The following is a 72,089-nucleotide window of genomic DNA, read 5'->3' as shown; positions in this document are numbered from 1 at the left end:
ATCACTGCTGCCACCACCGAGGCCTGCACCAAATGTGTTCCCTGGACTTCTTTGGATTTTCCAGCCTCCAAAACTATAAGCAATAAATATCCTTTTCTTTATCAATCACCCAGTTCCAGGGATTTTGTTATAAGCAACAGAAATGGGCTAATACAGTGCTTAATAGAAATCTTTTCTCTATGAATTAATGTAGAAATTCATACTGCTGAGATGAGACTGGGAAGTGCGTGCACCCAAATTGGAGGTACACTTACATAGGAAAAAGGGGGAAATTGTGTCAAAACTCACTTTTCTTTCTTTTTGATGGCTGGCTGGTTGACCTTGGTGTCTGAACCCTTGACCTTGGTGTCCGAACACCACACTCTAACCAACTGAGCTAACTGGCTAGCTTCATGAAACTCACTTTTTGGGAAGCCACCAGAGCCCCGACTGCACCCGGGAGTCTGACAAAAACTGCGATCTAAGCCTGACTGGTTTTCCTGTAGTTGCCCCCGTTTTTACTGGATTCATTCTTAGCAGGTCTGAGGAGACTGCAGAGTTCTAAGACCTCACAAACATCATAATAAATCTCTGAAGAAGCTGCCTGCCTCAGCCAAAACCTTCGAGAGATTGTTTCCAGCTCAGGGAGACTTACCAGCCATGTGTATTCACTGAACCCTATCCGCTGTTTTTAGTTTCATATCATTTTTTTATTGAGTCCAGCTGGCAGGTGACAACTTAAGTCCCTTAAGCTTTATTTGTAAAGTCAGCAGCATTCGCTTTGCTCTGGCTCTCATTGTTCCCAGGGGGAGGAAGCTGGGTATGGGGATCCTGGTTCTTCTGCTCAGGGATTTCAGCAGGTGGACTGAGCAGTTCCCTACTGAAAATTTCCTCCCTGACATCAGGGGGAAAAGAACTACATAGGGGGAAAATGCTGCTACTGGACTTTTAAAATATTTGAAAACAGAAGGATCTTTAGACTAGTCTCCAAAGGGTCCTTTGAAAACTTCCTGGAGAAATTTGATAATCAAAATACGGTACTAATAAAATATGGAAATAAAAGAGAAAAAACCTGTTTAAAAAGGTCATTCATGAGATCATCCCTTTTAAGGCATAATTGAAGGGAGAAGGTGAAACAAATCCTTTCCGTTCTCCCTCTACCAGATCTCATCCTTCCAAAAGGCCCAGGCATGCACCTACCACACGATGCTGAGGAACTGGGTCACGGTCAGCTCCTGTGGGACAGGAACTTGGTTTTGTCCAGCAGGGGCAGGACCTTCTCTCTGGGGTAACACTCCACGGTCACCTGCCAAGGTGTCAGCATGAACCTCTTCTGAAACAAGTGCCTAAGAATGCGACTCAGAGTCCTCTGTGCCTTAGGATCGTGGAACAGAGAGAAGGCGGCCACTGGCTGGTGTTTGCTATTTCAAAGAACAGATCACAGCCCACTAAGTCCAATGGAATCTTACTGGGATCTTGTTTGGAAACTTTGCCTGGATTCCAGCAAGTTCCTCTTGTCTGGTTGCTGTGACTATTTCAAATACAAAAGTATTTGAAAGTAAACAGCAAGAGCAGGCTGTGTCTTCTCTCTTTTTTTCTAGTAACCCAGAAAGCTTCCCTGAGAATGTGACCTGGGTGCTTCCTCTGCTTGAAAGGTCTGAGGCTGGGGATTCTCTGCAGAGGCTGAATTTTACTCAGTAGCTGTATCTGTGTCGGCCTCAAAGAAGAAAAATTTAAAAAATCCAACAACCAGGACTTAATTCACGCCTCCAGCCGCTTCCAAACTGCCTGCAGGAGCCTAAAGGAGGCCCTTATGTAGGGTGGGGTGACATCGGGCCTCTCAGAACCCTCCCCTCCCCCCAGTCCCTCTCCCTGGGCAGCAGGAGGTCAGTCCTGAGTGTGGAAATGGAACAGCCACCTGCTTGTTGGTCAGAGACAGTCACTTTGCTCACTATTAGCTAAGAATTTGTCTTTGCTAAAGAAATTAAGGTTTGCATTGGTCCTCACTGTAACATGGTGCCATATTGCCCTGGCTGAGGAGTTCTAGATAGAATTAGCCTCGGAAGAGGACATTTTAATACAACAGTAATAAAGCAGATAGAAGATCAAATCACCTTCCCCTGAAACACGCTGCTATTTTTCACAGTTAGAAATAGAGTCAGAAAGATCAAGTAATTTGCCCAGATAATAAGATGCGAAACTGGGGTTAAAATCCAGTTGTGTATCAAAGTAGTATTACATTCTGCAGTTTTTCAACATATTTTGACAGTTGCAGGAATGGGGGTAGGATTGTCATCACCATAAGTAACATTTTGCATTTAATACACGGTGAAATTGAGGTCTATAGAAATTAACTCACCTTCCTAGGATCAAATAGATGGTTAGACAGACCCAGTTCTCATTCCCAGACCAGGATCTTCAATCCTCTCGTGCTTCTTTCACACAATATGGGTTTAACGACTCAGCTTCCACATCTAGAAAACAATGCTTCTGTTGACACTCAGACCTTTGTCCCCTCAGATCCAGCACAGTGGTCCCTCTGTGTGTTAGTCCATTTCTGTTGCTTATACCAAAATACATGGAACTGGGTGATTTATAAAGAAAACCAAGTTTATTGTTTACATTTTTGGAGGCTGGGAAGTCCAAAGTCCAGGGAACACATCTGGGAGGTCTTCTTTGGTGGTGGCTTTACAGTGATGCAGGGGTCTCACATGGCACAAAATGGCAGAGCAGAGAGAGACTGTCATGTGCTCTCCTTTTAAAGCCCTCAGAGCCATGCCCCTGACCACCATTATTAATCCATTTAGTAGGCACAGTCCTTCAATCTAACCACGTCTTCAAGGCCCCACGTTTCAATTACAATAATAGGATTTCAGTGGGGATTAAGGTATTTTTTGGGGGGAATGGCATCCAGTTTACTGCACTCTGTATGATTCAGACCATCCCCGTCCCCCATGAACAGGACCATTCATATCTCCTCCATTGTCACTGGAGGTGCCGTGATCTCCAGAGGTCATTGCTCTGGGACCCTTCCTGGTAACTTTCTATGCCAAGTCATTTGATATCTGAAGAGGTTCCAGTCACATGAGGATGATGTAGAAGAAAGTGACCAAACATCTTCAGGTTTGTTGAGGGACAGAAGAAAAAGTAGTAGGTTTCTGCCATTTACCTATTAAAAATCTCTTCCATTAAAAAAATTTGTCATTTCCTCCTGCATAGGAGTCTGGGGAAATGGTTGCCGAACCCACTCTGAGTCTTTGAGTCCACAGGGAGGGGACACAGGGGTTCCTAAGTGGGGCTCTATATCCTAGCCCACGCCCCCATGGACAATGTCCTCCCTGACCCTGCCTAGGCCTGGTGGAGCGAGGTGGGACAGTGACTTGGGTTGTTTTATAAAACTCTACAGTAGGATTAGCCAGCTTGCCTTGGTGCTGAAGTCCATGAAGGGCCCTGGCAAATACAGAAAGGCACAATTGCCTTAGGACCCTTTCTCTTTCCTTTCTTGGCTTCTTTCCCCACCCAGTACCATTTAACCAATCCCTTGAGCTCTGGGGCTCTCCCAATGTCTTCTTTGTTGCTCAAGAAGGAAGAATTCTACATTTTTAATACCAACTGCATGAGATTTTCCTTCCACGATTATCTGCATTTTATCTGAGAAAAATGATAATCATTACCATTTAATGATTCAGTTAGTTAGGATAGAATAGGCTGTGCTGCAGTAAGAAATACACCCCCACGTATAACAGCCAAACATAAAAATGCTTTATCCTCACCCACATCACAGTTAATGCATGCTGGGAGGCTCTCCTGTTTGGCTGTACCGTGGAAGAAATTCAGGTACAGAGGTGGCTTTAGACTTGTAATTCTGTCACCTCAGAGTTTTTGTTTCTAGAACTTGTGCTGAGAATAATAGAGGGAGACAGCACACTTGCTCTTAGCTGCCTCAGACTTAAAGTGCTGAAAGTGACACCTACTGAATGTCCACTCGCCTTCCATTGATGAAAATGAATCGTATGACCCTACCTGTAATTAGTGGGCACTGATTTTCTCCACCACAATGACTGTTATTTTCCAAGCAACTATTATGTCCTTTATTGGTTTTACTTTTAACACTCCACAAAAAGAAGTGTGAGTGGGCTCCGAAGTTAGAGGGCTCACTTGGGTTTGAGCTCTGGTTCTATCACCTACTAGCTTAGGCCAATTAGATAGACACCTCTCTCTGCTCAGTTACTTTGTGCATATAATTAGTAATAATAATAATAATAATAATAATATCTACCTGTAGAGCTGTGAGCATCAATGAGTTAGTTAATATACATAAAAAAGACTTAGAGCAGTGCCCAGAACATTCCACTCAGTAAGTGCAACTTACTGTGGTTTTTTTGGCAGCTGGTATAGGGAACTGGATGCATGACTTTGGCACTACAAAGCCGTGCTCTGGCCACCTAAGCTAACTGGCCAGCCCTGAAGGCTAGCTACCACTGTCGGTATTTTTTGGGAGCTTCTGTTTCCTCTCCTTTAAAAATGGAGATAATTATTTTTCATTTTTATTTTTACTTTTTTGTTCTTGGGTTGTAGTGAAATCACCTATGAACTCCACATCATTTGGACAGCTGTTTTTTTTTTTTTTTTAAAGATGACCAGTAAGGGGATCTTAACCCTTGACTTGGTGTTGTCAGCACCACGCTCACCCAAGTGAGCTAACCGGCCATCCCTATATGGGATCTGAACCCTTGGCCTTGGTGTTATCAGCATCACACTCTCCCAAGTGAGCCACGGGCCGGCCCTTTTTTTTTTTTTCATTGAAACATAGATTGTATGTATCTATGTAGTACAGCAGTGTTAGATATCAACACCAGTGAGCAACATGTGATGTTCAAATCAGGATAATTAGCCTATTCAATGTCACAATGTAATCCTTTTTTGTGGCCCTTTACCAATTTCTCGCTAACCCCTTCTCCCCCTTTTTCACCTGGTGGCCTCAGTTCTGTTGAGATAATTATTTTGACTTTCATTCACTCATGCATGCACTCTCAAAACAAGATTTATTAGGTACCCACACTGTTACAGTTTCTGTGGTAGGTGCTAAGGATTCCATGAAAAGCAAAAACCAGTCATCATATTTATTGTGTTTCTGTCTTCATGAAGCTTAGAGCTTATTGGGGAGACACAATCATGTGAACACGCGATCAGAAGTAAAGTTGCAAGTGTGATACAGAATGCAGATAGTTAACTGGGGGTTGGGAGTAGGGATTCTCAGTCTGGAACTACGTTATGGCTATTAAGTCCTGGCCAACTCCCACCCTCTACTACTCATTCACATACAGGAACAGCCCACTGGAACTTCAGAATTAAGAATAAAGACAGGAGGAGAAACCGGTCACTCCAAAAAACCTTCATTGACTCTGCCAACCAGAGGTCGAGTCTAAAGTCCATCTAAGACCTTCTACAGTCTGATTTGCTTCCTGAATTTCCAAACCTTTTCTCTCACGCCCCCCAGTGCAAGTTCTCTGATGTGGCTCAGCGAGGCTCCTCATTTTTCTGCAGACATACTTTGTGTTATCCCCTTCTCTAAGATTTGATCATGTAAAGTCCCTGCACGCAATGTCCCCCCGCCGTCCCAACACCTATAAATCTCACTCTCATATATCCCATTCAAGCCTGATCAGGTTCCAAACCCTAAAGTGGTTCCAAAGAGGAACCTCTCATTTTTCTTTTTTTTTTTTTCAGGAATATTTGCTACAGGTACATCTCATTTTACATTAATATCATCAGACACATTTATATTTACCTTTTTTTTTTTCTTTTTTGGTGGCTGGCCAGTATAGGGATCGGAACCTGTGACCTTGGGGTTATAATGCTGTGCTCTAACCAATCGAGCTAACCAGCCAGCCCTAACTTGTCTTATGTACCTGAAATATGAATGGCTCTCACTTATTCCCAGCAAACATCTCCTTAACATTATGGAAAATACAGTGTGGGTAACCAAGACAGGGCACCTACCCTCCCTGGGGTGGGAACTCTCGGTCATTCCATTTTTGCTTCTGCTCTCTGCATTGACTAGGCCATTGCTACTTAAGGCTAAGCTGCCCTGAGTCAAAAGCATACCTGGTAAAATGCCCTAACTTGGTATCCCAGAATGATTTGTACCACGGAATGAAGTAGACCTAAATGCTCCCAAGGAAGGCTGCCAAGCATTTTTTCTTCTTCCAGTTCCTTTTCTGTGAATTGAATTTATATATTTTTGTGGCTAGTAAAATTATTAAAGCATTTCCACTTCGGCTTAACAAGTTAGCTTTAAAATCTTAATTACTATCCAATCTTGTGAGACTCTTCCCTTTTTTCAAAATGTAGTATTGCAGTATCTAAGGCAGCATTGTTTGAATACTGAAAAAAACCGAAAATCATCTAAACATTATTAAGAAACAAACTATGAAAGAGAGTAATTAAAGGTAAGCTAATCTGTGTATGTTAATAGAGAGATATTCAAATTATATATGGATTTTTAAAATGAGCTGCAGAAGTCATGTTTTTAAAAAGTCACAGAAAACAAACCTTTAATAAAAAAAGTTAAACACCCACCAACCTGATGGTAAGGGAAGGGATTGAGATCAGGAGTCTAATCAAAAGAGACTTGAAATTGGTCTGTAATGCTGGAAATTAAACTTTTGTTTGTTTTTTGGCAGCTGGCCAGTGTGAGGTTCTGAACCCTTGACCTTGGTGTTACAAGTTGGGGCTACAACCAACTGAGCTAACTGGCCTGCCCTGGAATTTTTGTAAGAGGGAACATATCTGTGTCTTGTATAATTAAAAAATAAAATATTGTATAAGAAGATGGTTCCATAATAAACTCAAAGGTACTTGGAATTTTTCTTCAGACTTTAAACAGTGTGGAGGGGCTGCCCTCTTGTGGAGATTTTGGAATAGTCCTTAAATGGTTAATAAAGAAATTATTGTGTTCTTGGTTCATGGAATTTTGGAGTGGCAGTTTCGGAGTTAGAGGTCAACCCCTCACGTTTGTCCTATGAGAAAACAGGAGACAACAAAGGTTCAGTGGTTTACCCAAGGTCACTTAGAGTTTTAGGTGAGTCATGCTTATAGACCAAGTCTTCTGACCCCTATCTGGAATTCTTTCAACTTTCTTCTGCCTCCCCTAAACCATGAGTCAACATATTAAACACTGAAATGTGTTTAGAAGGACTTCAGGTGCTGTATACGGTACCTGGAAGCTAGATGTGGAATGCTGACCATGTCACCAGGATCTTGCTGGGGGTTTGAGAAACAAAGATGGATAATGCTTTTATTGCATCGTGGATTGTAAAATTTAATTAGACATAATTAATAATAGCATTACCCTCAAACCTGCATCTAGTCATTAAGCACTGTCTTGATGTAATAAGTTGGATATTGGGGTGCAATAAGGAGTGACTGATACTGTGGTGGGCTAGGGGATGACTAGGACATTGGAGTGGACTAGGGAGTAGCTAGGATTTGCCTCTGGCCAGAAGCAACTCACTTACCTATGTGATTATGCTACAGCCCAATTAATTTTCCTGGTCACAATATGGCTCTATCCATAGACTTCTGTAGCCTGAGATGGTCAAAGAATGAATAGAAGGTTAAAATAGGTCCTCTATGACCAGTTAGAAAACACTTATGCCTAAAACTTCTGCTGGAAAGAGATTTGCTCTCACAGTAATAACAAGAAAAACTGGACAATCCAAGAAATCATAACTTTTCTTTCAATCCTCAGAGGGCTAAGATTGCAGGGCAAAAGGAGCCTGAACTCTAAGGATAGATGGGAGACTCTAAGGAGAGCTGGGAGCTAACACTGGCTCACCGGGGACGGAGCACGGAAGGAAGATAGGGCCTCCATACAAGAGAGTAAGAATTCTTTTTTTTTTAAATTAATTAATTAATTGTTCTGACAGTAAGAATTCAACTAAAGTTTTTAATGAATTGCTAAAGGATAAGCATGGGCTACTGTGAGAGTATACAACATCTGGTGCTACAGACGCAAGAGTTTGCACCTCTGATCTTGAAACACGTGAAGCACAGCTGAGGGTAAGGTGCTGGGCTGAAAAGAAGGGATAAAATGAAATTACATTAAACAGTGTGATTCCCAGTCTCATTTCCCCATTATCTCCCATTCTCTCTTCTTTTTCCCCCCGACCGTGAACACCCACAGAAAGTCCATGGAGAAGTCTGCAAGTCAGTAGAGATGGAAGCTATAAGGAACAGTCAAATAGAAATGCTAACAACAAAAAATACAGGAGAGATGAAAAATGCCTTTGATGATCTCATCACTAGACTCAACAGAGACAAGAAACTAGTAAACTTGAAGATGATTCAATAGAAATGACCCAGATTGAAAAACAGAAGAGTAGAAAGTAAACACAACAGCATCCATGAGTTGTGGGGCAATTTTGAGCAGTCTAACATGTATATAATTGGGATCCCAGAAAGAGAAGAGCGTTTGCAAGCTAAATAGAGATGAGACTGGGAATCACACTATTTAATATAATTTCATTTTATCCCTTCTTTTCAGCACAGCATCTTACCTTTCCCTCAGCTGTGCTACATGTGTTTTAAGATCAGAGACTGTCTGGAGCCACCTGTTCAGAGAATAAACTTCAAATCTTTGACTGGGGGTGAGGATAGTTGCTTGATTTTGTGCACAAGGAACAGCATCTGTAGTGTCTAATTACTGCATTTCATCTTTTTTTTTTTTTTTGATGCTCACATCAGAATGATTATTATATTCAATAATAAACACTGTCATTGCTATTCATGGCCCTTCACCCATTCCATTTCATCTATTCTAAAGGATACATTTCTACATTTTTGAAAGTAGCATGTGTGTTAAAATTGATGGAGTATCAATCAATAAAATGAATTTGTTTCTCTTTCAGTGATATGTAAAATAAAAATGCATCTTACAATCAATTACATCTTCTATTTGATTAGATACTAGTACTACTTTAAAAATTGTAAAAGATAAAATACAAAAATCACACAAAACAGTTACATGGTTTGATAAGTTGTCATAAGGCTAAGGTTAGCCTTCTAATGTGGCAGTAATATAACAGCTTAATAAGCTATTATATTATCATAAGGCAAACATGCCATCAAATACCACCAAGGTCATAAAATAAAATTTTGCCATCACCCCCGAAATCCCCTCCATGTGCCAAGTACTAACTAATATGTGTCCTCCCCTTACCCTAGAGTTAACCAGTATTCTGACTTTTATAGTTACTTCCCTGTATACTGTGTCTTTATGATTTTATCACCAAACTGTGCATCCCTAAATAATCTAGTTCAGTTTTGACAATATTCTAATGCAGAAACTCCCTTCCCACCCCTTTCCTTACAATTTATCTGTTGAAAATCAGAGGGCATTTAACCTGCAGTTTCTCAGTCTGATTTTTTTTTTTTAATCTTCCTTTTTTCACATTTTACTATTAGCACATTCATTATTACAAATCATAATTTTTCTTTATGCCCTTTACTCAACCTATCACTCTCAAAACCCCCTCTTTCTCTCCCCGCATCTCTAGTATCCTTAGGTTTGTTCTCTCTTTCTGAAAGTTCAATGTATTGTTGTGGTCTTTTCTTTCTGTCTTTCTTTCTTCCTCTTCCCTCTTTTCTTAGCACCCAGTTATGAGTGAGAACATGCAGTATTTCCCTTTCCTTGTCTGGCTTATTCTACATGACCTAATTTTCTCCAGAGTCATCCATGTTGCTGTAAATGGCAGAATTTCATTCTTTTTTATGGCTGAGTAGTACTCCATTGTGTACAGATTGCACATTTTCTTTGCCCAGTCATCCGTCGATGGACACTTAGGTTGGTTCCATATTTTGGCTATTGTAAACAGAGCTGTGATGAACATGCTAATTGCATGCTCGTGCTTCTGCTCAACATGTTCCTATGTCCTCCATATCTCCTGCAACTTGGCAGGCACCTGGACCCAGGGGCATGATCAGATTCACCTCTCATTTCTTCAGCAAAACTACAGGTGATGTAGCGTCCTTTCATTAGGAGGCAGGAAGTGTCCAGTTGTCTCTCTTTTTGTGATGTTAATAACAGTTGATGCTCAAAGTCTAAACCCATTGATTCCCTAGGAGTTGCAAAATATTGATATTACTTCATCTCTTTTTCATTATTAGAACACTAAAAAGAGACATTTTCTTGCTCTTCATCTGCCATTTGGTAACCCAGTTGTATAGTTCATACAGGAAAGACAGGGGGAAAAGCTTGATTTTTCTCTTTTTCAATTTTCAGGATAATTAACTTATTTTTCACCATTCTCCAATAGTGACTGCATTAGTCCACTTTCTGTGGCTGAAAACAGAATACCTGAAACTAGGTAATTTATAAAGAAATGAAACTTATTTCTTATGGTTTTGGAGGCTGGAAAGTCCATGGTCCAGGTGGAGCATCTAGTGAGGCCATATTCTGGGTGGGAACTCTCTACAGTGTCCTGTGGCAATATAAGGTATCACATGGCGAGATAATGGGAACAGCTTTCACGTGGTCCTTTTAAAGCCACCAGTCCACACCCATAACTCATCACTCCATGAATGGATTAATCCATTCATGAAGACACAGTCCTTATGGTCCAATCACCTCTCAAAGGCTCCACCTTCCAAATATTCTAATCGGATTCCCCACCTTCTCAATACTGTCACAGTGAGGATTGAGCCTCCAACACATGAACTTCTGGGGGGCACATTTTGACCCATAGCAGTGACAAATTATTTTTACTATGTTTATGACAGGTTTCAATAAATTGCAAATTTTTTTTGAAGATCAAATTTCCCATATTTGGACAGTGGGAGCCCGTTAAGTTCGTTCCTGAATCTTTTTCAAATTATCTAGTAGCCTTAATAAACATGTTTGGCAAGATGGTCCAGGCTTGTCTTTTACATTTCCTAATAGAGGGTATTTTCCCAAGAAGTCCTGGTTTCTTTTAGTGAAAAAATGGTAGTTTAAAACCAAAAGCTGATGTGTTAGAGATCCTGGTAGTTACGAATTTGAATTAGATATACTGGTACAAAATCATGAATATGATTTGTATCCAGTACATTCATAAGGTTATACTAATATGTCCAATTCAAATTCATAACAATCGGGATTTAAAAACATTTTTTTTTATCTGCTCTGTATTATATCTGTATCTCTTCACTACAATAAGAACCCTGGTACTAAACAGACAAACAAACAAAAAATGGAATAAACTAAAATATCTCATGAATATTCATTTTATCCCACATAATTCACACAACCCCCAAAAGACATTTTCAGACCTATCAGACCAGCTAAACCAAATATTTTTGCATGCTATACACTTTCCCTTTTAAATATTTTTTGTGTGGGCAGGGCAGGGGCAGGGGGACATTGGGGAGCTGGCCAGTACAGGGAGTGAACTCATTTAGTTTTTATTTGAAGTTTTTTTCTTTTCTCCTGGCAACTGTCTGGTGTGGTGATCCAAACCCAGGACCTTGGTGTTGTAAGGCTGTGCTCTAACCAACTGAGCTAACTGGCCAGCCTCACTTAGTTTTAATTGTATAACTATGCTTAATGCTCAACACCAGTCTTTGTCACTATTTCTCTTGTTATTTTAGTTAACTGGAGCTCATTTTCTGGTACATTCTTAAGGAAGAGCTTAAGGGAACAATATTTCCCAAATCTTTGTTGGAAAGGTTTGTCTATGCCCTTTATAGCTGAAAGTGCATTAAGATTGACTTCAACTCACATTTGTCCTAGAGTATCTTAAAAATGTCACCTCATTTTCTTCAGGCATAAAGTATCATCATGGAAAAGTCTTAATTGTCTAATTTTTCTTTAAAAAAAAAAAAAGACCAGTAAGGGGATCTTAACTCTTGACTTGGTGTTGTCAGCCCCACGCTCTCCCAAGTGAACGAACCAGCTGTCCCTATACAGGGACCCAAACCTTTGGCCTTAGTGTTATCAGCACCACACTCCCAAGTGAGCCACAGGCCAGCCCTTAGTTTTTTTCTTATATATCACTTGTTCTCACTTACCCAAAGGATTTTTTTTCTTCCTTTAAAGTATTGATATTTGTCTTGTTGGCTGTTCTGCATCAATAATCTTAGGTGCAAGAGAACACTTTTTTTTTTTTTCCCTGACCGGTAAGGGGATCGTAACCCTCAGCTTGGTGTTGCCTGCACCATGCTCAGCCAGTGAGCGCACTAGCCATCCCTACATCGGATCTGAACCCATGGCCTCAGCGCTACCAGCGCTGCTCTCTACTGAGTGAGCCATGGGACCGGCCCCAAGAAAACACTTAAAAATATTGTTTTATATATTTTTTGAAATTAGAAGTTTTCTGGAATTATAGTTTTTGTCTTTCAGACTCCTATTACCTGAATGTTGGACCTTTTTCCTCTACCTCCAATTTTTGTCATTTTCTAATTTCTAAAAATGATTTTTATCTTTTTTCCCCATTTTTTTACTTACCTCTTATTTCAAGGCATTATCTATCATGTTTGTGTTCCTTCTAGTTTAGCCTTCATTCTTGAAATGTTTATTTTCTATATTAGTGTTTTCTGTCACTCAGAATACTTGCAACTGGGTAATTTATAAAGAACTGAAATTTGCTTTTGAAGGCTAGAAAGTCCAAGGTCTATATCTGGTGAAGGCCTTCTTAGTGGGGACTCTATAGACAGTTTCTTGGCAACACAGGATATCACATAATGAGTGCTAGGTGAGGGCACTTGTTAACATGTTCACTTGCTGTCCTTATAAAGCCACCAGTCCACACCCATGATGACCCATTAAACCATCAACCCATTACTCCATGAATGAATTAACCCATTCAAGAGAGCACAGTCCTCATGGTAAAATCACCTCTTATATGCCCCACACCTTTGAACAGGGCCACATTGGGAATTAAGCTTCCACATGAACTTTACAGGGAACATTCAACCCACAGCAATTTCAGATGCTTTCCTGATAATTCATCTTATTTCTGAAAATTTCCAACTCTAAATTTCCTTCATATTTTGTATCATTTTAATCTTACAGCACATTTTCATATCAACTAGTTACAATCTGCTCTGTGGGCCTCTCTTTATTATTTCTGTTCTTGATTTTTTTTTATTAAAATAAGATTGATTCTACTTTTTAAGTTAAATTAGTTTTCCTAAACTTTAAGAAGCAAGCATGGTTCATAGGAGGTTCTCTACCTTCAAGTGTTTCATAGTTCACAGAGACTAGTTTCCTTCAGTCCTTTACACCTTACTGCAGACCTCTTGCACTCACTCACCATTCAAATGAGCAAAGCCTCTCCCAGTTTCAAATGCTGTTCTCAACTTGCCTGTTGTGCTTTCAATGGTTATTCCTTTCCTATTGTTTTGCTAATTTAAAAGAACAGAGGTTTACTTGCTTACGATTCTGGGACGGCTGCATCAGGTGTGGGCCTCAGGCTGCTTCTACTCATGGCAGAAAAAGGCAGGCAGCAGCGGGTACAAGCAGATCACACGGTGAGAGAAAGAGAGAGCTTGGTTATTCTTAAGTTCTATTCTCGGGTCTATCAGATGCTGTTTCCTCCCTCTATCTCATCTTGAATAGATGCCTATACCATCTTGGGGTCTTGCAGCTGTTGGTGGCTTGTCTTCACCTACTTATATTTTAGGATTTAAGGACATCATGTCACTTAAATTTGCTATAAATATCATTCATAGGTTTTATTATTTTGCCATTCAGTTGCTGTTATATGGGGATCTGGAGACTGAAATCTGTGGCACTGCTGTCACTTCCCCCTCATCCCATACTATCTTAAAGATTTTCAAAATCTTTCCTATTTTCAGCTTCACCCTGCACCTCTGGCTTCACAGGAACCTGTATGATGTCTCCCTTCACCAAGGCCATTTAGACTTTTACCACTTGGCTTCTGCCACTAGAAGAATGATCACTTCTTTACTAAATCACTCAACCACTCATTCATTGGTTTCCTTGCCTGATGTATCCTCTTCCACTCTGTTAACCCTTGCAGATTTCTAGTTTTATTCCTTTTGTCATTTAAGTGGCACTTTATGTGAGTGAGACCAACATTTGTAGACAATGTTTGACTCACAGTCTTAATTTGTTCTATAACAGGAAACATTCATATGGAATTAAAACCTGCTTTTGTTCTTTGGATTAGGTCTTTCCAGATTGGGTCTTGTTTTTTTTTGATATTTGTGCTCTCTCCCCTCTAACCCCCCAGTTTCATTTTTGTTCCATTCTGATCTCTTTTTCAAGAGTCCTCTGCTAAACCTCATTTAAAAATTAAAATATGCTGGGTTCCTATCCTCTATATCACAAATACTTTTATCATTCCTCTACTTCCTGTCACTTCAGATCTTCACTTGTTTAGCTGGTTCTCTTTCCAGGCATTTGCCTATTTCTTTGCAAATCTCACAAACCTTGCAGCTATAGTATATTACACGGTGTTCAGGGCACTAGCTTTAAATACATGTTAAGGAATTTTTAGTCCACACTTCAAAAAAGATGTATTAAGAAAAACTGAGTCTTTTTTTAAGTTTAAAAATATTAATGATATAAGAAGTAACTCCATTCATATGAGGCTGAAATAAATTTCATTTCACTGTTAACCTGTAATCCAACCAAACTCCTCAGGGATAACAGAGCACTGTCCCATTTGTGTAATGACCTTTAACCCTTCCAACTACCCCTGCCATCCCAGCAACTTTATTTTCAATTCAATCCTGAAGGGATAGTCAGGGAAGATTTAAAGCTTAGAGAAATACAGTGATTTCATCTAGGATAAAATGATTACAGAACAGTGGTTTTCCATTCACCATCTCTACACTTAACATTACAGAAACCTTTAGAGTAGATTTTTTAAAAAATCCAGGGGATTTGTCCAATTAACATTAAAAGTTAAAAAAAAAAAAAAATCCTGTCAAAGATAAAATTATTTTCTTCCTTAGCTTCCCATGAAAATATAAAAAGCTAAGCAAAAGAAACAATTACATAGCTAATATACAAAATGTATTCTATTTTCAATAGATCTATGAACGAATCTTTCAGGCTGGTAATTGCTCATTCCCAAACAGGGATTTCAAACTGATAAGACTGTCTTGCAGGTAGGTGATAGCTTGATAGCTTCCCAGCAGTCCACATTTATTGAAATATTGCCCTCTGAACACGCACACATTCAGGTTTGTTAAATATATCTTCTTCTGCTTCTGGAGTTAGTTGGATGTTATCTTTGACTGGAGACAGGGGCTTCTTACAAGAAGAAAGCTTTTCAGAATCTCTGCAAAATATAATAAAATAAATTTGGTGTTTCCAGAGTACTGATTATCAAAGAAATAACCTACCTGGACAAAATAGAGGTATATGAAGAGTAAAAGATACATTGAAAGTGCACCAGTGGATTGTAATCTAACACACAATATGAAAAATCCCGTTGATATCATTTCACGTTCTATGTTGCAACTAACCTTAAGAAACTACTGCTTGTTGAATTTTGGTGTAATGGCAAAGAAGGAAATTTACAATAATCTAAAAAGGCTATGAAAATACACATTTTCCAATTAAAAATTAATATTTGTGGGGCCAGATTTCCTTCATATACTTCAACCAAAACAACATATAACAGATCTAACAAAGAATACAGCTGAGTTCTATTAAACCACACAGCAAAGACTGGAAAAATGTAATACAATGCCACTCTTACTTCTTTTGTTTTGTTTTGGAAAATATATCTATTTTTCATAAAAATATACTATCCATGTTTATATGTAATGAGATTATTTTAAAATAAATATTTTTAAATATCTATTTTAATTACTAAGATAGTTAAGTGTTGACAAATATAACCCATATAAACCAAAGTATTATTGGGCCCTCGATAATTTTTAAGAGTGTAAAGTGTTCCTAAAAACAAAAAGTTTGAGAAATGCTGCTATGAGGATACTTCAAAAAGTTCATGGAAAAATAGAATTAAAAGATAACGCCTGTACTGGCTAGCTGTCAAGAAAAAAAAAATAATAATAATGCAAATCTTTCCATGAACTATCTGAAGTACCCTCATATACGGTTTAATCCCAGATTTTACACAATGTAAAATAAGAAACAATTGACCAGCACTTACTTATTTACAAATTGTTCCCACCCATATCATCTCATCTGACTGTGACAATATTTCCATTAGGTAAGGTTTAATCCTATCACTCCATGCAACTTTGAAAAAAATTTTTTTATTAAACTTAGCACATTTGCTTTATTGAAAAGAACAAGAAAATAACTATAAATCGATGCTGTGGCTAATTTTGTGTCTAACAGAAGGAAGTACTATGGTTTCAAAAGTATATAGCAATATAGAGGATCAATTCTTTTAAAAAACATACACTGGAAATTTGGCAAATTCATCATACAAGCTCAATGATTCTGCTAATTTTAGATGTAATAATTTAGGGAAGTATGATACAGCATTACCCTCTCACTCCTTCTTTACAACTTTATTCTCATTACAATCCTGAGAAATAAGAAGGAAAGAAAACTGAGACACTTAAGGCCTGGAAAAGTAATTTGTTTGACAACAGAGACTCCAAAGCCAGATTAAGAACTGAGGTTTTACAGTTTGCCATCTTCTTACTAAAATAAGGTATAGAAATTAAAATGAAATATACTTAGATAGAGTCAGCTAGCTAAAGGGAATAGAGGAAGAAAAGGACTGAAATTACAGAGAACAGTTTATCCCATTTCAGAATAAAGAAAATGGCAACTCACTTTTTAAATCCAAAATTTTTCCAAAGCTCATTAATTTTTATCTGCAATCCTGGCTTGTTCTCGGCGTTCTGATGATTTCTCTTCTGGACGATTGCTGGCTTCTTGCTCAGCCCAGTGACTCTGGCATGCACTAGAGGTTTGATCTTGGTTGTAGGAAGAGAGTCCACCGAACGAGATGTACATAGCCCTGGAACCTAAAGATTAAATGCCCATTTTAAGACTATTCTGTGCAAGTACCCTTTAGTTAATTTCAAACTATTCTTTATACGTTGAAACAAAAATAACCCATAAGCAATGTACAAAAATGTGCTATTTATAAATGTCTACTAAAGAAATGATCCTAATTATTTTTAACAGGTAATACAAGCACCTGGCATAAAACTTAAGAGTTACAAAAGAATAGAGAGAAAGTGAGTCTCCTTCATTTCCTTTCTTTCCAGAGGCAATTGCTGTTACCAGTTTCCTGTGTATCCACCAAATCATTTACACACACACACACACACACACACACACAGAGAAACAGACAGCATACTACATACACACTTTGTATACTTTGTTTTTCTCACTTAATGTATCTTGATTCCACTTAATGATGTATCTTCGAGATTTTTCTATTTCACTCAGAACTAAACTTTATATTGCATAGGCTGCCTATTCTTCCATTGTATAAATGTACCATAACTTACTTACACAAATCTTTATTGACATTTAAGTTGTTTCCATTGAAGGGTTGATTTTTATCCTGTAGACAATATGGAGCCACTGAAGGGTTTGTTGTTGTTTCTCAGGATAGTAAGAGTGAAGTATATAGAACAAGGTCTTAAAATTAAAATTGATTAATCTGGCAGAAGGTGTATAAAGAATGGAAAAGTTAAGACAAAATAACGGTTCACAAAGGAAAGATGAAATCCTGAACTAGGGTGTTGGTGATGGGGAAACAGGGAGAGAGCAAGAAACAAGACAGTGAAAGAAACATTAGAATTTTTAGTTATTTTTTTTTTTAACCTGCCGGAGAAAGAGGATTGAGTCGGCAGTTAGAAAGAAAAAGGTCAACGCTCAGATACTGAAACTAAGGAACAAAAAGAAAAATATAATTTCATTTAACAGATACAAAATAAAAACATTCTGAGAAGAACTGGTTAATGGTAGAAGAGATGACTTTGACTTAGGTATTAAAGATGGATAACGGAGTGTTCATCTGCAGTCGTCAAAACAGAAGTATTAAAACCCCCATGACGCAAATTTCCAAGAGCAAGAATAATAATAAAAGATGATGGTTTACTGTTAGATAGATTTTCCTTTTTGAAAAGTACTACCTACATATCTAGTCCTATCACCGCAAATAACTTTGTAACTATCTTTCCAGACTTTTTACTATGATTATACAAACACACACATGTGTACATGAGTATTTTTTTTTTTTTTTTTTTTTAAGATGACCGGTAAGGGGATCTTAACCCTTGACTTGGTGTTGTCAGCACCACACTCAGCCAGTGAGCCACAGGCCAGCCATGCCTACATAGGGTTCCGAACCCATGGCCTTCGTGTTATCAGCACCACACTCTCCCAAGTGAGCCACAGGCCAGCCCTTGCACATGAGTATTTTTAAACAAGAGCACCATGCTATACATTTTGTTAAAACAAATTTTTTCTTTTCACGCAAAAATAATACACACCTTTCCAAGTCAGTATATATGTCTGGAAAAAAAACTTCTCGCTCAAAGATTTAAAAAATAAACTCATATCTCTATATATTACATTTATATCTTTAAGATATTGTAATTTGCTATGGACAGAAGGTTGTGTCCCTCTTCCACCTCCCAATTCATATGCTGAAGCCCTAACACCCAATGTAATGGTATTTGGAGGTGAGACCTTTGGGAGGCAATTAGGTCATGAGGGTGAGGCCCTCATTAACTCACTTCCTGTTATTTAGGATATTCCCAATTTTTCACAATTGCAACCAATGCTGTTTGAAGTGTTCTTGTACTTAAATTCTCAATGTTTCCTTAGGCTCTAGATCTAAAATGCACTTACTAGGTTAAAATACTTGAACTCTTTTAAATTGCTTTCCAGAAATGGCAGACCAATTCTTACTCTCTTAAATATGATTGCCCCTCTCACTACACTCTCATAAAAAATGAGTATAATTAAAAACATTTTTTTGAAAATGAAGAAAATCTAAGAGAGCTAGCAGACAACTTTAAGCACACAAACATTCAAATCATGGGTGTTCCAGAAGGGGAGGAGAAAGGAAAAGACAGGGAAAACCTATGGAACAAAATAATAATAGAAAACTTCCCAGGTATAGGGAGAGACGTGGACCTTCAGATCCAGGAGAAGACCAAAGATCCCCAAACAGATTCAACCCAAAAAGATCCTCTCCAAGCACATTATAGTCAAACTGGCAAAGCTCAAAGACAAAGAGAGAACCCTAAAAGAAGCAAGAGAAAAACATCAAGTTGCTTATAAGGTAGCCCTATCAGACTAACAGCAAATTCTCAACACGAACTCTACAAGCCAGAAGAAAATGGGATGATATATTCAAAACACCAACAAAACCAAAAACTGCCAGCCAAGAATACTATACCCAGCAAGACTATGCTTCAGAAATGAGGGAAAAATAGTGTATTTTACAGACAAACAAAAACTGTGGGAGTTCACCACCACACGACCAGCCCTGCAAGAAATCCTGAAGGAATTCCTGCATCTGGAATCCGAAAAATGATAATCACTGCCACAAATACACAAGCAAGAACAAAACCCACTGGTGAAAGAAAAATGCAAATGAGAAAGAAACTGAATCTTACCACCACGAAGTCACAGCAAGAAGCCCCTACTTTATTTCTGATTTTAGTAATTGCCGTCTTCTCTCTTTTTCCTTGGTTCGTCTAGATGAAGGTTTGCAAACTTTGTTGATCTTTTTAAAGAATCAACTTTTGGTTTTGTTGATTTTCTCTATTGTTTTTTAATTCCCTATTTCATATATTTCTGTTGTGATCTTTGTTATTTCCTAGTTGTACTTGTTTTTGGTTTAATTTGCTCTACTTTTTCTGTTTTCAATAGGTAGAAGTTTACATTACTGATTTGATACTTTTCTTATTTTTAATATAGGTGTTTACAAGTATACATTTTCCACTAAGCACTGCACGAGCCCTTTATCCTATAAATTTTGATATGTTGTGCTTTGATCGTTATCCCAAAGTACTCTAATTTCCCTGTGATATTTCTTTTTACCCATTGTTTATTTAGGAGACGTGTTGCTTAATTTTGACACATTTATGAGTTTTCTAAATTTCCTTCTGTTACTGTGGTCAGAGAACATATTTTCTATGATTTTAGTCTTTAAAAAAAAAAGAAAAATTTAAACAAACAAAAGTTCATGAAATGATTTCCATTATCTTTCAATTCTATTTTTCCATGAACTTTTTGAAGTACCCTTGTGTTTATATCCTGTTTTGTTGATTTTTTAATGCAATTTATGTTGCTAAACTCAGATATTTAATTTCTGTTCTTGAATTCTTTTAAGTGGACTTGTTGATTTGCTTAGAAAATAAAATATGTAAATTTTATTTTTATTTTTTAATTTAATTTTTTATTAATACTATTATTTTTTATTCTATGATGTTGTTGTAGAGCAGTTGGCAGGGAGTGGGAGAGGGGAAAGGGGAAGGAAATGGGATGGAAGAAAGAGGATGGAAGAGGGGCAGGATTGAGGCCTGTGGCCCCCTCATTCCCACAGGGAGACCAGGGGGCTCCAGCAGTGGCTTGGTCTATGCCAGGTTGGATGTATTTGTCAGGGGGGTGTGGCAAAATCTCTCGCTCCCCATCATCCCAGCTCAGGAACCTGGGGCCCTTCTTGATGTGGATTGGTGGCCGTTGCTGGGTTGGTTGTGGGTGTCAAGGGGGTGTGACCAAGGACCTCAGTCCCCCACTGCCCTGGCTCAGGAGAGCCTGGGGTGTTTCCTGTGGTGGCTCGGTGGTCACCGCTGGGCTGGTTGCACCTGTTGGGGGTACACGGTTGATGCCCTTGGCACCCCCCAACCTGGCTCGGGAGAGCCCAGGGTACTTCCTGTGGTGACTCAGTGGTTGTCACTGGGGTAGTTGCACATGTCAGGGGGTGTGTGGCCAAGGCCCTTGGCCCCCACTCTCAGGACTGGTTGTGGGTGTCAGGGGGCATGGCTGAGGCCCCTGGCCCTCCCCCCTTTCTGGCTTGGTAGCCCAGGGGACTTCTGGTATTTCTAGGCATTATAGGTGTTCTTTGGTGAAATAAGACCTTTACTAGTTAAAATCAAACTTTGTCTCTGGTTGTGGGTACTTTGTTTTTTCTTTCAGGTCTGTGTTGGATTATTTGCTGTTCCCATCACTTAAATTCTGCACTGGAACTAATTTGTTGTCCTTTGCCTACTTCTAAAATGGGGGAACTTCCTTTGGGGACCAATACTTAAGCTGTGTGGTTCAGCTAAATTGCTGCTTTGCTGCTGATTTCCTAGGGAAGGCTTTTTGTGCAGCTCAGGTTTTAATGGTTGACTTTATAGGTACTTCCAGGCTCATGAGATACGGTGCACCTGGGTTGTGTAGAAACTCTGGTCTGGTCCTGAGACTTTTCGTCAAACTGTACCCCATGCAATTCTATACTTCTACCAGTCTCTTCTGAGTGGTTCTACGTTGACTGGGGAGCAGATCAGCTCTTCTTGCTGCGCCTCAGTGTTCCCCTGGTGGGCTCATCTCCTCCACCACCTGTGCTCCAAAAACTTCCCATGGGACAGGCCATGTTCCGGTCCCTTCTGATGACTCACCAGCCTCTGAGTGGCTCCTTTTATTCAGTTGTTGTGGCTCTTCACTCCTATGTGGGTCCACAGGAACCCTATTAGTGGTCTTGCTGGCCTGAGGGCCACAAAGGCCCTCTTCTCACCTGCTGCCTCCAAGCAACTTCATCCGAATGACACAGCTGCGGTTTTTGCCAGCTCCTGCTCCGTGCACTCAGCAGCTACAGGCTGGAAGCGGCTGGGGCTCAAAACGGTCCGAGCAGTTTTTTCTTTCTCTCATTGTGGTTTCTCCTGCCTTCATGTACTCTATAGGTCTCTTCCTCCTCCTGAGTTCCAGCGGCCCCAGCTTGGCCATCGTTGCTTTTTAATAGTTGTAAATTGGTTGATTTGTGAGAGAGAGTGATGCGGGGACCATCTATTCCACCATCTTGGCTGCAAGTCTCCCAATATGTAAATTTTAAAAAGTTTTCTATCTCCAGTTTGTGTGAAAATTTGAAGCCCTACAGAGTATTCTGTAATTCATCTGTTATTCAGTTTATGTATTTGTTATTTGAACAAATAAATGTGCATATCCTTAAAAAAAACCTTTTTGTTGAAATCTGAAGGGGCAATAAATTGTATTTTTTATTTATATTATTTGATTAACAGTGAGGTTGAACATGCTTTTATATATTAATCAATCATTTGCACTTTTTCTTTTGTGGTCACTGTTCCTGTCCCTTGTCCATTTTTTTTTTTTTTTTAAAGATGACTGGTAAGGGGATCTTAACCCTTGACTTGGTGTTGTCAGCACCACGCTCTCCCAAGTGAGCAAACTGGCCATCCCTATGTAGGAAATCCAAACCTGTGGCCTTGGTGTTACCAGCACCACACTCTCCCAAGTGAGCCACAGGCCGGCCCCCTGGTCCACTTTTAAAGTTAGGAATTAGTGCTTTTATACTGATGGCCAAGAACATTTAATAGGTTGAGCATCCCTAATCCGAAAATCCAAAATCTGAAATGCTCCCAAATCTAAAACTTTTTGAGTACCAGCGTGATGCTCATTGCAGCATTTCAGTTTTTTGGATTAGGGATGTTCAACTGGTTTAAGTATCTGCAAATATTCCAAAATCTGAAAAAATCCAAAATCTGAAATACTTCTGTTCCCAAGCCTTTCAGATAAGGAATACTCTCAACCTGTATGCTTTAAGTTGTCAGCTTTCACTATGTAGTCACACAAATACTTATATGAACTGAAAAGGCTGGTTTTTCACAGGTATGCAGTTTCTAGAAGAACCTTTTGCAATACATATCAAAGATTTAAATCATACACGCCTTGCAAGCAGTAATACTACCCCATCAAATTCATTCCTAGAAATTAATCAAGAATATGTACTCAAATATTTACCCACAAGATCTTGGTTGTAGCACTGTTTGGTATAGTAAAAAATTTTTTAGGGTAAATGACAAAAATAAGGGGATTAGCTAAACACATAAAATGGCACATTATAAAAAGATACTTCAAAAAGTTCATGGAAAAATAGAATTACAAGAAATACAAATCTTTCCATGAACTTTGAAGTATTCTCTAATCATTTTAGGTAATGATTACATAAGTACATGGAAAAAAGATATTTAATATATACGATAAGAGAAAATAGGTTTAACAACGTGAACAACAACAATCAAACACAATCATCCCATGAGGTTTGAAAGCAGACATACTTTTTTGTGTAAATGAGAATACAGGTATTTTAATTTTTACTTGTGCTTATATTTCTCATTTTCTGGTAATAAGCAATGTACTGCTTCCGAAATTTTAAGAAAAATTTAGATAAATGTTTTACCTTGTTCCTTAGAGGTATGTCTTTTTTCGAAAAATGAGATGAATGTAGCCTGGAGTTGTGATTACCTTGATTATCAAGTGACTTAAGATTGCAATCAGATTCCTAGATCCCCCAGATCAAAACATAAAATTAGATTTTTACTAACCGATACTCAACAAAATAGAAAATAAGTAAAATAAAAATATCAGTTTAAATATAATGCAATTTCACAGAAAAGAAAGTATAAAAACATAGGATAGAATTAATAGAAGAAAATGAATCTAATATGGAAAGGACAATGTTTGCCAGTTTCACTGAAGAAACTAGCTAGATGTTTTAGCTGGAGAAGTAACTGCATAAAATATATATTTAAAATTGAAGTCTTTTCTGAACCATTCCACGAACCTGTCAAAATGCTATCTCAGATAAAACAAGAGACTCCTACTGTAATATTACTGCTTGACCTAGGCTGAACGAATAGTTTTCAGAAATTACTAGCTACAAAAAGTTGAACCAGTGAAGCTTTGCATCTCTTCTTTTAATTGTGTAACATGTTCAACATTAAGGCACGTACTTCCAAGAAATGTAGTATGGTATCAAATGCACATTTACCTCTAGCATTGACTTTTTAAAGACCTACCCTCCGCCCCCAATTCCATCATATAAGGCTTTTCTATAGATGGAGAGTTCTTTCATAATCTATACTCCCACAAAAGCCAAATAGAAAAGGACAATAAATAAATTTAAAGACGTTACCTTTCTGTATTTTTCCAAGAGGCTTAAAAAAAAAACCATTTATCTTAGGATTCTACATAGTATTATAAACTTATAACACAACTCAATAGTGAAAAATACTCCATTAACTTGTATTTTATAGAAACTCTTATATTCCTTGCCCATAGCTAGCAGTAGTAGTGACTATGAGCTAAATTATTTCTTAAAATAAAGGTCATGAGTAAGATCCTAGGATTACTTCATCCTCAAATGGGGTTAATGAGCACAATACACATAGAATCTATGGTTGTTGCTTTTCACAGTGAACTACCAACAGAAGGCTCCAATCCTGAAACATTTTCTTCAAAATCATGCAATAAAAACTGATCTTCAAAATGAAGCCCCAAAAGCACCGTGGTTCTGAAAGATTTTCTCAATCAAATAAAGATTATATTGTTTTTATGTTAAATGTGAACATTCAGTTCTTTGAGAATTAACAATCTATTTATCCTAGTAGAAATTTACCGCAACTGGAGGCAAGAGAGGTGACTTAATGAATAGTTAGTTTACTTTTTTGAGGGTTAGAAGAGGGTTCGTGTTTCTATAACTGATTAGTATAAACAACGGTTTTATCATCATGTGCTACGAGCTGGTGAGCTTCTCAGTAAAACATGGCCAAAAGCTTACAGTGCAAGTGAACCAGGAAGACGCCTGCTGGAAAAAGAAAAAAGCATGTCCCAAAGAAGCTGAGAAGACTTCAAAGTATCACCACACAGAGTGATGTTTTTCTGAAAGATGTTCAAGAGATAACAACTGTGGTGGTAGCCAAACGGCGCCAAGAGAACATGCAGAATGAGATAAAAAGAAAAAGATGACACTGAAGTGGAGTTTCACATTAAAAGGAACGGGAAGAGGCTTCTAGACAGTGCAGACACCCTCAGTGTGAGTGACCAGAAGGCAAAACAGGGAAAGGAGAAGCAGAAGTCTCACAGGCAGCCCAGGGTTTGGCTTGGCATCCCCTAAAAACTTAAAAAACGCCACAGGGGACAGATTTTGGATTCAAATATATAAATTAATCTTAGCTTTCTCCAAATGAAAACAATTTTTACTTCCATGTTTTAACTTGGCTTTTTTCTTCAATTTGAGTCCAGCACAATTCAAGTTTCCTTTGGGAACTTGAATGAATGTTTTCTTGTTGATAAATACAAGCTATACAGGTTTATTAGATGCTGTTCAATATTCAGAATTATCAGACAACAAAAATTCTGTCAAGTATTACCAGGGCTATAATTGTTCTTACAACTTCGTCATGGTAGTAAACAAACAGTGTGTTATATTGGTAAATTTGAGATAACTCAGATTTAAAGAAAGCTATTATGCTACCATATGGTTTTTAAATATGTCACTGCATCTTATGAGCAGTATTCATCTGGAGTTTTGATTTTATATAAGTCAAAATAAAAGATATTTCATAGAGAAGAAAAGAGTGGTTAGGATGCTTTTATATATTTAAAACAGAATAACAAAAATCATTAGGATTAATATTTTGTTCTGTTATAAAGAGCAAGTTTAGCAGGAATAAGAGTAAATGAAAATATATTTCTGAAGTACTAAAACTTAAGACAGACATCATTACATTAACAAGGCCATTTCCTTATGAGGTCTCAAGTGTTATTTAAATTCATGCGTATATTAGGATTTAAATCATAAATTTATAATAATTTTTCATTTCATAGATTATCATCCTGCTTAGGTTTTAATTGTGCCACAAATTGAGGTACCCATTAATGGAACACACAGTGATTCAGGAAGTATAAAGTTAGATTAAATGTACAGGAGTTTAAAATATGAAAGAGACAGAAGTCCTTCAAATAAATAAAATGTGGACTTTCTACACAGAGGGATACAGAATAAAAAATTAAGATAGCCAGTCATTGCCATAATATAGGCAAAATCTCAATTATCTAATTAACACCCTATTTTCTCTTACATATGCATTTAAAAACAAAGGCTTCATAATTCTACTTACCTCTGAATCAGAATCCTTACTAGAAGGCTGAGAAAGTCTGGATGCATTTGAACTGTGCGGTGACAATTCTATGCTTTCCTGGGACTGTGAGGAGCAGCCCACTTCACATAAGAAATGAGACCCGTCACCTGACGCGTCACTCTTTAACTGAGATATTTCAGACACATTATTCTCAGGCAGAGAGGTGGGGGAATCGCTCTTTCTTCGGAACTGCTGCAATGCTGTGCTCGGAGAGGCGCTGGGAGTTCTTGAAAAATCTCCAAGACTTCCAGACCAACTAAAACAACTTCTTAATGTCCCCAAAGTGGATGGTGAAATGGTCCTTGTGAATCTGCTGGTCTTAAAAGACTGAGACTCCTCATCAGGGAACACCGCTACATCCTCTGGAATCTGATCACTTGAATTATGTGCTACATTTGTATCAACCTGCTTCTTGCCTTCTAGGTCTAGACAATCTGATTCATTTAGATGGGTCTCTTTATCTGTAACAGCAGTTTCATCTAGAGGTTGGCTGCTAGCTTTCTTTGATACATAGTCGGCAGAATCCAGAGAACTGCAAAAAAATCTAACAAAAAAATTCAGAAAGAGTGGGTAAGTATTTTAGGGTTTTCTTGCAAGGAATTGTTTTAGTCCGTTTTGTGTTGCTATAACAGAATTACCTGAGACTGGGTAATTTATAAAGAAGAGAGGTTTATTTGGCTTACGATTCTGGGAGAGCTGCATCTGGCATGGGCCTCAGGCTGATTCTACTCATGGTGGAAAAGTGGCAGGGAGATGGAGGATACAAGCAGATCACATGGTGAGAGGAAGCGAGAGAGAGAGAGAGAGAGAGAGAGAGAGAGAGAGAGAGAGAGAGAGAGAGAGCACGCGCGTGCCAGGGTCCTATAAACAACCAGCTCTCATGGGAACGAATAGAGCCAGAACTCACTCATTAATCCCCCCTCCCCCAGAGAGAGCATTAATCCATTCATGAGGGATCCACCCCCACGACTCCATCAGTTTCCAACACTGCCACATTGGAGATCAAATTTCCACATGAGTCTTGGAGGGGACAACACATCCAAACTCCATCAAGGACTCAATATTCAACATGGAATTTCTTTTTAAAAAAAGTCTCATAAACACATAATTTATTTCATAAATGAAGGCAATATAGATCTTGAATTTTATTCAAAGTTTAAATCTTGATTATGAAAACATTCACACATCTAGAAATTTATTTATACAATAAATTTTTGACAGGACTTTCTAAAAGAACTCATCCATATACACATAGATTTGGAACTTCTGTATTTTTATCTAATCATCTCATAGGTGCTCTTTCTCCCAACTTTTTAAACTCCCAGACAGAAGATAAACTCCTTGAGGACAGGTACTGTCCATGTCTTTGTATCCACCACAATACATAGAATAGTGGCTAACACACAGCTGATAGTCAAATACATGAACAGATATGGAAATATGCAACAGAAGGGATAATTAATAACTACTGTCTCATATTTTGCAGGAAGCAAAATGAAAGAAGTTAGCCATTTACCCCTCATCTTTAACTTCATTCCTAAGCATCAACTCACCTGGGAACTTGTAGTAGTATATTAATCTACTAGCTTGTTATATATTTTATAAGCTTCCACACTATTTAAATATTGAGGTTAAGAGCTTCAAATCAATCATTAAATTCTACATTACTGAAGAGGTGTTACTTATTCCATGTAGAAGCTTTTTAAAAAACTGCTTAAAAACACTCCAATAAAAATGAAAGAAAGATCAGTATCATTGTTGAGGAAAGATTTATTCAAGAAGAGTTTTTAGATTGGAAAAGAAAATCCTAGAGTACATGATCATATAAATATGAAACTTAAAGAGAATCTACCTCCTTAACAAGTATTAGTTCAAATCCAATATGACAAACAGAATATTTGCTAAATGCTGGAGAGTAAAATTCTCTCTATCCTTTCATCAAATCCCTAGATATGCTGTGTGGGTACCAGGCAGGAAGTGGTACATGGAAAGAAAGCACTTACTAGGCTTTTCATTAAGCCGAAAACTAAGCTCCTACATCTGATCACAAATTCCTTTTTAAATAAACAGCAATTCCTGTGATGCCCAACTATTCTTCCACGTATTATTTCATGGATAAAGAGAAGATACAGTGACGGTGCCCAGGGATATAAAATTAATCAGCTAGAGAACAGAAGCAAAACCCAGAACCACTCCCAGTTCACAGCTCCTTCTTCCCATTAGCCTGTGGTGTTATTTAACTGATATCACATTTCTAGATCTCAAAAGATAAACTGTCATGTTTCTAGGATAAGTATCTACAAAATAAAGATAATTAAAACTTAAAATAGACTTCCCAAAAAGTAGACAGACCAGAGACAACTTTTTGCATGTTCGATACCTCCTTTTAGCTGAATCATATTAAAAAGGAGGGGTTGTGATGAATGCTTACATATATATTAATGACTATGCACTGTGCCAGATGCTTGATATAGAGAGCGTCTACCAACCTCCACAAGAGCCTTATGTGATCATCCATATTTAATAAAGAAACAGGCTTAGGGAACTTAATGGCATGGGAAAGGTCACAATCAGCAAGATGACAGTGAGAAGTCAAATCCAGGCTTGCCAGATTGCAGGTTGCTTCTAACCCGCACATCAGCTATGACTAGGAATTCCTCCTACCACCAGTATGAACTACAAGAACCCGGGGAAGATTAATCCCTGAGTGTTAATCACTTAACACAAAACAATGAAAATAACATCAACCCTTTGTATCTCATAATATTGTTATGAGGGGTAAAAGAACTTTGAAAATTAACTTTGAATGCTAATTTAATAACATCTAGTATTACCAGATGTTGCTATATAACCCAGGTCAGAAAATTATATGTCAAACTTACTCTCAGTTATTGTTTCATGGGAAGCTGATGGAGAAAAAAATTATTTCTCCAGGCATCTCTCAATGCATCCTCTGAACAACTTACTAGTGAAACATCTCACTAAACTATATAAAGCAGCTATATATAGCTTCGAACTTGGAGATTTCTTTAAGCTTCAACAGTGACCAAATAAGCAAGTCCTATACACACACACACACACACACACACACACACACACACACACACACACACACACACACACACACACACACACACACACACACACACACACACACACACACACACACTATTCTTATTGTCTCCAAAGAAGAGTTCAACACTAAGCAGCAGAAAAGGAAAACTCTATTCTCACCTAAATAAAAAAATAAAACCAAGTTCCAAAAATTTCTTCAACTGAGAGAAGTCAACTTTCTAAAATTTATTAATCAGAAAAAATCACCTAGAATCCTGTTTTCCATCTTTTGCGGCCACTTTTTCATAATTCCACTGTTCACAAGCACCTTTAATGAGTGACTAGTGAAAGAAGAATCAGACTGATCATGTAACTGTACTGTACTTGTAGGGGACGTAGAAAATTGTAGTGGAATTGTAGAAAAATATAACTTTAATGTACGCAGTTTTGTAACAAATGCTTGCTAAAAACATTTTAAGTAAAGCAGCTTCTAAGAGGCTGTATAGAGGTCAGGCAGGCCCGAGCACACTAAACATTCCAGGAAGGGAGTGACCCCCACCCGGTTCCAGGAACTGACTAGTTCCTCATCTAAAGGCCACCTGGCCAGACCCCAGGGAAGATAAATGATTGAGAAACGCACTGTTCCTTATCGGGGTGCCAGCCAGCCTGCTAAAGCCTACCCGTAAATCTAAAGGTGCCACAAATCTATCGGGGTACCAGCCTGCTAAAGTCTACCCATAAATCTAAAGGTGCCACAGATAACCAACAACTCATCCTATCACAAGGGTCTGTCCAGAGAAACTGTATAAAAAGTGCTTGTATTGTAAGCTCAGGGTCACTTCTGTCCAGGAGACTAAGTGACCCCAGCATGCTGGAATAAAGTCCCTCTTGCTTGATTGCATCAGTCTCAGTCTCATGGTTTTTGTGAAGTGAGCCATCCCAGTCTATGGGATTTGTGCATGGTGCACGGATCTTACATACTGTGCCTGTTTCCTCGAGAAGACTTGATGGGGGAAGGGTTTGGAACATCAGGTAAAGTGAGGCCTAAAGATTACCAGTGGTTCGTTCCTTCATACCCATCTCCCATTATCATGGTTAGACAACACTGAGTGCAGCTTGATTTAATAAATTTGAAAAACAAAAAATATTTATTCTAAGTCTTCCAGAGGAATACAGGGGCTGGTAAATCCTCTCCTTCTTAAAGTTACTATATCTAGACATGATACTGACATGTCAGACATGTCTGACACTGACAATTCCTTTTCCAGGTTGTGGTACCATCACCCAAAGTCAGTAAGATAAGAGTTTTTCGTTGTATGTCTATCATGTCAGGCACTGTCATAAGCACCTGACTTACACGATCTCATTCAATCCTCTCCCTGAACCTAAGGTTGTTACTGTTAGCCCCATGTTTTAAAAAAGAAGAAACTGAAGCACCCAGAAGTTAACTTGCCCAGGTCAATCTCATGAGTGAACAGGACAGGATTCAAATCCAGATGGCCTCACTTCAGGGTCTCAATTCCTAATCCCCAAGTTATACTGACTGTGAAATCTCATCATCACTTGCAGAGACTATGGCAGCAGCCTAACCTACCTGTGTGCTTACTTTTGGCCCTGTTGAGTGCATCTTCACAGGGTGCCCAGACTGGTCTATCTAGAACAGGAATTGAATCATACCCTGCCCTGATTATAACCTCTAAATGTTTCCCATCCCCTCTGAAGATGACTAAAATTTCTTAGCTTGGCAAACAAGGCTTCCATGATCCAGCCCTCTGCTTATTTCTGCTCCCTCACCACCTACAATTCCCCAGCTTGCAGCCTGGCAGTGGTAATGACGGCACAATCAAGCGCGAGTCACTGCCCATACCTGTCTAGTCCCCAACTCCAGGCCTTTGCTCCAGAATTTCACTCTACTTGGCTCTAATTTTTGTCTGCATGACCCCACTAGTCATTTAATCCTTGGTAGGAACACCCAACCACCCTTTTCCTCTCACCTTTTCCAACCACTGCCCCGGCATGAGATGCCCTTAAAACACCTTTCATGTGCCTTTATCACTATAGTCTGCTCTCTGTACCAGCAGGTTCTACATCTGTGCATTTAGCCAACTGTGGATTGAAAATATTTTTTAAAAATTTTAAATAATAGTACAATAAAAAACAATACAAATATAAAAATACAGTAGAACAACTATTTACATAGCTACATAGCATTCTTTTTTTTTTTTTTTGGTGGCTAGCCGGTTTGGGGATCCAAACCCATGACCTTGATGTTATAAGGCTACTCTCTAACCAACTGAGCTAACTGGCCAGCCATAAATAGCGTTTACATTGTATTAGGTATTATAAGTAATCTAGAGATAAGGTATACAAGAGGATGTGTGTAGGTCATATGCAAATACTATGCCATGTTAATAAGGGATTTGCGCATCTGCGGATTTTGGTATCCTCGGGGGTCCTGGAACTCCACCCCCAACTCCCATGAATACCAAAAAATGCCTGTACTTACCACACTGTACAAAAAGATTTTATGTACGTGTTTTTCCAATTGGACTATAAGCTTCTGAAGAACATAAACTATGTATCTCATTTTTGTAACCATAGCACCTAGCATGGTATCAGGTTTTCAATTAATATTACAATTCTATAGTCATCTATATTTGAATATATTTCTGAAAATACTTTGCAAAATTGTATTAAGCCCTCAAAGAAACTAAAAACTTAGGAAAAAAGAAAGAGGGGTAGGGAACTCCCAACAAAACAGAATTCCTGTAATGCAAAATGTTAATAGGGGATACTCTTACTTTGATTCTGTACAGAGAGATCACAAAACTAATAGAAGTTGAAAGTAACAGCAACGCATTTAGGTTAGAACTAAAGTAATACAGGTTGAACATCCCTAACCCAAAAATTCAAAATCCCAAATGCTCCAAAATCTGAAACTTTTTGAGTGCCAACATGATGCCACAAATGGAAAATTCCACACATGACCTCATGTGATGGGTCGCAGTCAAAATGCAGGCACACCACACAAAGTCTATTGAGTGTCCCAGGAGAAAAAAGACCCTCCCAGCCCCCTTCAGCAGTGATATATCTTTTCCTAAAAACAAATAAAATACAGTGTACACTAACCCTTTAATCAAAACACAGCATCCTAGGTGAAGACTGAAAGCCTGCTGTTATTTGTTGATGCTGGTGTTTAACAGCCCATACAGGTATTCTGGTGATGCTACGGAGTGCTTAGTTACCTGGAATGCATGATTTTTTTCACTGTACTAATGGACTGTCATATTTTTTTTACTGTTAAATATTTATGTGAGAATAACTGTAGGAAAAGGATTACTTGTCTGCAGCTTATAAATTCCGAGTCAGGAATGATGGTGATCTCAAACAACCACAGACTGTTCACATGGGTGGCTGAGATAGTGACACCTTTGATTTCTGATGGTTCAATGTACAGAAACTTTGTTCCATGCAAAAATTGCTAAAATCACCTTTAGGCCATGGCTATAAGGTGGATATGAAAAATAAATCAATTTCATGTTTAGACTTGGGTGCCATCCCCAAGATATCTCATTATGTATATGCAAATATTCCAAAACCCAAAAAAATCCCAAATCTGAAACACTTCTTCTGGTCCCAAGCATTTTGGATAAGGGATACTCAATCTGTACATGATAAAATCATAATCAGATTAAGGAAGATCCTACAACTACGCCCCTCTCGATTCAATGTTTACTCGGTACAAAATACACATCAATAGAGTATAAAATACAGCAGACAAACAATATTCTGTAGATATAACCATACCTGCTTCTGGTCCCTGGAACCACAACTGCACCACTTTCTTCATTTTTTCTCTGTAAAAATGTTGCAAATTTATTCCTTGTCCTAGGTGGCGTTTTTAAGCTTTTTTTGTTAGCAGTTCCATCTACCAGGTCAGGCATGAACATTTCAGAAGAATTCAATGATTTACTACTTTCACAGCTATTTTTCTTGGTCTTCTTTGTAAGTGAAAGAGAATATTGACTCAGTAGATCATCTTCTGACAGCTCTTCTAAATAAAAACAAAATTATCTATAATCTTTGTTTCCCATGTAATTAGAGATTTGGCCTTAACTTCACAGTCTATACCCCACTGTCCTAATTTTTTTAAACTATGTTGCACAAAAGGAAACACAAGCATGACTCAAAAAAACTCCCTTAGCTGTATTTTACACTTTCACTAATTGGTTAAGATTTAATGTCAATTATTTGTACAATTCTATGTCAAATTACCCAAATCAATGGCCATACTCATAAACTCATTATTCTAAGGGCTTAATTTTGAACATAAAAAAAAAAATTAGGGCAATTTTCATGTAAATATATGATTAATGATTGGTTTTTTAAATGTTCCAATTATACACACCATGTATGTATATGGTTTTTGAAGCATATGTGACTGTCGTGTGGTTAAAAGTAATTTGTGCTGTAGCCGTGATCCTCATTACCTATGAGGTCCAAGAAGAATGCTGTGTGTAAAATGCACTCTGTAGTATTAGAATAAATCAAAAGACTAAATAATACAAAATTTAAAGCCCAAGTTAGGAAAAGGACATAAAGATGGCACTAAGGTGCTTTAAAGTAGTTAGCTAATTTTCAGAGCCTGAACAGCTTTCGCTCCATGGAGGCGCAAGTTCTCAGGACTGAAGTTGGTAAGATAGGTTAGAGGTACCAAAATACTAGAGACAAGATGATGCCTCAAAGTTTTAAAAGATTTTTTAAAAGCTGTAGATCAGTAAATGTCATGTTGATCCCTGGGAAAAGCTAAATCTGTTTACTATGCAGGAAATCGTGAGCCCTTACAGAAGAAGAAAAAGTAAGTATTCTAGGATCCCCAGCAATGCTTCTCAAAGAAGCGGCCACACCAGACTAACCTCACTTTCTTTTTATGATAAGGTTGTTATACTGTCTCTTCAGGGGAATTCTGTACATTGAGCATATCTTGATTTCAGCAAGACACGTCAGTGTCTCTCCTGTTATCCTAGTGGGTAACATGGAGCAGCATCTATTGTATATTAGCTATGTGGACTTGCCGTGAGTTGTACAGTCCTAAGAGACTTCTAGCAACTGCTGGTCTGAAAGGAACTCTGTCTCATGTGTTCTAGATTTCTGTATTTGCTCTGATTTAATTAAACAGTATATAAGCAAACACATTTTAAACAAAACTTGAAGAAAAAAATTAATAGGAAGAACAATGGACTAAAATGAATTAAAATTAACACAACAGAGATAATCCACATTTATGTTTAAAATATAATAGCACCTGGCTTAACAGCAACTGGCAGATTTCAATTATAAACTCAGCAAATGCCAGCAAAATGACAAGAATGCTAACAAAAGCTAATGCAATCTCAGTCTGCAGAAATAACAGCACAACGTCTGGATACAGGACTGAAATAGTGCCACAATTCTGAATGTTTATTCTGTAGTAAGCAGGACGCATCTCAATAATCATACTCACTGTAACAGTCACACAATTCTTTAAAAACTGCATTATATCCAAAGCACAACCTGAATAGATAAGGAACTTTTAGCCTGGAAGAGAAATTTAGGAGGGTCACAACACCGTCTCTAAATATCTGAAGGGCTATCTCATGAAATAAGGATTACACTTATTCCCTGGTATATTTGTTTTTGTGTCTGTGTGTGGTCCCAGGGGACATAATCATTGGTAAGTAGTAGTTGTAAGGAAGCACACTTTATCGGACATTAAGAACTTCCTGATAATGAGCCCTCTACATAAAATGAATAGCCTATCTCAATAGTAGCAAAAGGAAGGAACTAACATGTGTAGTGCACTTGCTATGTACTGGGAGCTTTTACATGTTATCTTATATCACATATACAAAAACTTGTGAAATAGGCAGTATCATTCCCAATTCATATCAAGAAACAATGGTTCAGAGACATTATCATGAAAAAGATTTAGGTTCATAAGGAAATCAGGACATTTTGGCCAAACATGAGTAGCCTAGACCTAAATTTTAAAAGTAAAAGCATGAATTAAATTTCGCAAAGGGTTGTTTTATTTTTGTTGTTGATCTTTCATTCACTGATGTAGATGTCTGAGAGAAAGAAAGGAGAGAGAAAGAAGAGATTACAATTATTCTTCCCACTTCTAAATGTCTTCTATGGTGAAAAAAATCCCCACCTTTTCTCAATACCTAGTACTCCACTCTCAGTATTTCTATTCAAGATTATACTGGAGGTTCTAGCAGGCAAGAAAAAGAAATAAAAGACATCTAAACTGGAAAAGGAGAAGCAAGACTGTCTTTATTCACAGGTGACATTATTGTCTATATAGAAAATCCTATGGAGTCTACAAAAGAGATACTAGAATAAATATATGACTTTTAGCAAGGTTACAAAATATAATATTAACATACAAAAATCAATTGTGTTTCTATATACTACCAATGAACAACTGGAAATTGAAATATAATATAGCACTTAATAAGCATCAAAAATCTGAAATATAAGGATAAACTTGACAATAGATGTGCAAGACCTGTATAGTGAAAACTACATTTAAAACTACATTTAAGCCATTGAAGACTTAAATAAATGGATCAGAAAACTCAATATTGTTAAGATGTCAACTCTCCCCCAATTGATCAACTAAATCCCAACAGCCTTTTTTAAAAGAAAAGGACAGGTGAATTCTAAAATTTATATGAAAATGTGAAAAACACAGAATAGCCAAAATAACTTTTCAAAAGAGGAACTTAAGGGACTTACACTACCTATTTCAAGATTTACTATAAAGCTACAGTAAACAACAGTGTTTGATGTAAAGATTGGTAGAGGCAGCAATGAACAGAATAATATAGTTCAGAAAAACACCCACATATATATGGTCAATTAATTTCAACAAATGTGCCAAGGCAACTAAATGGGGAAAGAAAAACTTTTTAATAAAAGGTACTGGAACAACTAAACTGCCACATGCATGGTAAAGAAACTTGATCCTTACCTCACATCATATAACAAAATTAAGTCAAAACAGATCATAAACCTAAATGTAAGAGCTAAAACTATAAAACTGTTAGACAAAAACAGGAGAAAAATCTTAGCGAACTTGGGTTGGGCCAAGATTTCTTAAATACTACCAATACTAGTATTTTGCAAAAATGAAATACATACCACTTCTTGGTCTTTTCACAACAGATAACTTCCTTGCAAGATTTAACCCTTTAGCACTAATCACTTGTTCAGTGCTCACAGTTCTGGGATTTCTCTTCAGTTGTGTAGCATCTGAAACAATATCCAACTCACATCTAGGGCAGTAATTCCTGTGCCAAATGCTGTTAGCATTAGATGACTTTTGACATGTTTTGTCATTCCAACTATGACTTCTTGACTGGGCAGGCTGTAAAAGGAAAAGGAAAAAGATTACTTGAAGAAGGAAAATAACAATTTCCTTCTGTATAAACATAAACTATAAATAAATATATTAAACTACCCTTACAAAGAACAGCTTTTTTTTTTTTTTTTTTCATTACTCACATCTTGTATTTTATTTCTCATTAATGGCTAATGAACGAAAAAAGTGATCGTAGCAGCATATTAAGGCGGCAACTGTAACTTAAATTCTAACAGGCCCACTCCATAAAACAGGAAACTCTCTCCCAGGGCTATAATGGGCATTTATTTGAGTTTCCCAAACCCAATGACAACTAATGATTTTTATTGCCTATCAAACACAGAAAAAATTTTTTATTGTTCCCCTATAGCTGAAAAATCCCACATATGATAAATTTTCTCTGTATACATGATCCACTGACTGACACCAGAAATAGCTACTAAAATGCCTACAATTATGATTTTCAAACTGGGTTCTGGCTACTTCTGGGGGTTATTTGGTGGTATGCCAAGGAATATTGCCAACAACATAGAGAATATGCTCCATCTTTCCAGACAGCAATGTTTACTTGAGTGATCACCTATCTATTTTTTAAAAATGTTAAGTGTGAGCTTTCTTTGCTAGCTGAAATACACAGGGAACCTCAATACTGTATATGAAACATGTTTTAGGAAACCGCAGTGGTAGTTGGCTGATGTATGTTTCCCTCCACACACACCCTGGAGGTGTGAGGCCCTTCCTTCCCAGTGAACCCTGGGGAAATGCTTGGCATACTAAGCCTCACTGCCTTCCAATATCAATTCAAGAACTGGGCATCCTGTCTGGGACACAAAAAGGTCTATAAGGAAGTCTAAGAGTCACCAACAAGACTGTCAATCTGCTTGCCCTCTTTTCAGATAAGTAACAATCAGAGGTAGCATAGTTGGAATTTTATGTGCTAAAGTCCAGCTCTTTAAATCTATGCTTTTATGGCTTTTCTGTCCTTTGTTGCAATAGATTTCAACAAATACTTCTGCTTGTGTTGTTGTAGTTCGCAGATCTGGTGGCACCTCCATTTTTAGATCATCGTAAACAGCTCCTTTCTTCCTAAACTGTGAGAAAGTGCTGAATGTTCCCAAATGGCATCCTGCCCCTAATCTGGTTTCTCAATATTCTGATTCTTCTCCTTTTCTGTATATTTTTCTAGTCGAAGAAGCCACTTGGCCCAGTAGTGGGAACAGAGCTCTGCATCCATGAAGTGTGGGTGGGCAGGGGATCCAACTTTGTAGGCCACCACAATTAAGCCACACTGAACCTGAAAGCTATAGTTGGCATCATAGTTTATGGCACCCACGTATGCCACAACTTGCAGTGGGTTGTCATATGTATTTTGGATATAAGGCTTTGGTCTCTCTGATGTCTTCCAATCAATCACACACAGCTTGCCCTGATACTCTGCTACACAATCCAGCAGACCTACATACTTTAAGGTCTCATGTTGAACACCGCTTTCAAGAGCTCGCACTCCGGTAACATCTTTCAGAACATGCTGGACGCTTTCAATGTAGCCAGATTCGAAGAGATTTTCATCTCTTTCTTTTAAGTTCCCCTGGGGTGAAAGTATGCTTTCCAAGGCTTGATGGAACTGTTTTCCTTGTAAAAAGATGTTTGAAGTGTATTCTGCAAAGCCATCTTCTCCCAATTCCTGAATCATCCGCTGTTTCCACCTCTTCAAATAGAAAATCTGTTCTGATGTCATGGTCTGCTGAAGGATCCGGGTCACACTTGGTATTATTTTCCTTTGCAAAGGGATTTTTAAAGGAATTGAAGTGCCACTTGTATTTGGTTTTACACTTCTCTCTGGATTGAAGATAGGAAACCAGTTTTGTGGACCTTTTGTTTCCTCATCTTGCTTTGAGGATTTACTCTTGCTCACAGGTCCATAGAGTAAAGCATCTTCCTCCAGCAATGATTCTGGGGTCTGGGCACGGCCTTTGAATGACACGACAGACTGTACTAAATGAGAGTATTTTTCTTGGTCCACTTTTTCATAAGGGTTCACTTTTTTCTTCCGGCCACATAAATAAGAAGAAGTAGAAAAATCCACAAGGGCGGCTGGTTTTACAGAAAACCCCTTGGAACTTCTTAGCTGCCTGCAAATGGTCTGAAATACCTTCATCTTCAGATTTTTTTTCACTTCTCTCTAGTCTATTTGCAATGTCCAGGGCCTTTTTTATTTTTGTATTCCTCAGAAGCCACCACGCCTCGCTTAACTCCCAGGGCACGAACAACCTCTCAGGACCCGAACTTTCAACATTCCCCCAAAGAACAGCTTTTGATGAACTGTCTTCTAATAACATTTTCTATTTTGCCAATCCTATATTTTTCCATTAAATGTGTCTTGTACTCCTAGGTTGTTAGCTCTTTTCTAAGAAATAAAAAAAAAATCTTCCTAAAATGAACAGTGCAAGAAATGAGATTACGACTGAAGAAATGTGGCCAGAGAAAAGTACCTTTAAAATCTGAGAATCACGGGCCGGCCCGTGGCTCACTCGGGAGAGTGTGGTGCTGATGACACCAAGGCCCCGGGTTCGGATCCCATATAGGGATGGCCGGTTCGCTCACTGGCTGAGCGTGGTGCTGACAACACCAAGTCAAGGGTTAAGATCCCCTTGCCGGTCATCTTTAAAAAAAAAAAAAAAAAAAATCTGAGAATCACTTCAATACACAATATTAATTAGTTTAGTAGTTATCTGGCAATATGCCTCTAAATAATCATTTATATACCCTTTAAAATGCACCTGAAAGTTAAAAGCATAAAATTATGTATTCAAAGTGATCAACTATCTTAACTCTAGAAACTGGTTGAGTTCAAACCAAAACAATCTAAGTTATAAAACACTAGTTTCTATTAGACCCATACCTGGTACCATATTTAGCAGACAAAACATAAAAATAAAGCTACTTTGGCCTACATTGGGTAGTTCATAAAACTTTCTCCGAGAAAGGGCTTAACACCAGTTAGAACTGGTAAGCAATCACTTTTAATGCTACTATAAGTCACTCACAATTACAACATATTTTGGAAGACAACAATCTGCTAAGAGGATGCAATGGCATTCTAACACAGAATAGCCAAAGCGAAAAAAATTAACAAAGACACAAAAAATGTCATTACTCAGCGCATAAATTCTACCTAACGAAACCCCCACATAAACTTGGCATCTAATCTAAGTCTTTCACTTAAAAAAAGGGTAAAAATAAAAATAAAGCAAGATGACATTATTCAGGATGCCCTTTAAGAAATAACAAAGGAAGGTAATTTAATTGAGGGAATGAGTATAACAAAATGGCTTTAGCAGTATAGCTCATGGCATTAGATCCCATTAATGATTTTATTTAAAAAGGAGAAATAGGAAAGTAGAAAGCCAGACTGGGAAGAATAAATTTTAGATAAATAAAAAGAATTAATTAGTTTGGTGTACAATTAATGGCTCCTAAAGAAATTTCTCTATAAAAAAGGAGAAAGATCTGACAGGGATTTGGGTTTATAAAGAGTGGCCACATTAGCAATCCATAACATTTCCATTCATAATTAGACATATGCAATACAGCCAACTATTTTTGAGTTTCTGAGGCAAAAGCTTAAGAATCATTCCTTATGAAATTCTAATAACATCAATAATTCAAATATGTAAGAAGATAGCAGAGTGTTTCAGTCCTCTCCTTTCAATCACTCCCAAAACAACAAAACTTTAAAAACAAAAAACACAAACTTGATTTGTAATAAAATTAGGAGATATCTGTAATTTCCAAACCATAGTGAGTATAGACGGAAGAATTTAAGACTCAGCATAAGAGAAATCAAACCCAAGTGTCTGCAGAAGAGAATACCAATGAGAAGCCAATTCCACCACAGAAACCTGAAGAAAGGCCCAGGAATATAAGGCACCAGGTACCATGGAGGCCACAGGTGGAGGGAGGGTTAGAAGTGGATTTAATTGGCCCCTGGGTCCCCATGTTCAACCTGGCCATGCAGTCAAGTAACATCCACCCCACTTCAGAACCAGAGCAAGTAGAGTTTCAAAACCCAGAAACAGTAATACAGAAACAGAAGGCATTTCAGAAGATGGAGAGATCAATTTGTCTGAAAACAGAGATTAAATGAAAGGCTAAATATTGAGTTGTAAGGAATCACCCTATCCCTTCCCACCCTGCCCCAACTCACTTTCTCTATCCTGCTGTCAAAATGCAGACAGCCAAGTTCATATAACCTATGGAGGGTTACTATTTGGAAAAAAGTACCTGTGCAGAGAAAATATTCTGACGTTGGAGAATTCACAAAGCAAAGGCAGCTTGATAGCAATCAGATCGCCCAAGAGTAAACTCCAAGATGATAAACGCCATTCCTTCACACAAAGCTTCCAAAGAGCTTTGCAGTGCCTCTCTCAAATACAAACAAATGGACAGTACAAAGTCTCCACCGTGGAAGAAAAGACCAAAACAAACAGAAAAATCAAATTCAGAACACATAGAGACAATGCAGAGAGCAGAAGACAATGTCCGAGAAATTATAATTTTCTCAGAGATAAGAGATTGTATCCATGAAACAAAATCTTTAAAAAAAAAAATATAGTTAAAAAAAGAGCTCTTAGGGGCCAACCCATGGCTCACTCGGAAGAGTGTGGTGCTGACAACACCAAGGGTTAAAATTCCCTTACTGGTTATCTTTTTTTTGGGAAAAAAAAAAAAGAGAGAGAGACCTTAGATACGAGAAATTCAACAGAATTTCCTGCAATTATAGAAATGTTCTGAGCTAATATTGCAGCCACTAACCACTTGAAAGGTGGCTAATACAACTGAAAAAATAAATAGTAATTGTATTAAATTTTAATGAATTTAAATAGCTACAAAGGGCTAGTGGCTACCATACTGGATAGTGCCAGGGTAGAAGTAAAATAAGGAAATAGCAACCTGAGTGAAAGGGCTATGTGACTGGAGTTGACGGATATTAAGTTCTTTTTTTAGTACCATTATGGACTCATGCTCTCTTGGTGGCTTGGTTTACTTCAGGTGGCAGAAATGATAACTTTTCAATGTTCTAATGGTCCCCAGTTTGTCAGTGGTCACCTTCTACAGGCTCACTTCTTTTTCTTTCTCAAGAAGCTCTGACTCTTTTATATAGTAAACATTAAGACATTCTTGGTCTGGCCATAATGAACAATTTCATAGCTCCCTTAACACGTTATCCTCTTCTGTACATGTTTTCCTCAGCCTGGAATCACTCACCAGTCTGAAAAACCCCTACTAAATCCTTGCAGACCAAGGACACACACCAGTTTCTCTTTGAGCAGAGAGTGAAGAGCTTGGTTTGAAATCATAGCTCTCCCATTTATTAAATGTGTGACCTGGGCAAGTTACCTAACCTCCCTCTAGTTGTTTCCTCATCTGCAAAAAGAGAATGGTAAATACTGACTTCAGAGCCTTATTGAAGAGTAGATGAGTTACTGCATGTAAGGTACTTATAAGCAGAATAGCACGTGGAACATAGTAAATGCTCAAAAAATGTTTGCTATTATTATTATGAAGCATTGTTTTCTGAGGTAGAGTTGGGTGCATGTTTTGTTTGAGGAGGCTAGAATACATCTCTATTACAGCACTTACCACATTTCTCTATCACCACATCTCCCTGCTCTAGGCAACGAGCACCTTACCTTACAGGCAAGGATTGTATTTTATTTTTCTTAATATTCCAGCACCCTATCTAACCTAACTATTTAGATTATATTGCTTAATAAACACTTAATAAAGGACGAAATTAGTGAACAAAGGTAAAAAGAGCTGGATTAGACTGGCAGCTATGAGAAAGAAGAACACATCAACTAGAAAGATAACTAAAAGAAGGAAGAGGAACTAGCAATGAAAGGGAAGCCAAAGTTTACTTCCAAGTTTTCTAGTCTGAGAGAATGAATGACATCATGTAACTGATAATCATTCATTCAACAATTAAAAGCGGTAAATATAATACGGCACTGAAGATCACAAGATCCTGCCTTTATGAAGACTGCACTCGACTGGGAAGAATCAGGAAATAAACAACAAAGAGAAATAATGTTATGTGGTAATTAGAGATGAAAAGAAAAAGAAAAGAGAAATGTTATTAAGGAAAGCTGAAAAACAATGAAGAGTTTAGTTTTGACTATGAATAAATTTGAAGTTATAGTGAAATAATTTATGTAGAGACCCAAAGGACCGTGGAAATTCTATGGTTGGTGCACAGGTGAGAGAGAGATTGGGGTAAAGATGTAGACATGCAAGCTCTCTTCATCAATGAAATCATTAAAGTCCTAAGAACTTATCTAAAGAATAAATATGAACAGAAAACAAAGCATGAGTAGAAATATGAAGAGAAAGCCAAGAATGTTGGGAGACAGAATTTTAAGGAATATATACAACTGGGAAAAAGTAGAAGAAAACAGTAAAGGGTTCAAAGACACACAGCAGAGGTGCACATTAAATATTTGCTGATTTAAATTGTGAATGAGTGAAGAAAACAGCTTTTTCTCCTGAGGGTAGTGTTTCTAGGTTTGGGTCCTCAACAATTCCAAATGCCACCTGCCACAGAGGCTGAATGAGGTGAGGATGAGGAAAGAGGGCATCAAGTTCTTGGCATATTTAAACGAAATGCTCAGGTCTAAAGGTCTGATAACATACAATGCGGTCACTTCTCAGTTAAAAAAAATTAACCATTTACCTTACATTCTCAGAGATATAAGATTTTCTCTACAATCAATCTGTTCTCAGTGCGCACTCTGCACAGTGCCTGGATATAAAAATGCTTAAAAGATGTTTAGTAAATGAAAACCTGCTATTAATCATAGTTCGAGACATAACTAAAACATGCTTTTATACAGCAGTCATTGAGACGTTACCGTAGCAATGTCCGGATTGTAGTCATCGATCTGTTCGAAAGTATTTATGTCTTTATTTCCAAGTGCTATTTGAAGAGCTATAGAATCATCAACATACCTAGGTTGGTAAGATTAAGGAAAAATGCCTTTATTAACAACCAATCAAATAATATGCTGTACTAAGATAAAAAGATGTTTTCTATTATCATGGGCAATCTTAACGGATCTTACTTTCCATATGAGCATTACTGAGACAACAGACATAGTTTGCTAGTGTCTTTTGTCCCTGCAGGAGCTGGCTGTCTTCTGAAGCAAAGTCCCAAGTAATCACTTACTCCTTCCCTTTTAAGAGGGATGAAGGGAAAAGTCACAGCCACCACCTAAGTGACTAAGTGCTCCACATCAGCCTGAGTGCGTGTGGCCAGCGGCTGTGGGAAAGCACCCTCTCCTGGTGCATTCCCATGTGCAGAATTGTCCTCCTGATAAATCAGGCTTCCTTGCCTCAAGGAGTTCTCTCAAGCGCCACCTTTGGAATGTGTACTATAAGTGACAGACCCTGTGCATGTTCCTATCAAGTCAATCTAAGTAATTAGCATGCTATAGTGAATGAGTCTCAGATTTATAAACAAAAAGTTGTTCTAAAATTTTTACTACCATGGTAATTAAAATGAACAAAATACAGATTCTACTGTGAAAAGAAAGCAAAAAAAAACAATTTGCAAGCTTTTTATTGAATGTTTCAGAAAAAATATGACCATAATATTGAAGAAAGAAGCATAAAAGTCTACCATTATGGTTCAAAAAGGATACCGCCCAGCATAACTCAGTGTTTCAGGATCAATGTCATCTTCATAGGCATTCAGAGGGACAAGTTTCCTTCCGATGGGATCAAAAACTAGCTGATAAAGGAAGGTATTATTGGCTCGAATAAATCCTTTGATGTAATCTTCTGGTACTGTTATATTCATCTTGAGATAATGTCCAATTTTCTTGATAACCTAACAATTGGATGCAAAAACATTTATCTGCAACTAAAGAACAGGGAATGTATAATCCAAAAGGCTGATCTGTTTACCTTTGAGGAGCATGAAGAAGGACTGAAAAATCAATTGCTTTCACCCACACTAAAGAAAACTCTATCAGCAAACACAACCACGTCTTATCCCTTAAAATTCTGTCTCATAACTAGTATTTTCTTTGGTTTCTCTATTATTAATCCAAAGGACCAAAATTCTGTGGCAGATCAAGTTTATGTTCCTAGGTGTAACTTTAAGATGCATTATTCATCCTTAAAGTCCCTTTCATCCAGAAAGCAAAAAACAAACAACATGCAAAACCTGAGAATTAAGGCTGGCCAGTTAGCTCAGTTGGTTAGGGCCCAGTGTTCTAACACCAAGGTCAATGGTTCAGATCCCACTACTGGCCAGCTGCCAAAAAACAAAAAAAACAAAAAAAACATAGTAGAACAAAATCTGAGAATTAAAAAATCCAAATATTCTCAGACCATCTAAAACTATGTCAACATTCTAACTTCTGTTAGAGTCATGGATGCCTAAAGATCAAAGGGATCTTAAATATCAAACTCATAGACAGAAGATGCAGAGAACTGAAGTGATCCTGGAGTCACAGGCTGTTTAGGGCATGTTGCTGTATTCTCAGCTGGGCCACCATATCCCAACTTGGAGATCTTTTTTTTGTTTGTTTGTTTTAAAAGATGACCGGTAAGGGGATCTCAACCCTTGACTTGGTGTTGTCAGCACCACGCTCAGCCAGTGAGCAAACCGGCCATCCCTATATAGGATCCGAACCCGTGGCCTTGGTGTTATCAGCACCGCACTCTACCGAGTGAGCCACGGGCCGGCCTGAGATCTTTCCATCATACACTCCACCCTTCACCCTGAGGACTCAACCCTTTGTAGTCCCAGAAATAGAAAATGGGATTTTTGCTCCCCAAACTCTAGGAGTGTTAAACAACTGCCCAAGGAGGAAAATTAGCTTCTTTAATGTGTGTTTATTTTCTTAAGGTAAAGACATCAGAGAAACTAGCTTCTCACCATTTTCCACAGGATACACACCACTTGACATCAAATAAGATTTAATGAGGAAGGAGACATGAGAAACTAGCTGTCTTCTATCAAGCCAGGTCACAGAGATTTGCAAAAATGTACAATTCTTCTCTCACGATTTTTGTTTTGGAAAATGTTTATTTTTCATTAAAGCATGCTATTTATGTTAACATGTAATGAGTTTACTATTAAGTGAATCAATAAACATTTAAATTTGTTTTAATGTCTAATTTGGCAAATATCAATAGCTATAAGCCACATAAACAAAAATTACAATCATGAATAGCTTTTAAGAGTATAAAGGGTCCCTTAGACAAAAAAGTTTGAGAACCACTACTATAAAATAATAGAATGGACATTAAGTAAATAATATAAAGTCTCTTTATATGAGTCCGCATTTAAAAATTATTACTACTTTTTTGTCAGTGGCTGAAAAATGGTTATTCTGGTGTTTGTTAGTTCCTAAAAGCAAAGTTCTAGTGTTTTAGCCATTTGCTCCTTTTAATAACATAATATAGGCTATTGACAGAATATCTAAAATCCATATCCTGAGTGGTTTATTCTATTATAAAAAAAATGCTTCAGAAATGGAAGACGACACTAGGTAAATCTCTCTTACCTTTACAATATCTGGATTATTGGCTAGTCTCAGTACTTTGCACGCCTTTGCTAATCCAATCCCACGCAGTGATGAGAGATAGTCACAGCCTGAAAGAATGCACATGTAACGGAACTTCTCTTCTGTGAATATATCCCCAAGCTGTCTGCACATTCCTAGCCGAGCCTGGTCAATTTCTAGTCCATTTCCAAAATGGTCCATTTTTAAAATCACCTTCAAAAGGAAGGGAAATTGTTAATTTCTAGAAGGGCCACTTTTATTTGTCATTATCTAATTCACTGCAATAATTATGAGAAATCTTGTTCTTCACTGAGAGATGAGAGAGATAAGTAGACAGGTTAATGATTACAAAATTTGCAAATGAATTAAACTGAAGCGTAGGATATGACTAAACAAGGTTATATATACAGTCAGGACCCAATTGTCCTGATTCTGATATAAAGAAAGCTCTTTCTGCACATCTTCCTACTCAAGTTACAAGGTTGTGAGCACGATCAAACAGTAATGCACACTAAACGCATTTTCGCCTTAACTTTCACTTTTATATTTTACAGTAAGCTTTTTTCTTATTATTACAGTAAGACAGGTTTCTTGTAGAACATTTGGAAAACATGAAAATTTGGAAAGAAAACAGAAGTTGCCCATAATCCCTCATTTATCTGTTACCCAGCATTATCCTTTTGACATAAATCCTTCTTGTCATCTATGAAAATATAGACAATTTAAATAATACAGGTATTAAAAATGGGATCATCCTATAGTTTTATATCTTAATCTCCCTCCCTAATATACCATAATAAGCTTTCCATTAAACAGTTTATACATAATTCTAAACAAGTGCATAGCATCCCATTTGCAGATAAGTTAATTTACCTAACAATTAAAAAATATAAAACATTTGTTATCATTATTAAAAACTAAAACTGGTAAATCTACATTCCTCTAAAGAATTTGGACAAAATGAGCAAACCATCCTACCTGAAGAGCTTACTCCAAAAAAGTGTCCAGATTACACAAACACCAAGCGGCAGAACCCTTCTTTCTATTTTAAATAATTATCAACATTATAAAGCTAGATGTTAATTATAGATATTAAATTAAATAATTATTCCCGGAGAAGAAAAACTTCAGCTCCTTGGCTTGCACTACTTCTGTCTGCATGGAAAAGGCACATGTAGTAGCTGCAGTCGAGTACCTTTTTACAGCCAAACGCGAGGAGATCAGAGTCTTCTGTAATTATAGCTTGTACAATACCAGCTTTGTTAAGATAGGCCAACTGCGCATCAGCTTCGTATGGAGCCACGAGGCAATCTACTCCCTGCGACCGAGCAGCCTGTGAGAGAGATCACAGTGAATGTCTAGGGTGACATCTGGAAAGCACTGAACAACTTCCTGTTTCAAACCAATTTTATTACTAGCCTCAGCATGCACATGCTAATATTACTTTAAGAAACCATTTTCCTTTCAAGTAGTTTTTCTACTTTCAGTTCTAATACATGTTGAGTTAATCATATAGCCACTAAAAAAATTTTTTTAAAGTCAGTTGACAAATTGAGAGAAAAAAATTATTGCTACACATTTAGAGGAAAAAAACCCCTGCAAGCTACAAAATTAATTACTTCAAATTACAGAAAGCTTCCATCTTAAGAACGGTTATGCTCCAAAAATATACAAGGTATTTGTTTGGAGCTCTGAATACATTTTCCCCATAAAAATAACAGGTTGTCCTGTCAGGCTATAAAAGTCTATGTGACACTGTATTGATAAAATTATAGACTCTAATCACTATATTCAAATCAATCTACTATGGGAAAATAGTTTTTTGTTTTTTTTTTAAAAGATGACCGGTAAGGGGATCTTAACCCTTGACTTGGTGTTGTCAGCACCACGCTCACCCAGTGAGCAAACCGGCCATCCCTACATGGGATCCGAACCCGTGGCCTTGGTGTTATCAGCACCACACTCTCCCAAGTGAGCCACGGGCCGGCCCAAAATACTTTTAAAATAACTTTGTCTCCCCATCCCCCCCAAAATAGTCCCTATTTAAGCCTCTATCTCAAAATCCTGGTGGTTGGAACAGAAACTTCCTCGTTCCAAATTATGGGTCATAATTTTGTGCAAAACAGAATCTTGTCCAGAACAAGAAGGCCTGAGAAGAGGCTTTAGGAAGTAATAAATGGAGAAAGAAGAAACAAGACCCTGATACTATCAATTTGGGTAACAACCTGCAACCTACTCTTTTTCTTGCCCAGCAATTGTCCTGCTCATCCTCTGCCATCACCATTTGTACCCAATCAGGGTCTCTCTTCTAATTCCGCACACAATGCTTCCTCTTCTCCTGTGGCTATATAGAGCACCTCCTGCATCCCATCCTTGCTTTCCACCTTGACCCACACAGAAAGACAAAATACCCACATGATAAAGAACCACAGAATAAAAATTTGAGTGCTTATTTTAGCTTAGGAACTGGATGGCAGGACTGTAAATTAGAAAAAGGTGATCCCACCTTTACCAAGTAGTTTGAACACAGTCCCTAAAAAAGGGAAAGTGAAGTCTGGGGTTGTGAACCCACTGATGTAAATATTTACAGTAATAAGGAAAGAAGCTTCTAAGCAAAAGCAGATGGAGAAGAAAGGAGTCTGGAGAGTCCTGTGGCAGCAAGGCTGGTTCAGTGACCAACATTCAAGAGTGGAGGTTACAGTAAATGCTGAAGATGCAAAAGTGGGGTGAGACTGAAGTCTCCAAGAATCTGTCCCTTCCACCTCTAGGCAACAACATGCTGACAGTTAATCTATCAAACTCACGCATCTCCAAACCGTGAGCCTCACTCATGCCTTGGGATTTCTCCCTTGGAAATGGTTGGGGTCTTCTCCCCTATCTAATAATACTGTTCCCTTCTGTTAGGTCGGCGAGACAAAGGGATCAAAGGACTCCAAGCCAAACTTTACCACATTAGGGAGCTTATTTCTAGCGAATCTGGAAGGGAGACTGAAAGATCAGTTCCCACCCCTGTACAGACTAGTAGAGATTTTATAGGGTTTGAATTAGGGGAAAGGGTTTGGTAGCTATTCTGAGCATTCAGCACTTTGTAACAGCTCTATGGTTTTCCTGTTCTGCACAAGATTCTGTTTTGCACAAAATCTGGTTTTTCTCAGAAAGCACTTGCTTAAGAGAAAGGGAAGGGTTACGGGGCAGGGTGAGGAAGCAGTTAGCATGGCTGTGCTTATGTTAGGCTGATTGTGAGGCCTAATACCTTCTTCCACTGACATCTGCCCTTTACTTGAGGCGAGGTCTGGAACAACTTTCCTCCCTGGATTTCTGTTCTCCAGTTAATAAACAATTTATAGCTAGTTTAAAGGAACTTAGTCGTTTGTTCCTTTAGCTTCATTTTCTAGGTGCTTACTTGAATCACTTTGTGGGCCATAGCATGGGTGATATTGACAGAACGGGCAAAACATTCTCGGGCTTCTGAGACTTTTCCCTCGCGAAGAAGCTGCTTTCCCTTAAGCAGATTGGCTTGTCGTCTTCTGCAAAAGAAGAATATTTTTTAAATGTAAAAAAATATTTAAGAAGCTGATTTAAGGAACTATAATAAAACTGTAATTCAAGAAATGTTCCTAGTATAAAGTTTGAGGCCAGCCTGTGGCTCACTTGGGAGAGTGTGGTGCTGATAACACCAAGGCCACGGATTTGGAGCTCTATATAGAGATGGCCGGTTAGCTCACTTGGGAGAGTGTGGTGTTGACAACACGAAGTCAAGTGTTAAGATCCCCTTACCAGTCATCTTTAAAAAATAAAATAAAATAAAAAAATTAAAAGTTTGACTCATTTGAATTGCACACCAGGTCCTTGAGAATACTGACCTAGATCCTTTGGGTTTTTAGGCAAAAAGAACAAGTGATTTATAGGATGTGTGCACACATGCGCACACGTGCACACACACAGATTATCATCAGACTTTTCCACAGCAATGCTTTCCATCAAAAGAAAATGTAGGAACTAAAAAAAAGTGTGATATAACCTCTCACACACAGAATATATAAGGAAATTTGTTCATGCACTAGGCTATAAAACAACCTAAATGAATTAAAAAATTTTTTAAATGCTAAATTAAGTTAGTTCAATTAAGTTAGAGATTAAACAGAGAATTAACTTACTCTCTTCTCGACCTCTCTACTTCCTTTTTAGACGGTAAGGTACATCCATCAAATACGAGGATAGGCTTGATCCCATGAGATAGTAACATATTTACAAATTTCATACAAAATCCTACATATCTATGGGGGAAAAAACGAAAAATACATCTCAGTGTTTTGCATCTCTTAAGGTAATACATTTGCTTTATTTAAAACCAGAAAAACAGACAATTATGAGAAAAGGTTTTTATTTCATTTTTTTAGCAAATGTTTTCATAGAAAATGGAAACTATACACTTGGGTTCACATCCTGCCTTGGATACTTATGGGCCACATGATGTTTAGAGAGTTACTTGACCCGCCAAGCCTTGGTTTCCTTATCTGTAGATTACAGGGCTTTGATATGCCTCTGGTTCTGACATTTTGTAAGTCTAAATCTCATCTTTTCCCTCCGTTTTTTTTTTTCATTTTTGAAAATTCCAGATCTATAGAAAAGTTAAAAGTATAGTACAATAAACACCTGATTCCTCCAACAATACTATATCACACCCAAGAAATTTAACAGTAACACAATAATATCATCTAATGCAAAGTCTATATTAAAATTTGCCCAGTTGTTCCAATAAAGTTTCTTATAACCAGTGGTGTCCTGGTAAGTGTTTAACAACATGTCTTGTGGTGGGGGGGAGGCGGTGCCTGATTTCCATGATGTGACTATTCCATAATGGCAGATAAGCTACCAACATGGGGTCAATGACTGCAGCCTTGGGAAGAGATGGTACACGGGGAGCTCCTACGAGCTGGCTCCAGCACACCACTGCTACTAACTTTCCCAAATCTAGGATCTAATCAAGGAACATGTATCGCATTTACTTTTTAATCCTCACAAAGCAGTTAACAAAAAGAGTTGCATTTACAACTTCCATCATTTCATAAAGGAAAGGACATTTTAGCTTAAAAATAGGAATAGAAAAACATCTTACAAGATAGACTTTAAAGTCAAATATAGTCATCTTAATGAAAGACTCCCTAAATTATCCTTATTTTTCTATTTATTGTACACCAGTGATAATGAACTGCACTGATGCGGAACAATGGGTGGGATCTGCTGATTAAGTATCAAGCAAATATTAGAAGAAAGTAAATTCGAAATTGTAATGAATCTTAAAGGATATTTACTTTTTTTTAAAAAACTAGACAGAATGCAAACATCAGACACCTGGTGACCTCATATTATTTATTTCACAGAAATCTTTCCAAGTCAGCACACATAGATCTACCTCAATCTTTATAATGGTCATAAAGGTTCATCATAAGCTTATTCAAATTTTCTGAGGTGGTGACTATTTCAGGTTGATACTTTTACCCAAATACGGTTAAGAAAAGGAAAATTAACTCTACCAAACGCAACTTCTTAGTTGCTGAGGGAAAAAAAGTTAAAATACCCAATAGATTCTTGTTGAAAATACTAAAACTTTTTAGTTAAATAAATATTTACCAAGCACGTACTACAGGGCAGGTCCTATGGATTTCATCTCTTACCTCTCTAACAATAAAGAAAGGATATTACCTGTATTTTTAACAACTCTTCCAGTTAGTCAAAAATCAGAATCAAGAATTACAAAAATCTAAAGTTCAGCTGTCATGAAGAAATATTCAAACACTGAAAGTAGCAATGAAAAACTTGTAGTCTTCAATGACAATTGCAACTGTTCAAAATAAGTGGCGTAAAATGCTTTCAAAAAACTATCTCAGCACTTGAAGTGGTAGAAATACTCAGGGTCCTTTAGATCCCACAAGTGACTTTTGGTCAAATAAACTCAGAAGGCTTGAAAGTCCTAAATGATGACCATTCTATAATGACTTTCCCCCTTTCTTTTGGGAAACAAACATAATCAACACAATTCACCTATTGTCTATTGGGCTTAAGTCTGTCATATTAAGATCTCTGAGCTTTCTCTCCAAGAGATAAGTTACATATTCACAAAAGGGAAGAAACAAACCTAATATTGACCAATCCCTGTGAAAAATCTGTACAGCAATTATGCTTGCTTGTTTTTCTAATGTTTCTGCTTCAAAAATAGAAGACGTAAGTCCACCGAACCTGCCTCAAATGAGGTCACAGAGTTATGATTGGATGTCAACATAGTCCATCATTTTTGGCCATAGGCAACCAATCAGAACATCTTGAACCTTTGAAGTAACTGCCTCGTTTTGCCAACAAGGATTAGCAGTGTGTTGTCTATACCCAAGAACACGGGAGTCTGAAATGATCATGGGTTTTCAAAACACTGTTAAATATTTTAAAACACACACTGTTACTTCTTGATAAATTCTGGCACTGAGTGAAAACAATCTGTTTCTGAAAAAAAAGCCGTGGAAGTCTCATTCTTCATTGTCAAAGAATTAATATAGGGCCGGCCCCGTGGCGCACTCGGGAGAGTGCAGCGCTTGGGAGCAGAGCAGCGCTCCCGCCGCGGGTTCGGATCCTATATAGGAATGGCCGGTGAGCTCACTGGCTGAGCGCGGTGCGGGCGACACCACACCAAGGGTTGCAATCCCCTTACCGGTCACAAAAAGACAAAAAAAAAAAAAAAAGAATTAATATAAGGCCCAAACTTACTTATCAGTAGGTTCACCTTTGGCTAGTTTTTCAGCACAAGCAATAGATCCTTTGTGAAGCCAGCAATATGTATCCACGGCTACTACCTGTCCTTTGTACTTCCTCACATGGATGGGTTCTGAAGCTTCTTTGATAAATTGTAGCAATCCGTGTATCCCCATAGTGCCAAATTAACTATATGATATGAAAGGAGAAAGAGAAAACAGCAATATTTAAAGCAAAATATATTTACCAGAAAGTTTTTAAAAATAAATAAAAAAGCTTGGAAACTGATACAGAAACTGTTATTGCTCAGATATCTGAGAATCACTACCCTTTAATAGTTTAACTGGGCTTCTCCCTGTCAAACAATTTCCATAGTGTAGAATTTACATTAATTATTAACACTACCTTTAATACCATAATTTATTAACACTACCACTTGATAGATGCTTAACGTTTATTCTTTCCAAAGGGCTTTCACACTTGTAATCTAATGTATGCCCCAAGTTCTTAACACAGTGCTAGGCACACAGAAGGTACTCAAAAAAGTATGAATCTCTCCTCTCTGCAAAAAGCCACTGTTAAAATCTACAAAACTGTGTATGCTATGGCATCCCATTGCCTCTACAAAAGGCATTTAAAAATGGGCTAACATGTAAATTTGCTTAGGAGCAAAAGCTCTAAACATTTTGTAGGAAGGTAGGCATTTCAATTGAAAAATAAAATAAGCAAAATTACAGAAATGAATCTATACTTATTTAGGACTAAAATTCTCTGCTATCAGAATGCATTATTCCAGCTACTAAGACATTATAAGCAGTGATGGTGTCTAGAGGCAACTACCCCCAAGAAATGTGAAACTGTCTGCTGTGCAAATATAGCTTCAAGACAAATGCTTTAACTTCCCAACCCCTTCCATCCAGGCTGCAGCCCCCTAAGCCCTTTTTATACATAAATTCTGGAGCTGCCACTATGATGCTTTCCGAAGCAACTACTCTCTCCAACTCCCCATGATATAAGTGAAAGACAGCAATGGGCACTGAGCAGTTGCTTAGCAGTTTATACTCCAAATCTCTCCTACAAAAGGGAGGAAACAAAGCACAGGATCATAAGTCAGCCTTACCCTGTTGACGCAGTCTCAGAGCTCTGATGCTCTAGTTCAGCAGTTCTCAAATTTCAGAAGTTGGCAGATTTTCAACTCCACTCCCAGTGACTCTGATTCATCAGTTCTGGAGTGAGGCCGGGGACTGTGAATTTTAAACAAGGTAGACAATCTGGGTGCAGCAGGTGGCCCTCAAACCACAGCTTGAGGAAAACAATTAATCTCCTACCTCTTGGATTATCAAGTCTTCTTTGATTTTGAGAAAAATAGACACAATGTACATTTCGTGACACTTACAAAAGTCTCTTCTAGGCCAGGTAAATATCCTCGAAGAAATATCTCCTCTTTCGCACAGTAAGAATGACTGAGTGCCACATGGCACGTATCACCTCAAGGAGCGCCCCTGTGGCACCCGAGGTCACAGGCACAGCAGCAACTTGACCCACCGCTCTATTCCTCCGTCTCACAGGGGTGTGCTGGCGTGGCCCGCGAGCCCATTTCAGACGACACCTTTCCTTAGGCCAGCACAAAACTAAGGGGAAAAAATTTACTTGTTAACATTGAAAAGTGGGGGGATCGTGTGTAAACACTGGACGGTCAGCTTCTGCGGAAAAACACGAGCAGTCCGGCAGCCGTGGAGCGAGCGCGGACGCCCCCTGGGCTCCTGAGCTGCGGCCCCCGCCCGGCCAGTCGTTCCCTGGGAACCTCACACCACGTACACAGGCCGGGGCTTTGCTGTGGGGCCCGAAGACCACGCCAGGCCCTCCCCTGCCCTCCCTGGAAGACCTGGATCCCGGGAAGAGGGACGCACAGACCCACCCATTAGCCTCCGCACAGCCCTCGCCCCTCACCTTCCGGGAAGAGCTCCCCCTGGCCGCTCGAGGGCAGCCGGATCGGGACTCCGAACACCCCCACACCCCTCACTCACGAGGCCAGAGCAGCCGGGGCGGCGGCGCAGCGCACGAGCAACCACCCGGCAGCCGCGCGCCAAGGACCTGATCTTTCAATTTGCGCGGGATCGCCCGAGGCCCCGCCCACCGCACGTGACGTCAGCGCGCCCCCCACGACGCCGTCTCTGCCTCCGCGGCCTCGCGCTCATCCGGGTCCCGACAGCCTCACTGGACGCGATGCCGCTGCCCACTCTGACCTGCTGCTGCCTCTTGAAAGCGCCAGGAGCTGGGCTGAAGGCCGATGGGGGACGCGGCCCTGAAGGTTGGGAGTTCTCGCTCTCGCTGGGGCTGCTGGGAGTTGTAGTTCTCTCGTTCCTGGAGTTTCAGTTCCGGCGGCTGAAGTTTAAAGAGCGCCGCTGCGTGTTTGTGGCCTGTTCTTGTTTTAAAAAAAACCTGGAAGAGAAGCCCTGCTGGAATTAGTCTCATAGGCCCACGCACCACCCCCAGCTCCCTCCTTCTCTATTTTATATTATTTTATTTTGTTGATATACACTGTGGTTGATTATTGTGGCCCATTACCGAAGCCTCCCTCCCAACAATGTCCTTTCTGTTTGCTTGTCGTATCAACTTCAAGTAATTGTGGTTGTTATATCTTCTCCCCCCCTTCCCCCCCCCGTTTTGTGTGTGTGTGTGTGTGTGTGTGTGTGTGTGTGTGTGTGTGAATTTATATATTAATTTTTAGCTCCCACCAATAAGTGAGAACGTGGTATTTCTCTTTCTGTGCCTGACTTGTTTCACTTAATATAATTCTCTCAAGGTCCATCCATGTTGTTGCAAATGGCAGTATTTCATTCGTTTTTATAGCTGAGTAGTATTCCATTGTGTAGATGTACCACATTTTCCGTATCCACTCATCTGATGATGGGCATTTGGGCTGGTTCCAACTCTTGGCTATTGTAAAGAGTGCTGCGATAAACATTGGGAAACAGGTATACCTTCGACTTGATGATTTCCATTCCTCTGGGTATATTCCCAGCAGTGGGATAGCTGGGTCGTATGGTAGATCTATCTGCAATTGTTTGAGGAACCTCCATACCATTTTCCATAGAGGCTGCACCATTTTGCAGTCCCACCAACAATGTATGAGAGTTCCTTTTTCTCCGCAGCCTCGCCAGCATTTATCATTCACAGTCTTTTGGATTTTAGCCATCCTAACTGGGGTTAGATGGTATCTCAGTGTGATTTTGATTTGCATTTCCCGGATGCTGAGTGATGTTGAGCATTTTTTCATGTGTCTGTTGGCCATTTGGATATCTTCCTTAGAGAAATGCCTACTTAGCTCTTTTGCCCATTTTTTAATTGGGTTGCTTGTTTTCTTCTTGTAAAGTTGTTTGAGTTCCTTATATATTCTGGATATTAATCCTTTGTCAGATGTATATTTTGCAAATATTTTCTCCCACTCTGTTGGTTGTTTTTTAACTCTGTGAATTGTTTCTTTTGCTGTGCAGAAGCTTTTTAGTTTGATATAATCCCATTTGTTTATTTTTCCTTTGGTTGCCCATGCTTTTAGGGTCATATTCATGAAATCTGTGCCCACTCCTACTTCCCGAAGTGTTTCTCCTATGTTTTCTTTCAGCCTCCTTCTCTCTTTAAAATGTCACCTCTGCACAAATCGATGAATTCAGGTCACGCTGAACTCTTTTTCCTACTGCAGTAATGTTACTGAGTACAATCAGTCCTTACTACTTCACCTAGTGTCCGGCTTTGTTTATCTGTGAGATAAAGCAGGGAAAACTTTACCTTTATAACCAAACTATCTTTAAAATGGGCCTCGGAGTACATAGACTTTAAGAACGTTTTGGACTTTGGTGCCACAGGGACTAGGTTTCCAGTCCCCATAATACCCCAGGCCTGGTCGCTGTCCTCTTCTCTTAGTAGTAAAGTGGTGAAAAAATTAGGGAAGAACCTTAGGCAAGACCACCAAGTATGTTCTCGGCCCAGAGATCAGCAGGAATAATTCAGACCCAATTCAAGGAACTGAAGCGGAAGAATGTTGTTAAAAATGTTCTGTTTGACTGCCTTCTCTACACGTTTCTCTCATGCTTCTTTTAAAGTCTTTTCATGATCGGTCTAACATCTGTCATGCCAACATATTACCTTAAAAGTTGTTGAAAAGGCGCCACACTTGGGGAATGTGTTTGGAGGATTTTGCTTTTCCCCAGTTTTGGTCTTTAGAGTTTGGACTAGGAGAGAAGAGGAGAAAAGTTATCTTCTCTTCCTCTTCCCATGGCTTCGGTAGACCTTAACTTGAACCAACCAACAGACAGGCCCCTAGGGAAAAGGAGACAGTTTCAAACTGCAATTGGTCAAAGAGGAACTTAAATATGGGCAGAGATTGGACTACCCAGCTGTTGTAACTGTTTTAATATCTCAGATCCAACCAGAATATATCATACATGCAGGTGTTAGAAGGGAACCCCGTAATCAAAAAGCTGCCCATTCCAGCCACACTGAATCCATCATGAAACATGAGAGGTTGCTGCACTGCAGACAACCCATGTGTTTACTACTAATTTGGCTTCCAAGGTTCCAGACTGGGTTTTTGGCTGCAGTGTTCAAACACTGAAACTAAAACACCACCAGTTAAAAAAGATTGCACCGAACAGAATATTTTTACTCTTTGGGAGGGTAAAACCATTTGAATCACTTTGTGCAGTAATTTAATACATGCCTTAGGTGTGCCGGTCAGTCCCAGATGGTGTGGGGGACACAAAGAGATGGCCTCTGTCTTCAAGGAACTTATATGAAGTTCTGCAGACAAAACACATGCTCATCAGAAAGCTAGATCACAAATCATAATGATGTGTTATTAAATTCTGAAATAAATGGTATGCCCTATAAATTCTCACCTTAAGACTCAGTTTCAGTATTACCAGTTCCCAGAAGTTTTCCTAGAGATGGATATTTGTTCAACATGCACCCAAGTATCCTATGATGACTCCTTTGCCCTGACATTTCTTATACTCTCACCTTGTCCCCCAATAGTCCAAAACCCTTTGAGGTAGGTTTGCCAGATTTAGCAAATAATAATATAGGACACCCAGGAATTTGAATTTTAGATGAACAACAGATACATTTTTAGCATATGTATGTCTAGTGCAATATTTGGGACATACAACAATAATAATCCATGTTATCCCAAAATACAAATTTAACCATACATTCTGTATTTTTATCTGGCAACCTTACCTTGAGGGCAGGAATTATATCTACAAATTTTCATATCCTCAGTGTCTAGCTCTAGTACAGATTTTAAAAAGTCTAAATTTGTGGACTAAAAAATGAATGTCCTAGATATGGCACCATAAATTCTGGGTTTTCTGGACAGTCCTTATCTGTAAATACTCTATGTTGTTGAAAGATTGGGTACCCTGATTTTTAATTTAGAAAATATTGTCTCCATTGTTATAGAACAATGTTTTCTGAAGTATAGAATAGAGCAAATGATTTGGGGCCCCAGTGACTGGTAGGGGCCCCTCTGGATGGTCTCGTACCTTTGCCTGGTTTCACGCAGGGTTGCTGGATTCACTGCTGAGCAGCGTCCCACACACCCACGGATATGCACACCAGTATTTTCCAAGAAGAGATGTGGGAGTGGGGATTCTTTTCAGTCAGCAGCATGTGGAAACTTTTTCTCAAACCCAATTTCCCTTTAAACTGGAGAGACACGGAACTGAGGACAACCTCAAGTGCTGAGCAAATCAGCAGCCTATTGCCTTGAGGTGTGGGGCTGTATTTTCTTTTTGTCCCTCTGTTGAGCTCAACATAGATACATGTTAAAAAATAGGATGCTTAAAGTATAAAGGTGAAGATGATGAGGGATATGCGAACAGTGACAGTGATTATTAGATCGACTATTAGATAGTCTAATAATCAGATAGACTATTAGATAGTGATTATTATTGGAACCCTTTTTTCCTGAATAATCACTAACAGCTCCAGTTTTCTGACTGAGGAATTTATTTTTAGGTGCTCATATTTGTAGTTCAATTAGGTTGGTTTTTATTTGCATTCAGTTGTTTTTACATTTGAACATTATTTTAACTAAGTGACTTTTCATTCTATTTTTACAGTTACTTCTATTATGGCAAGTGATACGGTGTTAATAAGAAATTTGCTTTTTAAATAAATTTAAGTTGAAAATGAGTCGATTTAAAGAAAATATGAGTACATAATAGGACAGGTGTTTCTCATTAATAGTAAATATGAGTAAGCAAAGTTTCCAAAACAGTCATTTTTTCCATCTTTAAAATAACCCTTTAGCTAACACACCATTTCTCTGTTCTCCCTATAGCAAAACTTTTTAAGAATCATCTGCTATTTCAAATTCTTCCATTTACTATTATGTTTTTCTTTTTTAAAAAATTGAAGTAAAATGTAAATACAAGTACAGAAAGGTGCACAAATCCTAAGCATATTATCACGAAGCAAACACAGGATATTAGATACCCTCATCCCTGCCAAAAGACCCCTTGTCCTTCCTTTCAAATCACACATATCTCTATTCTGCCAAATATAACTACTAATCTCTCTTACTACCACATATACTAGTTTTGCCTTGTTTATAAAATTTACATAAATGGAATCATGCCGTTTTTATTCTTTAGCATTTGGCCTCTTTTGTCAACTTTGTGTTTGTGAGATTCATCAATATTATTGAGAGAACCTATATATATTTTTTTCTTTTTATGTAGAATTCAATTATATAAACATATTATAATTTATTCATTCTACTATTGGTAGATATCTGAGTTGTTTACAGATTTGGGCTATTATTAATAATACTTCTACGAATGTGCTTGTGACTTCTTGGGCATGTGACTTCAACTCCTATTACTCACGCTCTTGTCCACTCCACTTTAGCCATGCTGGCCTCCTTGCCACTTCTGAATATTCCAGGTACATTCCACCTCTAGGCTTTGACATATGCTTCTTCTTCCCAGCATGCTCTTCTACCAGCCATCCACATGGCTTAGTCTGAAAAAATGTGATGAAATGCTAGGAGTAAGACAATGCCCATCAATAACCACACTAAGTGTAAGTGGATTAAACTCCCTATTCAAAAGACACAGAATAACTGATGGGATTAAAAAGCTAGACCCAACTATATGCTGTCTTCAAGAGACTCACCTCACCTGTAAAGACACACACAGACTAAAAGCAAAGGGATGGAAAAAGATATACCAAACAAATGGAAACAAAAAATGCGTAGGAGTAGCTATTCTTATTTCCAATAAAATAAACTTTAAACCAAAAACCATAAAAAGAGACAAAGAAGGACACTATATAATGATAAAGGGACCTATCTAGCAAGAAGACTTAACAATCATAAGTATAAATGCACCCAAAACCAGACCACCAGATATATAAAGTAAACACTATTAGACCTATAGAAAGAGATAGACGTGAATATGATAATAGATGGGGATGTGAACAACCCTCTCAGCATTGGACAGGGATATCTACAGAACATTTCATCTGACAACTACAGAGTATACATTCTCCTCATCAGCACATGGATCATTCTCCAGGATACACCACATGTTAGGTCATAGATCAAGTCTTGACAAAGATAAAAACATTAAAATCATTTTGAGTATCTCTTCTGACCACAATGGATTAAAACCAGAAATCAATAACAAGTGAAACTCTGGAAATTATACAAATACATGGAAATTGAACAATATGCTGCTGAATGACATATGGAACCAAGGAGAAATCAAACAGGATATCAAAACTTTTCTTGAAACCGATTAAAATAAAGACATAATACCAAAACCTGTGGGATACTGCAAAATCAGTACTACAAGGGAAGTTTATTGCAATTAGCACTTACATGAAGAGAATGCAAAGATTTCAAATAAACAACCAAACACTATACCTCAAAGAAATAGAAAAACAAGGACAATCCCCAAATTATTAGACAGAAAGAAATAATTAAGATCAGAGCAGAACTGAATGAAATTGAGACCGATAAACGTGATCTAACATGTGGTGTATCTTAGGACTTTGTATCTATCATATTCAGTTGCCAATTAATCATTAATTGATTATTAGTATTTGGATAGCTTAACTTTTTTTACACACATAATTGTTTTGCAAACATAATGTGTTTTTACAAAATTTAATTTTTTATGTAGCACCCCACATCAGTGCCCATTTTTTTTTTGAGCTAGGAACGGTGATTGTTTCTTTCCACATATAGTATTCCTTGGTGTCTTTCAACATGTGTTTAATCAGGTTTTCTCCTGAGTGCTCACCTGGGATCGAGTTGGAGGGCATTTGTCATTGGGGTAAACATCTGGGGGCTTGGCCGTCAAACAGCTGGAGAAAGCATTCACCCAGGCTCATTCATGCTTCAATATAGCCCACAGTTTTGAAATATGAAGTGATTTCTCCTTCATATCTGAATTGTTATAAGAGACATCTACACTGTGCCCAATGACAGGTCAGATGGAAGAATTAGGTCTACCTGAGAGTGGAATTTTTTTAGCCTTCACAGAGATTCACATTATGATACTGTTGCTGAACCCCATGGCTCTCTTCTGAAAAGAGTTTCAGAGAGGGGCACAGTGCTCCTTACTGGTGCTCACTATGAAAGATGTCTTTTACCTTATGTGAGACCTTTGCACATGTGGGCTTTTCTCAGAAACTGCGTTAAGTCTTGCAACTGGGACCTCAGAAAAGAAGAGAGTGAGTAATTAGTGCAGCCATTATGGAAAACAGCATGAAGTTGCATCAAAAAATTAAAAATGGAACTACCATGTGATCCAGCAAGCCCACCTCTGGGTGTACATCCAAAGGAGTTGAAATCAGTGTGACAAAGAGACACCTGCTCTCCCGTGTTTATTGCAGCACTAATAGCCAAGATGTGTAATCAGCAAAAGTGTCCATCAAAGGGTGAATGGATAAAGAAAAGGCACTGCAGTATATGTAACGTATATACACGTGGCGTTTGTGCATTGTGTTTGGGTCACTGAGGAGAACTGGAACCAAGATCGGGCCATCAGGATAGTGGGCTTTCCTGTTGGGATGACATCCCTCTAACCAGACATCCCATTGGTGTGAAGGTGAATGAGGCTGGAGTCTTCATCCCATTAGACCATGAATGTGCACAAGTAGCCTTATACTCTGCTTCTAGGAGACATTACAGGTAGAGAAAACACATCGTCTTTGGTTGATTCTGTGGGATAAACGTAAGCAGCGAGTTCTACCCCTTTACCTTATTTCAAAATTCATTTGTTAAGGGAAATACTTATTGTGAGTTATCTGTGTGCAGACACTGTGTTGGGCCGAGAGCACATCCAGTGCAAGGGAAAACAAATACAGACAGTATTTGTGGCTTCCAGTCTAGTGAACAAATATTTACCCACTTAAATATTAAATTCCTTGGTCTGTTACTCCTTTCCACCTCAGATTGTGCTCCAGGGAACCAGGCCCACTTCCTCTCTGCACCCCAGCCCCAATGCAGTGCTTGGAGGAATGAGTGCTAAGAAGTTGGCAGAATGGGCCAATCTCATGCTGCCTAATGTCAGCTTCTGCAAGGGAGATTCTTGGGTCACAGCACAGAGGCCAGTGGTGACAATGGTTGGCCTGCCCAGAAGGGCTCTCCTGAGATGGCTGTTGGAGAAGCACCGAGTAGATAAATGGAGCTCAGAGTTTTGGACACTTCTCTGGGATGGGTGTAGCATCCCTCCTCCTGACTGCACTGCAAGGGGTGGTGACCACAGGAGTGCCTTTGAGTCTGCAGCAGTTACAGAAGTGAGGCCTCAGCACTGCCATCCTGCTACAGCTGGGAGTGGGGGTCATTACAAGGTGTCCCCAGACACAGCATCTGCTCCTGGGATGGCTCAGATTAGAAGAGATGACACACGCACTGCTTAGTACTGGGAGATGCTGATCAGTGACAGGTACCGTTCACCAAGTAGGCTGTGCATGAGAAGACAGGCCACCTGAGGTGCCCCACAAGCCTGATCTCACCTGAGTTAGAGCTAGCTACAGCTCTGAAGCTGGTGACAGGGCTACTTCTGGAGCTGCTGTAGCTTTGGACTTGCCACTGGCTCTAGCTGTGGAGCTGAAGCTGGGATAAGCTCTAACGCTGCAGTTGGTGCTACAGCTGCTGCTGAAATAGCTCTTCCCCTGAAGCTGGTGCTGTCTAATTGCTGGATTGCTTTTGGAGCGGGATCCAGATCTAGAACTGGCACTAGAGATATCACTGGATCTGGGACAGAAGTTGGTTTGAGGGATCACAATGGAGGAGGCTCTAGCTTAGGAGACAGTGCTGCCTCTGACCCTTGGAAGTGGCAATGAAACTACAGCTAGAGTTGGTGCTATCGTAGGAACTGATGGGAAAACTGGTACTGGACTTGGTTCTAGCCCTGTAGCTGGCACTAGCTCTAGATCCGAAGAATGTGTCAAAGGTGGTTCTAGCTCTGGAAACAGTGCCTGAGCTGGTTGTGAAGTTGTCTCTTGGTCTAAAGCTGGCTGTAACTCTAGTCCTGCAGCTGTGGCTGAAATGGGTAGTAAACCTGGCACTGGAAGTTGCTCAGGAGGTGGGGCTGGAGATAATTCTGGTGCTGACACCAGCTCTGGAGAAAGCACTAGCCCTAGAGCTGCCTGTAGCTCTGGTCCTGTTGCCAGAGTTGGTGCTGGAGCTGGCTGGAGCTCTGTACCTGGCTTCCACCAGGTGTGCCCATCCAGGTCTCCAGCCCTTAATTTGGGGAGGAGAATCAGCCCCTATGCCTGGAATGTGGCATGAAGGCAGAGAAGGGTTGGCTCTGGGCACTGCAGATTCTCCCAGTACCAACAAATGCAGCCTATTGCGATACAAATACAAAGTTTTTCTCTGGGCACTGGGACCAAAGTCACAGAACGTCAGAGCTGAGGAGTCCCTAGCATGGCATCTGGGTGCAGCCTCCTTTTCAGGAGGGAACACCTGGCATCTATAGATACTGGGATCAAATATTACCTCATCCTCTGTAGAACCTAGGAGGGGGACAGATTTTTTCAGCCTCAGTTTCTTCATCAGCAAAGTGGGGACAGTAGTTCAGCCTCCCTCATGGAGCCGTTATGAGGATTCAGTGAGATTTTCATGATGACATTTGAGTTCCCCAGAGGTCCTGCTGCTGTGGACTCCCTGCCTCTGCCCACCCTATTCCCTCTGCCTGGTAGGCCTGACTCACCCCAACTATGTTGACGCTCAGGAAAGCCTTTCCTCACCCCTAGTGTAGGGTGGGGCATCCCTCCAAGGGGCTCCTGCAGCACTGGGACTCCCATCATCAGACCCACACTGGCACCAGGACTGGACAAGACCTACCACTTCGTCCTTGTGCCTGTGGATGACTGCCCTGAAGGGATAGTCCTGTTCTCTGGGGATGCCTGCCATGCACCTTCCTCTCCATCAGCCACATCAGGGTCCCTAGTAGTGTGGCTTTCTCCTTCCCCAGGCCCCTGATCTCAGCTCTGTGCTCCCTGGCAGGAATCCTCCCCACCCAGGCTTTCCACTCACCAGCCAGACACATCTCAGGCTTCCAAAGTGGCCCAGCAGCACTGGGAGGTAGTTATTGGTGTTTTTTGGAGGAGAATCTTGTTTTGGCTGGAGACATTGGTGGGTTTATTTCCCAGTCACTTTGTACAAAGTATGTAGAGCCCGGGTCCCAAAACACTAGGTCACACCCAGCCCATGCAAGCCCTTCCCCATGGCCCTTGCTGCTCTCTGCATATATTGTGATAACTAGATTTAAAAAATATATATTCCTATGGTAGAAATTTCTACAAAGATAGTAAAAGGAAAGTAGGAATATTACAAAGCCTAATCTTTTGAAGGTAATTTAAGAAAAATACCTATGAAGATGTGCTTGACTTAGGAGGAGATGTAAATTCAGGAAATGGAAGATCAAAAGAGCTGTTGGTGTGAGAAGCTCCTCAAGGCCCCTGGAGTTACAAATGGAGGGAAGTGAAGTCAGTCCCGCTGGTCTCCAGAACTCTCATCAGCCTGATCATGCTGTGTCGACATCAGATGTTGTTCATGTTGGTTCTTTAACAATAACTTCAAGTGTGAAAAATGTAAATTATCATCATGAGACCTTCCTAAACAATCAGCAACAAGGATGGCTTTTGCTTTACGGAACCCCAGTCTACAACAGAACACAGAGATGGGGTACCAAACCTTCTGCACATGTCATTGATCAGTGTTCAGTTCACAAGAAACAGTGAAAACGGGATCCCTTTCTCCTACTGGATGTGCAATAGGAGGCAAAGGAGATTTCAACCACAGGGCAAATGATGACTTCGGGGCTTCGTAAGGGTAATATTCACAGTCACACTGCAGGATTTGAAATCTGAAGAGTCTCAGGTTGATGTTTACAAGTTACTAGGTCAGCTGAGAAACCTGCCCACAAGTCTAGAACGTGCACTCAGCCCACTGCTGTTATTGCTGTTTCCTATTCTGACTTGTGCACATACTGATGCCTATGAAGTGCCAAAGTGGGTTTGCAAAGTTGGCCATGGAGAGGGCCTCAGGACTTACTGCTCGTGAATGCCAAGTTGCAGCTTCATACATCACACATGCTGGATGAAATGCAAACATGGAGCCTTGGATTTAACAATATGAATGGGGAGCAAACATTCTTGATCCCCAATGAGGATGTGGACTCAAGGGCGACTCTGCAGTTACCAGCAGAATAGGGAAGTAGGGTGGGCCACATTCTCACTGGTGCTGGAAGCCACTGGACACAGAAACCTGCCCATCTGATGGGGACAAATGACATCTCTATACTGTAAAATTTCTGTCATCATGGAGGAGCTCCAAATCTTGATATTTCCTGTCCATATGTACTGCTTCCCTTTGGAGTTGCAGGAGCTTGTCCTCTGTCCCTTTAACAGCATTGATAAATGAGAGTTCTGTGTACCCCTGGCATATTACCCTTTCTCTGACTGTGAAGGTTTTTCCAGTTGGTATTTTCAGCTATAGACATTTTGGGGTATTTAGTTTTAGCAATAGGAAGTCCAGTCATTTTCACTGTGGCTTCTGGCTCCTCAATTGTTGGACCAGTTTCTATGACAAGATTATGAAAATACTTATTGTTGGGGTTGTGTTGTGTGATTTTACTTATAATCTTTGACCTACTATAATGTCTGTTTCTTAAAACACAAAAATTAATCACTTCGCTACATAGTATGTGGCCAGATGCAAAAGGCCATATAATATATATGATTGCAGTGACAGGAACAATCTTGAATAGTTAAATTCAATAGACCAAAAAAATTTGTGGTTTCTAGGGACTAGGGGATGGGGGATAGGGAGTGACTGCTTAAAGGCTACAGTCAATGACGTTTTCAGTCACTAGACACAGGTGATGGTTGCACAACACTGGGAAGATACTTAATGCTACTGAATTGTACACTGTAAAAACACTGAAACATTTTATTCTATTGCAAGGAAAATCTACTAGAGAAAAGACAGAAAACTTGGAGGAGATGCACGAGAGAGACAAAAATGAAGACAAACACAATGGCAGAGTAGGGGAAGGACAGCTGTGGGGCAAGAGGCGATAGGGTCAGGTGCTCAGGAGCTGGCAGGGAAGGTGGGACAGGAGCTGGAGCAAGGCGTGGGACCACTGGCAGCTCAGGTTCTGCAGCTGGTGCAGAGGGGGTTCCTGGCACCGGACATGCCACAAAAAGAGCTTCCATCACGGAATCCTTCTCGACAGCAGGTGCTGCATCTTGCCCGGGACCTGAAGCCAGTGGCAGAGCTCGAGGTGGATCCAGTGCTGGTGTGGGTGCTCTGGCTGGGGTTGCCTCCAGCTCTGCAGCCACCACCCTCCTCCATGCTGGGCCTCGTTCCTGTTCTAGTGACATCTGCATGGCTGTCAGCTCCGCTTCCTCTGGTTCTGGCTCTCGACATGGCCATGGACCTGGAGAAGGCATAAGGTCTTGGATGGTGTTTGAGCTTAGGCTGGACTTCCAGCCCCAAGAAGACAAAATACCCTCCATGTGACTGACTTCCAACATGCTTTCCAATGACAGAACAAACTTCCTCTGTCTTTCTGAAAAGCCCAAGTGCAATGAGCCAGCCTAAGCAAGTATCCCCAGATGCAGAATGCTGCAGGATTGGTCTGAGATTCTCAGTGCCCCTGTCCCCACCCCGACATCTGGAAGCTCTGCTCTGTGTGGCCCAGCCCAGCCCCGTCCCCAAACCCTCACATGCACCCACCCCATCCTCTTCACCCTGGGTGCCGGGTGCTCCTTCTGGGCCAGAAGAAGGTAAACGCAGCGCTCCAGTTCTGAGCCTGGAAGGTTCAGCTGCAGACAGTCCAGCACCATGTTTAGAACAAAACATTCGGGGGGCTGACTGCAATCACTGTCGTATGAATCCAGCCATGTGCTCAGGATAAAGGACATGGCACTGGAGGATACAGGAGGGTAGCAGAGTCACAGGGTGGACTTTCATTCCACACTGCCCTTCCAGGGTTCCCCTGTGGGGCTGCCAGCCCCATCCCACGCCCACCTCCTATCTTCCAGTCCTGGAAGAGATGGGCCTGGTGACCCAGGAAGGCCAGCAGGAGCCTCCATGGGAGAAGCCTTCAGTCACTGGTGTGACCACCTTTCCCTTCTTCAGGGACACTGCCACACTCCTGTCTGTGTCCCTGCCCTATCCCCACTGGAATGAGCTCCCCTTCAGGGCAGAGAGGGTGCTGTCTGTTCTGTGCCTTGTATGGGCTGGGACACAGGAGGTGCTCTGTGAATACCTGATGAATGAGGGAACACAGGAGGCGTCCTCTCACCTGGCCTTCCCAAGGTCCGTGGAAAACATCACAGTTTAGCTCACACTCCAACATGCTGCCCACATGTCTGCGTCAAATTGAGGATCTCCTCTTCCACTCACACTGATCTCTTGACCCCTAAACACTCACTGAGCTCCCCAGCACCAGCTGAGCCTCCCTGTGGAGGTTCCAGCTCCATGTGGGAGCAGGATGCTCTCCACACCTCCTGCTCTGGGCTCCGCATGGGGTCTGGGCAGTGAGCAGGGCTGGGGTGGCAGGTGAGCGGGATGGATTCCGTCTGAGCTCACTCTGCTCTCCAGCCTGTCCCATCTGTACAGTGCCTGGGGCCCCATCCTCAGCTCATCGTGACTTCTTTTCTCTTGCGGGAAAACCGCCGGCCCTCAGTCATGTGGCACGAATCACAAGATGTGCCAGAGCCACAGTTCTGCCAGCCCCTCCCCATCCACTGGCCTCCACGCCCCACTCAGACTGCAGTGGAGACAGGAGACCCTCTGTCTGCACCCAAACCCCACTTACTATTTCATCTGGTCTTGGGGCCTGTTGTCCTCATTAGAATCAGGAAGAATGCATCTGTACCTGGAAGAGGACAGAGGGTGTCACATCTACCATACTGTGGGCACTACCTACTTCTCATGTCTACTGTGACTGTCTGGCTAGAATGAAAGCCTAGAAGGGCAGGTAATTTAGCCTGCTCTGTTGATTGTATTATAGTCTGTGCCTAGAACAGTGCCTGCGCATAGTGTGGCTTCATATGTCATTGTTGAAAGAATGAACCCCAACCAACTCTTTCCAAGATATGCAGGTGCACCTGGGTCCCCTCTGCCAGCCCGTAGGGTTCCCCGCACTGAATACACCCAGAACCCTGTGGATAGAATCACACATTTCCTTTAAAAATACCAAAACAGCTAAGTCCAAGGGCACAATGTCAACAAGGTTGTGACAAAGACTTTCTCATGATGGGTAGGAAAATCGCAAATGAGAACAACCACAGCCCCTCCAACAGATCCTTCCATAGGGCCGAGCACAGCACAAGCATTTTCCATGGAGGATTCCATTGGAGGTGGTTCTGGTACCACCATGCTGATCAGAAGAGAAAACTGAGGCTCAGAGAGGTGCAGTGACATTCCCAAGATTCAGAGGTAGGAGGTGGCTGGGTCACACTGTGCAGTGGGGAAGGGCAGAGTGCTCGCCATTGGAAGAGCAGGTCCAGCACCTGCTGTGGGATGGCAAAGGTTTGGTATGTGAAGATGAAGGTGAAAATATAGGAGTGGTCCCTGCCAAGGAAGATGGCACCAGGTGCTCTACGAGTGTCTGCAGTATGTCTACCCTACCTGATGGTCCATACCATGTGGGTCTCTTTTTGGTTCAGGGAAGACTCATTTGCACTCTAGGGTAGGAAAGAGGAGAGACACACAGTTAGTGGCACCACCACAAACCACCAGGAGGGTTGGGGCCGGAGCTCAGATCAAACTGCAGACCCAGAATTCTCATGAGTACCCCAGGAGCAATGCTGCTCTCCATGTCAAAGTTAGACTTGGAAGGGAATACAATTTCAGCAGGGAAGTCAAAGCACTGGTTCTTCAGGACAGTTTGTCATCTGAATAATTTTAGTACCTCTGTGTGTTAAGGGGATTATCTATTGAGTCCTGATCAACATCCCACTCTAGAGATAACAACACAGAGGCATAGCCTGCCTTGGGAATGATCAGTATATTAGGACAAATGTGGCATTCACCGCTGAGTGATGAACAGAAAGGAATCAATACAAGGTTCCAGGGCAGTGAGGGGCCAACATGCTGTGGTAGCCAGCCTCCCTTCTGGAATGTGGTGTGGTGTAGCCTGGTGAGGCCCCAGCTCCTGACCTGGAGGGCCATGGGGTTGTGTTCCTCAAGATAGCAAGCTGCAGAGAAAGACACAGAATAGCATGATCCCCTGTTATTTCTGGGTTAAAAACAGCCCTAGTGATCATGATAACCATATGCAAGATTTGGAGAAGGTGCGGAAGGATAGCCAGGTCAAGTCTTCCATGGATATGTGCAGCAAGAGTAAAAGAAAATAAGGCAAAATAGTGAAGTGGAAATATAATTTAGATCTATGCTGATGTGAAAAAGTTATCAAATTTTATTTTCTGATGTTCATACAAACACGTTGCCTTGGGTTCAATGCCCCCTCCCAAACTTAATCCCCTCTGTAACTGTTGAGAGTAGGAAATCCTGGTATGGTAATTGAAAAGTGGGACCTTGAAGAGATTAGATTGTAGGACCATGCCATAATGAACGGATTAAAAATGGTGGTCATGGGCATGGTTCTGAGGGCTTTAAAAACAGTGAATGAAGAGGTTACTCTCTGCTCTCTCTCTGCTCCACCGTTTCCACAGTGTGGTACTCTGCCATCACTGTTGTGAACACCAAGGCTCTCACTAGATGTGTTCTCTGGACTTCGGACTTCCCAGCCTCTGAAACCATAAGCAATACCCAGTTCCATGTATTGTGTTATAAACAAGAGAAATGGACTAATATGTGAGCAGTGACTTTGCCCCAGGCCAAAGCAGAGGCTGGGCAGTGAGTGAGAGGATGGAAAAGGCATGGTGGCCCAGATTCCTTTGAGAACAGAAGTCTGGGGCCCTCAAACTGCAAAAGCCTGGGAGTCAGGGGGTAAGCATGGCCTATGGCCCACACCGTTGACATAAGATGAAAAAACAGACCCTAAGGCAGATAGATCCCACTGGATCCAACAGCAACTCTGAATCAAATCTGTTTCATGGATGTGACATAAAACAGAAGTTGATAAATTTTTTTGTGAAAACGGCCAAAGAGGAAATATTTTAGGCTTTGTGAGCCAAAAGGCAAAACTGAGTATATTCCATAGGTACTCATATAAGGAAACAGAAATGTCCACAAGTGTGCTTACTGATGAATTTCAAGAAATGATAAGAAAAATAAGTGTAATTTTTTGTGATACAGGAACCATTAGTGAGAAAAACAGAATTTTTCTTTGAGTGGATAACATCTCATCTAACTGGAATCCACAGTCAGTGTTACCCATCACCAAACAAGTTACAAATGTTCACTTCTAAGAACCTTTCTTAGCTTGTAGACCATATAAAAACAGGTGGCAGGCCCAATCTGGCCCATGGCCCATCATTTGCCAACCCCTTCAATATACTATATGGTAACCCCAAATTCTGCTGTGACTTTGGAGTAACTTATATTTTATGCTCTCTTCATTATCACCAAACATCCAATAAACATAAGAAAGGTTGCTCAATCTCACTATTCAACAGTGTACAAAAATCAAATGAGTTGCTCTGTTTTCCTATCAGACAACTGAAAAACATCAAGTTAACCTCACATGTCTTCACAGCAACATTCAAACGCCAGAACATATCCTCAGAAAATAAAGACTAGCTTAAGAATTTTATACAGAGCCAAGTTTTCATTTAAGTGTGAAGATAACAAACATTATCAAGCATGCAAAATTCAGGAATATCACCCACTAGCCCTTCCTATACAAAGTGCACAATAATAAATCCCACCAATACATAGATGAAGGGAGAAAACTTGGAAATAAAGAAAATAGTAGTAAGAGCATTAAACTCATTTTAATGTAGAACTAACACAAAACAATTATGGGACTTATGAATAAAGAACAGAATCTTCTATTCTTATATTCAGATAGCACAAAAATTTAAATATAAGTATTGAAATAATAGTGTAAGTATTAAAAAAAATCACAATGGGAAAAAGGGAAGTAGAGGAAATGTAGGGAGCATAAGTGCTTTGATTTCCTCATGTTTCAGATACAGAGGTCAAGCAACACTGTTTAAGCCTGAGACATTAATTAATAAAAGTTTAAATATATTATTAGAAAGCATAGAGGCACCCATAAAATAAACACAATTATAATATAGACAATAAAAATCAGGAGTAGGAAAAGTCAGACAAAATGTAAATGCATGAATTATGTTCTGATTTCTTTATTTTACATTGGAGAGTTGCTTTCTAAAATGCATAGACCACAAAATAAAGGTTGAAATACAATGTATTATAAGTCTTGAAGAAGTAAAATAATGCATGAAACTTCAAAGTATCAGAAGCAATACAAACCCTGTGTTTACACAAGAGGGACTTAAAACAGCAAAGTTGAAAATAAAGGATAGTTGTAGTTGACTTTAGTAGGCTGCCTATGCAGTACTCATTTCCTCCTTCACTTTCCCAAACAATACTCTATTTTATTCATGTAGTTCTGAACAAATTATCAAACAAACAAAATATACAGATGGAAGAACTGAAAGACAACATAAAACAGTGTAGAGTGTAAAGTGATAAATCTGACATAAAACACATCAGGAGTGACAAAGTGAGGAATATAATGACTGAGAATTTCCAGACA

The 72,089-nt window shown here is 39.5% G+C and overlaps 3 protein-coding genes across 5 annotated transcripts in view; all 3 read right to left on the bottom strand.

Moving 5' to 3' along the window:
• Nucleotides 1-1,994, bottom strand: part of MAP1LC3C (microtubule associated protein 1 light chain 3 gamma) — a 13,284-nt gene extending 11,290 nt beyond the window's left edge. The window contains 5 exon segments of the mRNA XM_063082888.1: nucleotides 1,180-1,225; nucleotides 1,228-1,285; nucleotides 1,449-1,504; nucleotides 1,611-1,696; nucleotides 1,987-1,994. Coding sequence (XP_062938958.1) covers nucleotides 1,180-1,225; nucleotides 1,228-1,285; nucleotides 1,449-1,504; nucleotides 1,611-1,696; nucleotides 1,987-1,994 — 254 coding nt within the window.
• Nucleotides 1,995-15,133: 13,139 nt separating this feature from the next.
• EXO1 (exonuclease 1) lies at nucleotides 15,134-53,039 on the bottom strand. 3 transcript variants are annotated; one of them, XM_063082850.1, is made up of 13 exons: nucleotides 52,879-53,039; nucleotides 50,277-50,396; nucleotides 49,523-49,646; nucleotides 47,315-47,452; nucleotides 46,120-46,332; nucleotides 44,245-44,432; nucleotides 43,456-43,552; nucleotides 36,325-36,550; nucleotides 32,947-33,193; nucleotides 26,065-26,629; nucleotides 23,343-23,444; nucleotides 16,748-16,941; nucleotides 15,134-15,269 (listed from the first exon to the last, which is right to left on the bottom strand). In XM_063082850.1, the coding sequence occupies exons 1-13, from the start codon at nucleotides 53,037-53,039 to the stop codon at nucleotides 15,134-15,136; spliced, it is 2,511 nt and encodes an 836-aa protein (XP_062938920.1). The 3 variants fall into 3 exon arrangements, with proteins under 3 accessions (XP_062938920.1, XP_062938921.1, XP_062938922.1); XM_063082851.1 differs by having other exon boundaries at nucleotides 32,947-33,190; XM_063082852.1 differs by lacking the exon at nucleotides 15,134-15,269 and having other exon boundaries at nucleotides 16,744-16,941.
• Nucleotides 37,648-38,840, bottom strand: LOC134366484 (mitochondrial genome maintenance exonuclease 1-like). Its single transcript, XM_063082884.1, has 3 exons — nucleotides 38,826-38,840; nucleotides 38,429-38,726; nucleotides 37,648-38,188 (listed from the first exon to the last, which is right to left on the bottom strand). Exons 1-3 carry the CDS (start codon nucleotides 38,838-38,840, stop codon nucleotides 37,677-37,679), a joined length of 825 nt encoding a protein of 274 aa, XP_062938954.1. The 3' UTR covers nucleotides 37,648-37,676.
• Nucleotides 53,040-72,089: the final 19,050 nt, after the last annotated feature.

This window comes from Cynocephalus volans, chromosome 18, assembly GCF_027409185.1.
Source record: "Cynocephalus volans isolate mCynVol1 chromosome 18, mCynVol1.pri, whole genome shotgun sequence".
In the NCBI taxonomy this organism is placed as follows: domain Eukaryota; kingdom Metazoa; phylum Chordata; class Mammalia; order Dermoptera; family Cynocephalidae; genus Cynocephalus; species Cynocephalus volans.
Note: the sequence above shows the minus strand (reverse complement) of the source record. Positions and strands in the feature narration are given on the sequence as shown.

Coding starts and splice junctions, on each gene's coding strand:
- LOC134366484 (XM_063082884.1), bottom strand. Junction 38,189..38,428: donor TAAATCCTCAAAGCAAGATG/AGGAAACAAAAG, acceptor ACACTTCAAACA/TCTTTTTACAAGGAAAACAG.
- EXO1 (XM_063082850.1), bottom strand. CDS start 53,039: ATGGGGATACACGGATTGCTACAATTTATCAAAGAAGCTTCAGAACCC. Junction 43,553..44,244: donor ACACTGAGTTATGCTGGGCG/GTATCCTTTTTG, acceptor TTACCAACCTAG/GTATGTTGATGATTCTATAG. Junction 36,551..43,455: donor ACAATCCGGACATTGCTACG/GTAACGTCTCAA, acceptor TTCCTTTTACAG/CCTGCCCAGTCAAGAAGTCA.